The sequence below is a fragment of the Beta vulgaris genome, chromosome 9 (genome assembly GCF_026745355.1).
Source record: "Beta vulgaris subsp. vulgaris cultivar EL10 chromosome 9, EL10.2, whole genome shotgun sequence".
NCBI classification, from domain to species: Eukaryota; Viridiplantae; Streptophyta; class Magnoliopsida; order Caryophyllales; family Amaranthaceae; genus Beta; species Beta vulgaris.
The window spans coordinates 50072604-50142111 of NC_079210.1; the positions used below are offsets into that span (position 1 = coordinate 50072604).

Sequence of the window (69508 nt, forward strand, 5' to 3'; positions counted from 1 at the left end):
CACCTCATTTTCCACTACCTCCCCATTTTACCTTACTCAAATTTGAAACACATACCTCCACTCATCTACCTCCCCATTTATTCTCTCTCTTATTTCCTATACTCCACCACCTTTTCTCTCTCCTACTTTCCCATACCCCACCAATATTTATCTATTTATTATATACCCCACCACCTTTTCTTCATTTGGGCACTCCCCTAAAACTTGAGCATCCTCATTAAATGGGAACCAACCCCACTCATGGGGAGCCCCATTTGAGGAGAGAGAGTCCATATGGGGAGGGTAAAATTTGCCATTGGAGGTGCTCTTAGTGCAACTTTATTAGTACTTACTGTTAGAAAAAGTAAGATTTTTTTTTTTTTAAATTGAGATAGTATGTACCAAAACATAAAACTATATATTCATAATATAAGCGGTTGCTCACTTGTTTGGTATACAGTAAGTTATGTAAGTAATAGAAATCTCCTTAATTTTTTAAAGGGGATAGTTATTTGGTTGGTTCAAAATGGGAGAAATGAGGGTAATGAAAATTCTCAAAAAATTGAAATTTCCATAAAAGTGGGAATTTTTTCACCTAGCTTCTCCTTGGTAATTCGAAATTCTCACGTCAATTCATAGGAATTACAAATTTGTTGATGTCAACCAAACAAATTAGGGTATGTTCTCCCAGCTTATTTTCAGTTCAATTCAGTTCAGCTCTGGACAATACTTTTACTCTCACATATCACTATTCTTTTCAGTTCCTTCTTAGTTCAATTCAGTTCAGTTTAATTCAGTTTAGTTCGACTATTTTATGCCAAAAAGAACAGACTCTTAGTCAATTTTCTAAGAAATGCAAAAGAAAAGTCACTTCCTCGTAAATTCCCATATAATACCAAACGACCGCTAACTTCCATTCAAATTAACTGGACCGCCTTTTTCTGTGTATATATAACCGTTTGTTTGGACTTGACACAGACAGTTGAGAGACCAGCTAATAATAGACAGTGAAAGACAAACTTCTTTTGCTACTCACAACTTTTATTTTGGTCATAATCCCATACCACACAAAAACACCAAACATCCAGTTGGAAGTAGGTGCACTTATTAAGCATCCAGTGATCCAACGGTCATGTTGTCCACCTTATCACCTTCCCTTATCCACTTCTTCCTCCTCGTCGTCGGTGCCGCCATCCTAACCGATCCGGCAACCGCCACAGACCACATTGTTGGTGCCAACAAGGGATGGAACCCTGGAATCAACTACACTCATTGGGCTAACAACCAAACTTTCTATGTTGGTGATTTCATATGTATGTCCTGTTTTTCTCCTTTGTTTTTATGTACTCTTTAGTACTAGTAGAATAGGCTAACAAATTGGTTATTCTAATATTCCTAACTAATTCTACATATCAGTTTGAATTGACTAGTGATTAGGTAAGACTCCGTACATATTTAATTCCGAAAAGTTATCCCTATGGACTAGACGTCATTTAAATATTTACTAGTGTATCGTTTATACTTTATTGCTTTAAGGTTGCAACATAATCCTTTTAGGAACATTCACAATAGTCGTAACATTGTTTAAGCACATGGGTCATGTTTCACTTTCTGCGAACTATAAGAAATGAAGATATAATTTTTTTAATGGCATGATGGATATATAGGTATTAGTATTAGCATTGCAATGTTTATCTCCAAAACATAGAAATTTTGAGTTCAAAATTTTATTGAGTTTTAGTATGATTTATGGTGGATGAGTTGCAGCATTTAGGTACAAGAAATTCGAATACAATGTATTTGAAGTGAACAAAACAGGATATGACAATTGCACTATAGAAGGAGCATCAGGAAACTGGAGCAATGGGAAGGACTTTGTTCTATTAAAAAAGCCAGGGAGATACTACTTCATTTGTGGCACTGGTGGTTGTTCCAATGGAATGAAGGTTTCTATTGTTGTTCACTCGCTTCCGTCGCCGCCTTCTGCCTCTATCTCGGCCACAAAACACTCTGAATCTACTAAACATGCAAACTCCGCTGCTGCAGAAGTTACTGCAGGGAGGTTGTCATTGATGGTGGTTTGCAGGGCTTTGTTAGTAGGCTTAGTGTCTTCAATTGTGATGGGATAACTTGTCTAAATTGTGTTCATTTTGGAGTTGATGTTTGAATGTGATTTTGGTGAGATAACTTCTATAAGGTAATGAGAGCAAAATCAAGGTTTTTGTTAGTGAATGAATTTATGTTTGTAATGGTATTTGATTACTAGTATTGATTGTTTGATTGAGTTGTTGCTTGTTAAAAGATGGAACTTGTAAGAGTTTTTATGGTTATATAAGTAAGTAAAACTTTGGATCCACCCAAATCATTGTTGCTTTGGGTACTTTTTTTATTAAGAAAGATGTGACATTGTTGAATCTCATTGATCACCACGTGGGAGTGTTCCACATTGGAGAAAGAGGCCGGAGAGACTAAACTACTTTATAAGCTTAGCAGTTACTCCTCGAATCACCAATTGGTTTTAGGACGGAACCTCTTTAGCCTTGTAAGTGGACTAAACTCTCCTTATTGGGTTACCAAGACCCAATTCATATAATCTGAAAGTTAAAAGACACTAAATAAGAACATGCTAAGCATGCATAAAGCAAGAGCTATACAATGGGTAAAATTCTATTAGTAAAGAGATACATAAGTAGGTAACTTGATAGTACTCACATTTTCAATTATAAATTTTCTAACATTGTCTACAAAATAGAGAAATTGAATAGTTGTTTACTTGTTAATACGATGAACACATTTTCGAGTATTGGAGTGAATGCTTTGAAAAATAAAATTGAGATTACATAAGTAGGTAACTTGATAATACTCACATTTTCAATTATAAATTTTCTAATATTGTCTACAAAATAGAGAAATTGAATAGTTGTTTACTTGTTAATACGATCAACACATTTTCGAGTATTGGAGTGAATGCATTTGAAAAATAAAATTGAGATTTGCATTGACATAACATTCAACTTAAGGATTGTTGAAGTGTTCCATCATAATTTTTTGAGTCATCTAATGATCATTGCCAAAAAGTGCCACTATATAGCACACAAAAGGGAGGGAGAAAAAAGTAAGACCAAAAAAATTGGGGTGAGAGAGGCTCGAACTCTCGACCTCAGGATTACTCAGAAGCTATGAGACCTACGCGCTAGCCAACTGCGCCACCACCCCATTGTTATAAAATGCAAGCACCCATGAATTTAACTAATTGAGCAGCAGAAGATAAACAAAAATAAATGGGGTGAGAGAGGCTCGAACTCTCGACCTCAGGATCACTCAGAAGCTATGAGACCTACGCGCTAGCCAACTGCGCCACCACCCCTTGTTGTTGATACATTGTCAGCCTAATTATCTGTTCATATACAACAAATTTCTTTTCCTAAATCTTCAAAACCTCTAAAAGATTGCCCCCCTACTAAAAAGAGTCATAAAAATAAGTTCAGTTCAACAAAATTAAGTTGAATTTAGTAAAAAAATATAGTTACAAAAAAAAAAGAAAACAGACTCAACAAGTTTAGTCTAAATAAGGTAAAAAAGAATGATTCTAGTCAAACAAAATTAAATTTGATTCAGTAAAAAATCAATAAATTATGCTAAAATAAGGGTATGTTCTCTCCAACTTATTTTCAGTTTAGTCCAATTCAGTCCAGTTCAATTTGATTCAATTCAATTGCAATCAGTTCCATCCAGTTCAACTCTAATGATCATTTCTAATATGTATAATTTAATTCAATTCAATTCAATTGCAATTAGTCCAGCTGAATTCAGTTCAATTCAGCGTAGCTTAGCTCAATTCAGTTTAGTTCAGTTATTTTACGTCGAAGGAAACAAGCACTAAGCAGTAGAAAATCAAACTACTTTTTCCGTTTCCAATTAGTTGTGACACTTTCACGTTTCACGCATGTCAATGCAAAACTTTGAGAACATATATCTCTAATTTATTATTTGTAAAAATTCTAAAAAGTACATATTAAAAGATACATATCAAGACAAATCTAACAAGATTCCACATAACTATATTTTATTCACGTATAAATTACAAACGATAGTCAAAATAAAATTTGCGAATAGTCCATAATGTCAAAGTATCACATTTAACTTGAAACGGAAGAAATAAACAAATCTAGTTTACTAGAAATCAAGTAAAAAAAACAGTCATATTCTATCTATAGTCCCACTATTATAAATTTATAATCTTTTATTACCCCCCAAAAAACTCTTTTTTTAATACCTAAAAATAAAATATAAAAGGTTTATAAAGTCCCATGAGTAAACATATGATAATGAGGACTGACAAAAAATCAACGTTTGAGGATTTAACTGAAAATATAAAACCCTAACAGTGTGTTTTGTTCATTTTTAGTAAAGGAAAGAAAGGGAAGAGAAAGGAAGGGAAGAGAAAGGAAAAGAATGGAAGAGAAAGGAAAAAAACCTTAATTTCCCATGTTTGGTATAAATTTTCTCTTTCCTTCCGAATTCCCCCGCTTTTGGGAGGAAAGGAAAGTGAAATTTTATTAAAGAGTCTTTCCTTCCAATTCCTCCCATTTCCTTTCACTTAATTTTTTTTAATGAACCAAACATTGGAAAGTAATAAATTTCCTTCCATTTCCTTTCCTTTCCTTCCAAATTCCTTCTACCAAACAAACTGTAACAGTTAAAATTAGCCTTTTTTGCATGGGGGTTTAAGCAATGGAAAGTGAAGAAGAAGGTGTTTTTATAGATGATTCCGATATCATTCAAGAATTCACCCTTGACGATCAAGGTCTACTCTTTTTTTTCTCTCTCATCAATCTTTCTAATCTTACTTTTTTTAATATCATTCACTTTGTTTGTCATACTTAACTCCAAATTCTAAGCTAATTGTAATACATCATACAATATACATTACATTAATACCTTGTATATGGCCATAATTCAGATCTCCCTGACATTGACGACGACAACGACGATGATGACGACAATTCCTCCACTGGTACGCTAATCTTTTCTATGTTGTTATATACTTCCTCCGTTTTTTTAACTTGTAACGTTTTAACTTCCACACTTACTCTTTATATAAAAATTATAAAAAGTTGAAATCTTGTATATATATATTGAGATATATTCAACGACACATCTTAGATGCTAAACTTTGTATTGTATATTATGAACAAATTTTCGGTCAAAATAAGTGCATGAATAGCCTAAAGGTCAAAATAAGTGCACAAATAGCCTAAAGTTAAAACGTTAGTTGCAAGTAAATAAAAACGGAGGAAGTATATCAAAACTAAGACTGCTATGTTGAATAATTTAAGCAAAATATAATTAATCTGCTGATCTGAGTTAAGGAGATTAATAACATTATATGAATATTATGTTAATATGATTAGATGGCTATATTATTATGAATATCATCTAAGTTGAAAGGGGAATTGAAGATTTTCAATTTGTACAGTATATTTATGAACAATATATTTCACTAAATTTTTTGTATTCAGATTCTGATTCTTCCATTGATGAACTGGAAGCTTGTCAAAATGGTAATTCTTCATCTTCTTCCTGATTATAGTATAATTGAGCTATCAATTTTTCGCCGCAATTTTTTGTTTGTTTGTTTGAATACTAAGATATAATGGAACTGTTGTGACTATTACAGGAATGTCATTAGCCAAAGTTGATGATTCAATTCAAATATTTAGAGGCCATACAAGTGAGTGCCTCTGCCATGTTATTAAGGCCAAGTATATCATATGTTTGAGTTTGATGCATGAGATTATGAAATCAAATACTGTCAGTAAAATCCACAGATTTAATTTGTGATGTTCCACTGTACACTGAATTATCTCTGTAACTTGTCTGAATTCTATGATTAGATTCTTATTTAATGAAGCTTTTCTATACAAACCAAACAATGCAACACATTTTCTTTTCATTCTTTCCTCGGAATTCGATTTTGAAAAATAATTATGCAAAAGCTGAATGACTAGTGGTACTGTCTTAGAGTGGTTTGGAGTAGTATTTTCAAGTTTGAAGCAATGTTAAGTTATGAGGGTGAAGGATAGAGTCTTCAACTGTCTATTGAGAAGTATTCTGAAGTTTTGTAACTTCATGGTTGCAGAATCACTATTTGCAGTTGCTTGTAGTCCAACAGATGCTACATTAGTCGCGACGGGTGGTAGAGATGACAGGGCTTTTCTCTGGAGAATTGGTCAAGGAGATTGTTCCAAGGAGCTTGCAGGTATGTTTGTATATATGTGCGCAATTTCCACAGCGATCGGATGAGTAATTGTATCGTTTATTTATCCTCTGATGTCAAGTTCAACTGCATATCAAATCTACCCTACGTTTTGGACCGCCCTGACCGGGAATATTTGTCACATAGCTTAATAATATCTTTACTGTTTCAGGCAGGAAACAATTACCTAAATTATGTATTTGTGTATGTGACAGAAAACAGAAACCCCCTTCGAAGCCTAAGTAGCTTTCTAAAGATGTGTGTAAGAGTGTAATAAATGTTGTACCTTAGTTTCTCTTGGATCCCAGTATCCCATGCATGAGGTATAAGTGTGCTTAGTAGCTTTGTTGGCCTTACTTCTATCTTTTATCCATTTTCTTAATACTCGTGGGTAAATGAATAAAAAGGCGTAAATGATAACCAAAGGCATCCAAATATCAATCATTTGTGACCTTTACATTTGCTGAGATAGGAATCATTCATACCGCAGGTCATAAAAATACTGTTTCAAGTTTAGCTTTTAGCTCGGATGGGCAATTGCTAGCTTCTGGAGGGCTTGATGCATCTGTTAAGATATGGGACACGTCAGGCAACCTCAAGAGCACGTTTGGAAGCCCTATGGAGGAGTCTGAGTTTGAGGTTAACTATTAAAGAGTTGCATTGATCTTTTATTACTAATGAATCCTTCTATATCGAGATGAAAAAAAAAACGTTACATGTTTTTACTGCAGTGGGTAACATGGCATCCAAATGGACATCTAGTCTTGGCAGGTTGTACTGATAAAAATGCCTACTTATGGAATGCTGATAAGCACTCCCTTCTCAATGTATTTTGTGGTCATGCTGAAGCTGTGACTTGTGGCAATTTTACACCAGATGGTATTTTTGGCTTTTATACTTTTCTCTGCAGACTCAGCAGAGGCGTATTCATCTTGCCTTAGTATGGTAGTATGGTAGTATGGCTAACATCCTTTGATCTCTTATGTCTGTTATGTGGTTCCTGAAGGCAAAAATATCTGTACTGGTTCTGAGGATGCCACCTTGAGATTATGGAATCCGAGAAGTGGTGAAAGTATCCGCGTTATTAGAGGTATTTTGTTCTACACAAAATCTTGTATAAACTAGATCCACAATAAGTCTTTTTTGCCCGTCTTTTGGGCTATCCTTGTCATTCTTAACTTTTGATAATTGCACTGGTTCTAAATGCGCTTTTCTTTTAGGCTATCCATATCATTCGTCGCCATTAACATGCTTAACTTTTACCTTGGACTCTACTCTTGCGCTTACTGGTGCCCAAGACGGTTCTTTATGTGCAACAAACATAACAAATGGAAAGGTAAGTCTTCTCATTCCCTATAGAGACGAGCAATGTATTTTGTTGTTATTTCCTGGTGTTGTACTCAATTTCATTAAAAATTTTGAAATGTGTTGGGAGGAATACATTTTTTCACTTCGTAGGAACTTCTACTTCCAGTATATTTTCATGTCAACCAAAGATGGACTTCTTTCACATTTGTGTTTTCCCTTGAAGTATGTTTTGGTTTGGTAGAAAATGATTTATGTAAAACCAAACACAGGTTAGCGAGAAATCTAAGAGATTTACTTGTTTATGTGATGGACCTAAAGTCCTAAAGATTAATTGTTTGAACAGGTTTTTACTTCTGAATCTTTACATTCGGGTTCTATTCAATGTATTGGGCTATCACCAAGGTACATTATCTAGTTTCTTAGCTTTTTCACTTTTTAATTTGTTGAATAAAGTTTTATCAGATGGCAAAAGAAGCAAGCAAATTAATTTATGATAACAACAAATCTAAGAGAACTTACAAGTCTTAATGTTGATGGCAGCGTACCTTGGGTAGCAACTGGAGGCGAGGATCAGAAGCTTGTAATCTGGGACCTGCAGCATTCAGCATCTCGCGGCATCTGCAATCATGAGGTCATTTTAATTTCATGAGTATAACATTTCCATTACAATAGTTAGTACTAGTATTGTCAGCAATCTTTTGTGAGCAGCTAAATTATGCCCTGAAATTACTGAGTGTCGTCTTAAAAGAAAAATTACAATGTTTCACACACTTCCCTTACATGATCACCACCCACAACTTCTCTCTATCACATTTTCAACAGGCCACCAGAATTGCGGGGAAACATCATGATTGAATATAAATTCAGTCTAAGCCATGATCAATGTGGTTTGTGATACCTTCTGTTTCTAGGCTCAGGCGGTGTTCTCATCCACACCTACCTAGGTCGAGGCGGATTAACTTTATCTTATCAGTATATGGCAAGCTATGTACTTTTTGTAGCATTTTACAAATGATTCTGTCACATCTCACATGTTTGGTCTCCATTGAAGTCTACTTCCGAGACATGACAAAGGTTGAAATGTCGAATGCAGGAGGAAATATCTTGCTTAAAATGGCTTGGAGAGACGAGTTTGGTGGCTTCAGGATGCCGTAATGGGGATATATTGGTCTGGGACACCCGCTCAGGGATGGTTGCAACGACCTTTAGGGGTCATTCCAAAGGCATCCAATCCCTCTCTGTTTCAGCAGACTGCAACTTTCTTGTTTCAGCATCAAAAGGTGGTACAGGAAGAGTGTTTGACATATCAAAATTTAAATAGTCAATTTCATTTGTATATAAAGGGTTATATCATATACTATAATAATTAGTGATTTACTTCATTGATATGTCTATATAATATAATCTTATCTATTTCGTTTAGTTACCTTCGTGTATTTACACCTTCAATTGAACTCACTGGTACTGTGCTGTTAGTTTAATATAGATATCATGAACCAGAAAGCTTGAGCATTTTGGTTCTTTTAGATGAAATTTAGTGACATCTATCCTCTCTTTAATTGACCCATGAACCATGCTAACAATTGAACAAAGTTGCAAGGATTTTAGTTTCTTGCATTTTATCTAAATAGAGCTCAAGAGTACCTCGGAGTTTCCATTAGCGTGATGCCCTGAAATTAAACCTCAACAATCGAGGATTGCCAAGTTTATACATGTGGTATAGCTTAAATTGTGTATGACGAGAACATCTTCTGGTGTTTGAAAACTTTCCGGTGAACATTTAGAAAAACAAGCGTCGCGAGATTGATAAACAAACTGTCTTCTTTTGGGTAAGAAAAAAGATCATTATGGATTGACACCTTTCGCAAGTTAACTAGTCCAATTTAGCATGTCATACGCTCTGGGAATAGAAGTGATAGGGATCCCAGTGAATCCCACCACCAAGGAACCCTGACCTTGACCTCAAGGTCATATGGAGCATGACTTACCACTAAACCACATATTACTTGGTGTCTTACAAAATTGAATTCCTCACCAACAAAGGTTTTCAACTTATATATCAACATATGTAGTTTCAAGGTTAAAGCCCCAATGAAAACAGGTAGAATACTATTTCATCTCAGAGTGTTTGTTCATCATGGATTCATGATGACCAGTTTTGAGACACTAGTAGAACAATATGAACTTATAAAGAGACCCATCATATACAATTCATGGATGACGCTCTTATACAATCTAAGAGGAGAGACATGAGGTTTTTCACTTGAACAAATGAGCCAAATCTGGGTCATCTAAATCCAAGTCCAACATTCCATACAAGCGCATGTACTCAATGTAATGATCTGGGGGCTTCAGCATAGGAGGATTTTTCACAGTGTAACCCTCAGTACTCCGAATATCACGAGCAAGCCAACGGCCAAAAACAGGGTCGATGGGAGGGGCAAACTTCAAAAGGATTTCTTCCTTCTCTATCTTTTTTGCAGGTTTGTTACCCATGAGCTCTGCAAGTTTCCAGATCGAGAATCAGGTCGGATGAAATAGTTGATACATCAGCAGAAAAAGAAGAAATAGCTAAAGGTTGGGAAAGGGGTATAACGCGTAAGTATAGGGTGACAGGAGGGTGGAAAAGAGAGAAATAAGAATTGATTGACAAAACAAGTACAGAGTTTAAAATCTGTTGCAAATTCTACAATGGAATTGCCAATGTTTTTTGTCACCACTACTCGAATTCACACCAATACGATACACCTAACTTTAGTGTCCAATAGCACTCCGATTTTTCATACTTAGAGCATGTTTGGTTCAATAATTTTAATATTCCAAGAGATGGAATCATTTACATACTCCTTTTCTTTTTGTTTGGTTCAACCCTCCTCAATCCATTTACAATTACTTGGTGATGATGCTCCCCCCCAGTTCACTACCTTCCCTTCCCCATCAAGTAAGAATATCTATTTCTTGGTGGTAACGGTTACCATTCCCTTTCCATTACATGGCTTGAGCCAAACACTCAATGTAAGTAACATTTTTTGTTACCGTTCCCCTCTTTTTATCTCATTAGTCATTCCCTTTCCATTGCATGAATTGAACCAAACAAGCATTTAAATAAGAAAAAAAATTTGAAGACAAATTTCTACTTCTATGAACTCTACTACTCCATATCACATTTCCCAACTTATTAGTCACCTTCCAGAACACCGATTCAGAAAGTTTCTGCCAAACACAATTGCTACCATTGCTTAACCTTTTGCTCGCGATCATATACCTTGAAACATTTGGAGTCAAACTCAAGTTCTCCTGAATATAACTTAAGAAGAATACATTCCTATAGATATATCTTGCAATCTGACGAAGCTACAGATCTGGAAAGGATTTAGCTTCTTCTAGATACTTAAGTTTCCACACTCGACCTTGAAGTATCTATTCACAGCAGAAGTATATTCTTAACAACCTTTCAGAAACTTAGTTCACCAAAACCAACATACAAGTCCAGAAAATGCAAATTGATGCAGCTTTTCAAGAATATAGTAACCTTTAGCTCCTAAAACTCCATATTTCACCATATAGCAGTCAAATAATAATGCAATACAAATCGCAAGTATTTCTCGTCACTTCCTAGTTCCTGCACATAAAATCCAAAGAAAGCTCGCTCCTTGTCACAGCTCATTCACCAAGTTAAATAAAGATCAACACCTCAATTCCCTCCCTAAACCCCCACATCCCCCCACAAAAAGAAAAATAAACCAGACAGAGAACAACTGAAGTATCAAAACCAAAGGAAATTAGATGGAAACAGTGCTGACCTGAGTAAACAGGATTGGTACCCTAATTAGCAGATACTCCTCGTCTTCAATTACTTTACCTATTTTTCATATTGGCCTGTCTCAAAATACTTTACCCATTTGGCCATTTTGTTTTTTGAAATGGATTTGCATAAAGATCTATTACTGGTCCAACCCAAGTATCTCTCCTTAATAATGCTTGAATATATATAGTTTCATACCCGATGTTACTTTATGAATTATAATTCCACTATCTTCTTGCAGGCCGATCCGAACTCACTTCTTAAACTTGTGGCAAAGCAAATGGGTTTTTAAAGATGGAGAGAGTATTCACTAAAATGCTTGACTATCAATCATCATATTTTACCTTCATGACTGAGGTGAAGGGAGGTAAGAGGCATGGTAAGGAATGAAGTCATTTAGAAGTTAGCATCTTTAAGCAAATTTAATCCCTAAAGACATGGAATTTGACAAGGAAATTTCTTTTAACATTGTCGCAAGGAAAATGCAATAGATTTTTCTTTGTCAAGTAAACTCATCAATAAATTCTTTTTCAGTTTGCAATTGAAGTTCTACAACCTTCTTTTTCTTTTCCTTTCTCACAATGTTGACCCTAGGCAGGGAGGGAGTACTAGAGTCTGGAACTGAACTAGTCATACTAATCCTTCCGCAAAAACAATTAAGAGGAATTTTAAAGGTTCATTAACAAAAGAATTCAAGCAAAATAATAAAAATCTCTCAATTCGAGAAAAAATGAAAAAAGAATCAGTTGAGAGGTCATCAATATAGTCTTAATCATTTAAATCAAACAAATTAATTAAAAAGTGAATGATAGCTTCAAGTTGGACAAAACCACAACACTGATCAATAAACTATCTTGATTATACGAAGCATGCATCGAAATTATGATATTTTCTAAGCAAACAAGGAGGAAAATTCTAAACACTTTTGAGAGAATCTAATTCCCAAAGTTTGTAACTAGCTAGTAAAAGGCTTTGTCAGAAAGAAGTTAAAGCACAACAAAAAGCCACTATCTTCCTGGTCTCAAATCCATTGAATTTGATATTGAAGCCTCCTTTAGCGATAATTCCTAACATACTCAGTTCTTGTTTCTGATGGCAGCTTCATTGTCCCGAATGCGAGGTACCACAACTGGTGCTCCTCGAACCTTTTCAAGAGCAAAGCTAATCCTCATTGGACGACCTAAAAACGCCTTACCATCCATGGCATCTTTTGCAGATACTGCATCATCATCCTTATCAAAGTAAACAAATCCAAACCCTCTAGACCTTCCTGTATCCTTATCATACATTATCCTCACTTCAGTCACTTTCCCAAAATTGGAGAATGCATCTAACAAAGACCTCTCATCAACTGACCACGACAACCCAGCAACGAACAACTTATTGTTAAACGGAGCTGAAACAGACGACGAAAACGAACAATAATATGATCTAGTTATCGCGGTAGGATTGTACACTGCAGCCAATGTTCTTCTGGCAAAAATCTTTAAACTGTTCATTGCTCACATGCCCTTTCCTGTCCAATTAGTTAGAATACACTCAGAAGAAATTCAAATTTTTTTAAGGGTCAACTCACAAACATCTCCCCACCTCATTTCTCCACTCTACCATATCAGATTAATCTCAAACTATGTGTTACCATTAAATTATCTCTCATAATTCAAGCCCATAAATGTCTGTACTTACTAGAAGTTGCATAACCATTGAATTCAATATGAAAAGACATCACGATTGAAGAACCAAAATTAAAAACAGATACAAACAATATCATAGCATAGAATAGAAGAACATTATCGCAAACAATGATATAGGGTTCTAATCAGCAACATAAATTAATCATATTGACACAAAAAAGTGGGAAAATTTAGATAAGATAAAAAAAAAAAGAATACAAAAAAATACCTGAGATGTGAGAAAAACCCAGAAAAAAACAGCACCACAAAGATTAGAGAGAGAAAATTGCAGAAAGAAGTGAAGAAATGACTACTATTCTGGGAAAAAGTTGCAACTTTTCCTGTAAAAAGATTCCTCTTTTACCCCTTGTAACAGCCATAAACGGATAAACTTTGAAGGGTATTTTTGTAATCTCACTTTTCTATAAATAAAAAGAAAACCCAGTTGAAATTTTATTTCCGAATTCAAGAAATCTTCACTTCAGATTATTTTCTACTGTCATTTTGTTCTTAAAGTAATCATCTTTTTAAATTTTTTAAATAAATATCATCAAAAAATAATCTAAATTATGGCAATTCATCAAGAACATGTTCATGAAATTGGAGATGAAATTGAAGGGTGTGATAGCTCACCAAGTGAAGGTATATTTCATTTTGTTCAAGATGATAATATGATTGATACATTTGCTACTTATCTTAATGTTGAGAATTTACCCTTAAAATCATGTGAAAGTGACAATTATGAGAAGTTTGTTAGAACAACATTACAATCTGATTATAGAAAAATTCCTTTAGGTACATTTATAGATTCAATAGTTGTTGCATATGGTATGAAGAAAAAAGCTCTTAGAGATTATTTCCTTGATTTTAATGGTCATGTTGCAATTACTGTTAATTTGTGGAATTCTGAATCTGGGGAACGTTTTATTTGTGTTACTTGTCATTGGATTGATGAGAATTGGGGTATGCAAATTCGGGTTATCGGGTTTCGAATTATTGGAGATGATGCTACTAATGTTGATATTTGTAATGTGATTATCAATGTGTTGAATGTGTTCAATTTGAGGGAAAAAGTTTTTTGTATCTCACTTGGTAATGATTTTGAGCATGATGAATGTATTAGGGTTTTGACTAACAAGTTGAAACCTGTTTTTAGAGAGCTTTTTATGCATGACAGGCATTGTGGTTTTGTTACTAATTTATGTGCTCAACAAGGTATGGAGCAATTAGAGGTGTTGATCAATCCAATTAACAAGCTAATTAGATGGACTCGAGTGTCGTTTCGCGATTTAAAACCTGTTTATGTATCTATGTGCAAGGAGGTTGGATTAAAACCTAGATATTTTCCTTTAGATTGTGCAACAAGTTGGAATTCTAGCTATGAGATGTTGTGTCATATTTTTCCATACAGAGAAATATTGACTAAACTTTATAATGATAATGTGGATGAATGTTTTGATTTTCAATGGGATAAAATTGATTTAGTAATTAAGTTATTTGAAAAGTTTAGCAATGCAAATCATACCTTTTCACTGTGTTATGAACCTAGTTGTCATCTAGTTATTCAAGAATGTGTAAAAATTGTTCATGTATTGAAAACATACGAGAACGATCCTCTTTTGGGTTTGGTTGTTCGGAACATGAGAAACAAATGGTTAGAGTATATGTTTGATATTCCTGAAGTTTATTGTATTGCTATGATACTTGATCCTCATGTTAAATTAGAGGGTTTATCAAGTTTGCTAGAATATTATTATGAAACTTTAGGAGTTAATTCTTGTGTTGAAGAGAAAATTTCAGGGTGTAAAGACATTCTTAATGGACTTTATACTCATTATGCTTCCATTTATAAATGCAAAACTATAACCACGCAACCCATTTATGAATCCCAAATGACGATCCTTGAAAAACTGAAGGAAATGAACCGTTCATCCCATGGATCAGAATCGATTGTGAACGTTTCAGAGAGAGCTAGAGCTGGTGGTGAAGGGAGTAGTAGTGAATTAAATGAATATTTATCTTTTGAACATGTTATCTATGAAGATTTTGATATCCTCCAATGGTGGCAGAAAAGAGAGGAGCTCTTTCCAATTTTATCTAAAGTAGCAAAAGATATCTTATGTATACCAATATCAATAGTTGCACTCGAGTCTGCTTTTAGTACAGGTGTAGGTGAAAGGGTTCTCGTTGAGCAGTGGTCGACTTTATGGCCAAGCGAAATGGAAGCTTGTATCTGCAAAAGGGATTGGGATATGGCTGAAAAAGGTGCACAACGTTTACACCATCGACAAATCGAGGATGATGATCCATGGATGATGATGGACACATCAGATTCAGATTCAGAAGAGTTCATGTATGCATAAAGTGATACAACTGTAGTATCTTAGTTGTTCCTTGGTTTCTTTAGACTCATGAGAATGTGCATAGTATCTCAACAACTTATTTGCCTAGAAGTTAATTAGTATATTGATTTATCTAGCTAGCAACTTTGTATTAGTGATGATTCATAACATGTTTGAATATTTGTGGAGCATTTGCCTATTATTGCTTGAAATAATTGATACTTTAGTCACCATCAATCTTTTGAGAACCTTAATCATGAAAATAGAGGGGGATTTAATTTATTATTTAAAGGACCCAATTCTAATTTTATAAATGTAACTTATGGATCATACCAAGACTTGTGCAATGTGATGATAATTTTTTTCAGTTAATTAATTTTTCCCAGTTATTTTATAAATGCAAGTTTACTACGTTGCTGTCAAATTTCAGGCAAGAAGCCAAAATGCTGGACTACAAGTTGTTTTCTAAAAGAAATATAGAAAAATCATCCACATATTCTTCCCAATACGTACGGAAATATACATCATATGTGATTTTTTTTTTTTACTTAGAACATGAAGATCTCGTCAAGTATTTTTAATGTGTAGTTTTACAATATTTACAATTTTTAGTAGTGTCTTATCAAAGAGATAGTGGTTAAAAGATGTATATGAGAGACTAGGAAATTCCACGACTTTTAACGGGCATAAGAATAACTTTTACGAACATTTCGGAGTCATTTCGTTGTTGCCCCATAAAATCATAAATGGGTGGTTTGATGACATTATGGGGAAATTCAGATGGCGCGAAGCACCCGAGATGCATTATAAGTCGTGTTGCACCCTATAAGAAGGTTTTCGGTGAAAAATATGACAGGGGTTGGACAAGCCCTAAAACGGTCAAGATTGAAGGCTATAAGTCACGGTTTTAGATGTCCACGGGACCCGTGTCGTGGGATGCCTCGAGGGAGTGGGATGGTATATTAAAGATTTCCACGACTTTGAGCGGACATAAGAACAACTTTTACGACCGTTTCGGGGCCATTCCGTGGCAGCACCACAAAATCATAAATCATTGGTTTGGTTTTGAGGCAATTCATATGGTGTGAAGCACCCGAGATGCATTTTGAGTCGTGCCGCACCCATAGGAAGGTTTTCGCCGAAAAATATAACCAGGCCCGGAGGAGCCCTATAACGGTCAAAATTGAAGGTTATAATTCACGGTTTTAGACGTCTCCGGGTCCCGTGCACCGAATGTCGAGGGATGCCTCGAGGGGACATGGGATGGTATATTAAGGACTTCCACGACTTTGAACGGACATAACAACCACTTTTACGACCGTTTTGGGTCATTCCGTAGGTGCACAATAAAATAATAAATTGGTCGTCTTGTGGCATTCTGGGGCAATTCAGATGGTCCGAGGCACTAGAGATGCATTATAAGTCGTGCCGCACCGTGCCGCACCATGCCGATTTGATAGAATTTCGATAGCAGCTTATGCTTTACGTTAGTACCTCCAGCTTATAAAATGACTTTGATATCTTTGTGAGATGCCATCTTGACATCTCACTATGAGACGTGAATCTAAGCTCTCTTAATATAAAGTCAATATACTAGTTGTTTAGATGTCCGATCAAATATTACTTACTTTTCTTCTTCTTTTGTAACGACTGTGAGTCTGTGACCATCGATCAAATAGAGCTACATGTACATCAACATGGTGTCATAATCGTACGAACCAAGTTAAAACTAGTGACACCCACACGCCCGTCTGCCTCATGGCTCCACCCTCCCCCCCGAGATCCAATCCACTTCACGACTCTCAATTTCACAATCCAAATTAGGAAATAAAAAAATACAATCAACATTCAACACACATCTAAACTTCTGTTATTCTTATTAGATGTATTATTTGTAGTACAATCTAGTAGGTGGATAAATCTGGGAATATCATATCAGGATATACTACTTTGCTTGCTTGTATAATAACCCAATAAAGCACCTCAGAAAAATACACCAACCAACCAAAAACAAGCAAAGAAATGCGGCAAATAGTACAAAAATCAGGCACTAGACCACCATGGGTAGGTCTAGCAGCTGCAGTTTGGGTTGAATTTGCTGCTGGAAACTCTTACAACTTCCCACTCTTTTCTAATTCATTGAAATCTGTACTGGGTTTTACTCAACAGCAGATTACAATTCTTGGTGTTGCAAATGACATTGGTGAAAGTGTGGGTATTTTGCCTGGCATTGCCTGTAACAAGTTTCCACCTTGGGTTGTTTTGTTTATTGGTGCTTTGGGTTGTTTCTTGGGTTATGGTGTTCTTTGGCTTGCTGTTACTCAGACTGTGCTCAACTTGCCTTACTGGGTGGTAAGAAGTTTGAAATTTTTAATCTTTTTTTTTTTTTTTTTTTTGAATTTTTTAGTACCCATTTGCTGATAAGATTTGGTGTTTTGGTATTATGTTGTGAAGTTGTTGGATTATGATGATATGTACTGGTAGGTAGTTTTTGATGCATTGTTTGAGTACCCATTTTAAAATTGATTGATTTGTGGTGATTTAGTGTATGAGTATGACCTGAAAGTGGCTTTTGTTAGTGAAAGTTTAGTCCTTTGGTTGAATTATCAAGGCTATTTACACTTATCTACCCTATTTTGTAATTGACCTAAAATTTCAAATGAGGGTCTTGACTAAGAGCAAGTGAGCAACCACTACACTTGGATTCTAGTCTATGTTGCAGTTCTTGCCTGACTTTGACTATGGAGGGAATTTGTCTCCGGGCGTTGAGTTTGGTGTTTGGACATTTTGACTGGTTTCATCTGTTAGTTGTGAAGATGAACAAAACATGTTGTGAATAATTTGTATGTTTTGTTTATGTGTTTTTGATAGTGTGGTGGCAACTGGGAGTCCGGCAAAGAACCTATGTATGATAACTGTGTTGCGCCTATATTGGTGGTTCAATTTGATTCATTTTTGTTCTTCTGATCTGGCAATTTTATTTCGTTCGTGGTTCTTTTAGCCCTTAGTATCGCTGACTCGTGCACGTATCTCAGATACATATGCATAATGACCATAGTCTCAGTCTCATAATGTGATTCTAACTCCAACTTGTTTCTATAAATTCATTCCTGGCAGTTGTGGCTTGCACTGGTTATTGGGTCTAACAGCTGTGCATGGTTCGGGACAGCTGTTCTTGTTACCAACATGAGGAACTTCCCTCTGAGTAGGGGCACTGTTGCTGGTCTTCTGAAGGGCTATGTTGGTCTTAGTGCTGCCATATATACCGAGATATATGGTATGGTGCTTGATAAATCTGATACAGCACTCCTCTTGTTTCTCACTTTAGGCCTCCCTATCATATGCTTTTCCATGATGTACTTCATCAGACCATGTACCCCGGCATCTGGAGAAGACTCTTCTGAGAAAAAACATTTCATATTTACTCAAGGGGCTACTATATTTCTTGGAATATATCTCCTCACAACCACAATCATTGCGGATAAACTATCTGTCCGGAGAGCTATTTGCTATGCGTTTGTTATTGCAATGGTTATATTCATGATGGCGCCTCTTGCAATCCCAATCAAGATGACTTTATTCCCTTCCAGCAAAAAACCTAGTGAACCTGTAGATTCTTCAGACCAGTTGATGTCAGGGGCCAACGAGTCGGATCAAACAGAACCTTTGTTGGAAAAATCTTCTTTAGACTATCGTGGGAGTTTTCGAGACAGTGAAGAAGGTTCTGATTTGGAGATTCTTTTAGCTGTTGGAGAGGGTGCTGTAAAAGAGAAAAAGAGACCCCGCAGAGGCGATGATTTCAAGTTCCGTGAAGTAATAGTCAAGGCTGATTTTTGGCTTTTGTGGTTGGTGTACTTTCTAGGAGTTGGTACTGGAGTCACTGTTCTTAATAATTTGGCACAGATCGGATATGCTCAAGCAGAGCGTGATACAACCGTACTGTTGTCCCTATTTTCTATCTGCAATTTTGTTGGACGCCTAGGTGGAGGTGCTGTTTCGGAATATTTTGTCAGGTGATAATGTTAAGAATTGCTTCTTCATGAAAGTTACTGATGTTTCTCTACTTGATTGTTCTTTAATTCCTACTCAAGAAGCTGTGCTTTATGTTATCTTTTGTGAACCATTTGCAGTAAAGTGAACTTTCTTGGTTTTTAACATCAAAGCCATCTGAAGATGTTCTAGTATATCAGTATATGTGAGTTTTGTTGGAATACTGAATGATTTGTACATGATATTTTTTTTTAACTTTTTTCCTCTTTTTTGATGTCAAATTCTTATATAATAGGGGGTACACGAGAAGATGGCATAATACACATTATATTATGTTAATAGTCCTCCATATCCATGAAAAGCCGCTCCTATTTGTTTCTTCATCTTAAACTATTTCCGAACCTAGATATTATGGACTTGTTCTCTTGGATCATGAAACTGACTGCTGAGAAATTTCCTTGCAGATTGACAACAATTCCTAGGACCATTTGGATGACGGTTACTCAACTGATTATGGTCATAGCTTTCTTATTTTATGCATTTGCTGTTAGTGGTACCCTTCATGTGGCGACTGCATTGCTTGGAACCTGCTACGGTGTTCAGACTGCAATAATGATTCCAACTGCCTCTGAGCTATTTGGGCTTAAAAATTTTGGTGTCATTTACAACTTTATACAGTTTGGCAATCCCATTGGTGCTCTTCTTTTCTCAGGAATGCTTGCTGGTTATATATATGATGCTGAGGCCATCAAACAAGGAGTATCTACCTGTATAGGTGCTTCTTGCTTTAAGCTTACATTCTTTGTTCTTGCTGGACTTTGTGGGTTGGGATCATTATTAGGCATACTACTCACAATAAGAATCATACCTGTATACAAAATGCTCTATGCTGGAGGTTCTTTCCGTTCACTTCCAAGATCAGATCATTGACAACAGGGTTGCTGTAGGGAGATCAGATTTACTCCGAGCTAAAAGTGATTGCGTACCCCTTTGTATTATTCATATGCTGTATTTTGTGAGGTAAATCTTGCACTTTGATTCTGTTAGACTTCTGCTACACGGAATTGAGGATTTGTTTTCCCTGGGATTTCTCGCTGATAGTAGTACCTGTTTGTATTCAAATTCTCCGTCGATGGTGTTAAATATTTGCCTTAGAGGCTTGTACGTGTAAGTTGTTAGTGTTATGGCAAACGGATGAGATCTTATGATTATTGTCCAAATGATATTATTACTATTGTAAGATACTCCATTAAAAGAAGCAAATGTCAATGGTTGCTTGCATGCTGTTCTGATAAAGATTTGGTCTTAAAAGATTTGATTATGGCTCAGGTGCTGCCACCTGATACAAATGCTAAAGCATGTGAGCAATGGTGACATGTTTGACCTGTACTCAGAAATATTAACATACTGATAAGCAGTCAATATAGGAGGTGCAATATTATTACATTGTAATTGAAACTCATCTAAGCTGTTGCATTGGTATCTCCTGAGAATTGTACTGGGTCTTTGGTTTGTCCAATTCTCCCATAAGAACTGGGTTTTATGCTTTTACAGGTAGGCACATCAATTTCATTCTTTTTTATGACCTTGTCGACTTTGCAAAAGTCAATTTCTTCCTGCTGTTTTTTCCCATTTGCACTGATTTACAAAAAAAAACCAGAGGCCAGTGAGCTTGAAGATCCGAAAGATGCCAATAGTCCTAAAATCAGGGAGTAGACCTCCATGGATAGGTCTAGCTGCTGCTCTCTGGGTTTTATTTGCTGCTGGGAATAACTATTGCTTTGCTCTTTATTCTCATTCCTTGAAGTCTATTCTGAGTCTCAACCAACAGCAAATTACATCTCTTGGGGTCGCCAATGACATTGGTCAAAGTGTTGGGATCTTGGCTGGCATTTCCATAAACAAGTTTCCTCCATGGAAAGTCCTCTTAATTGGCGCAATATCTTGCTTCTCGGGGTATGGGGTCATTTGGCTTGCCATTACTCAAAGAGTTGGGAACATGCCTTATACTCTGGTATAATTGAACCTCTATCTCAAGTCTGTAAATTTTTGTGGTCCATTTCTGCTATTTACAGTTATAGACTGTTCTCTGCTAATTGATCCAATGAGTTTTATGGTCTATTTGTTTAACTAAATTAAAATGTTAATAGGATTAAATACTAAAAGGGTTTTTCTCTCCATAGTACTTTCTTCTCCCTTTGATATTACTTGCTAACTCTTTCTTAAACTCATTGCAATTCTTTACCATAATCTGCATGCATGTTGCTTTGATGATCTATGATGCTCGTTTCAAAATTTCGAACATATTTATTACTTTTGGTTCCTTCTGACTCATGCTAGAATTATTTATCACAAAATGACTGTTGAGATTATTTTGACTCTTTTCAGCTATATGAAGTCATAATCCTTGGTAGATGCAGCTCAGTAAAGTAATGTGTAGTGTGCTTATGATTATTTACTCTGTCCATCTTGATTCTGTGTTAATATAATGTTAGCAACAGTTTAACTCTCAAACACGAGTTTCAAGAACTAATCTACTCAAATATAAACATGTAATTAGAGTATTATACCTTAATGAATTAGTCAACTGGACATGTAAACCAGAGAGTTATAAGTTGATGTCATTGTTTAGATTTATGAAGCTAGTTCTGGACTGTTACTGCAGGTGTATATGGCCACCTCTGGAGTCTGTTTTTGAAACGTTCATGATTCATGTATAGAACTTGTTTTAACATTTTAGCCCATTTAACACGTATTCTCAAAAAGATAGAGAAATGTTTACTCAAAAAAAAAAAAAATAGAGAAATGGGGGCCAAAATTGAGAAGGAAAGTTCTAAAAACTTCTTGTTTGAGAAGTCGTTTAGCCAATAGCTTTGTCTATTGGCTTATTCATATGGTCAACAACCCAAGATATGTTTGATAATGGCTTTTCACCAGCAAAAATAAAATATCTGTCTCGGGCAGCTTATTAGCTTTTCAGCCCATAGTAACAAAGCTGATTATTTTACATGCTCCTGCTTTTTTTTTTCCCCTTTTAACGTTCTTTGATGTATTTTTGTTCTTCCTACTCGTATGTTTTTCTTCACAAATCCACTCATGACTCCGATGACCTTAACATTAACCCTCCAGTGGGAACAACCAAAAAGGGCCGGAGGGAGTGTGAACTAGACTAAAAATGATACACATCATAGCTCATGCTAGCAGCTGAATCAGCTGATACAAAACAGTTGATTCTACTTGCTGATCAAACAAGTCAAACGAACCAGCTAACTAGCTTTCCATTCTATCTGTTTCTGAGGCTAAGGGTCTTGCAGCAACCATCTCACAACTCGAAATGCAAGCTTACGGCTGCAAATGTAAGTGTGAAGATTGACTCAGTATGAGAATGTTTAAATGGGTCTCTAATTCGTGTAGTTTTTCATGTGATTATCTACCCTGTTACCTTGACGTCTTTTCTGGTTCAGGGTGTATACTAGTACTAGTTCATGATTCTGAATGACAAGCCACCATTTTCTGTAATGTGAATTTTCTTATAATATGTAAATAGCTCCTGTCGTCTTGCCATGTTAGTTTGACCCTGTTAATCTTGATGTAATGGCAGTTGTGGGTTGCACTGCTTATTGGGGCCAACAGCTGTGCATGGTTCCAAACGGCTGTTGTGGTCACCAACATGAAGAACTTCCCTCTTAGTAGGGGAACTGTATCTGGAATTCTGAAGGGTTATGTTGGTCTTAGTGCTGCTATGTATACAGTCATATATGGCGCTATTCTTAACAAGTCTGATTCTGCTTTTCTGCTTTTCCTAGCTCTTGGCCTTCCTGTCATATGTTTTTGTGTCATGTACTTTATTAGACCTTGTACGCCAGCTTCTGGAGAAGATTCCTCAGAGCACGGACATTTCCTCTTTACTAAAGGGGCCTGCATTCTTCTTGCTATCTATCTCCTTGCAGTTACAATTATAAATGATAAGTTTTCCCTAGCGAAACCTATTTCCTACACTTTCTTTGGCATAATGGTCCTGTTCTTGTTGGCCCCTTTTGCAATTCCTATCAAGATGACTTTTTTCCCTGCCAGTAAGAAACCCGTCAATTCATCTGAGAAATTACCATTTATCGAAGGAGCATCAAGTATCAAAGAACCCTTGCTGGAGGCATCTCCAACAACAGCAAGGTCAGTACCAGTAACAACAACAGCAGACTGTGTGGCCTCCTTGGCTGGCGATGTTTTGAAAGAATCTCCATCGGAACCATCAACAAGAATTGACATGGATGAAGAAATTGCTTCAGAATTTGATAACCTTCGAGCTTCGGATGAAGGGTTATCAGATCCAAGGAGGGTCGAAAAGGAAGAATCATTCTTGGCGTCAACTGTTTTAGAGAGTGAAGATGATACTGAAAGCAAATATCACATGAGAGAACATCCATTAGCATCATTTGTTGAGAGCTTTGTAGGGGGTGATAATGAAGCTTCTCGTATGAATATACTCTTGGCACTCGGATTTGGGGCAAGGGGACTGCGTAGGGGAGAGGAATTTAAATTTCATGAAGCAGTATTCAAGGCTGATTTCTGGCTTCTTTGGCTGGTGTATTTTATAGGTGTGGGTACTGGAGTAACTGTTCTCAACAATTTGGCACAAATAGGTTTTGCCCAAGGGGAGTACGATACTAGTGTCTTGCTTGCTTTGTTTGCCTTCTTCAACTTTGTGGGCCGCCTAGGTGGTGGTGTTTTTTCCGAGCACTTGGTCAGGTAATTTGCATAATTGGCTTCTTATATATTTCATCACACTTTTTTTTTAACTAAGCTCTAGTTATAACGTGATAATAGACAAAGTTATTGGGCAGGGTAGCTCAATGGAAGTCTGAGTAGGGCCAAGATAGAAGTGCTATTATTGGACAAAGCCTTTAGGGAACAAGCTTAATACACTGTAATTGTAGGCCGAAAATGTTGTAAAAGAGAGAATATGGTAAAGAAAAAGAATCATGTATGCTTATTGTTCTCTCTCCTTACACTTTTACCATCCCGTATGTTATTGATCCCCAACTTGCATAGCCTGACCCGTTGTGTCCCCTTTTATATCGACCCAATCGGCTATTGACCCACATCGTCTGGTACTCTGGTCTGACCTACCCGATAAACAGGTGTACGTGGATGTTCCTCATGTGAGGATAAAACCGTAGATTTGGCTGTAAGCATGGGTGATGCTGAGTCTCTCCTTAGAATTCCAACTCAAGAGTTCTTGGTCCTTGATGCTCATGCACTTATACTATGAAAGAGCCAACTCAATTGAGAATGCTTCAGTCATATCAATTTCCTTTTATCTGTCAATTTTTCTGACTTGTGCTCTTTTCACATTGCACTGGTTTTAGACTTGAGAGTCATTTCAGACTTTTTCCTCCCTTCTTACCCAGAAAACATAACTCATAGGGTTGATTACCTTTTCTGCAGGTCCAAAAACATTCCACGGACAATATTGATGAGCATGGCTCAAGCTGTTATGGTGGTAACTTTCCTGCTTTATAGATCATCTCTGGGTGCAACTCTGTATGCAGCTACTGTACTGCTTGGGATCTGCTATGGCGTACATTCAGCTGTAATGACTCCAGTTGCCTCTGAGCTTTTCGGGCTAAAACATGTGGGTGTCATTTACAATTTTATACAGCTTGGAAATCCTCTTGGTGCAGCCCTCTTCTCAGTGCTACTTGCAGGTAATATATATGATGCTGAAGCAGCAAAACAAGGAGTCTCTACGTGCATGGGCGCCTCGTGTTTTGGACTAACATACCTTGTTCTTGCCGGAGTTTGTGGTTTAGGAGTCATATTAGGCCTAATTCTTACTATCAGAATTAGACCTGTCTATCAAAGGCTTTATGGTAGTGGATCTTTCTACATTCTTCAGTCATCTGCTACTTGACGTGAGCCCAAAGGTTTAACCGGCTTCATCAACCTTAACTTGCTAATCATTTCTGCCGTCTTTTCAAAATCTTGTTTATGTGTTCTATGTCTGTGTTCTAGTGGATTCATATAGTCTTCCACACTTGTTACGATCTTTTCTTAGAACATGATCATACCTCATGATCAAGTGACTTGGGTGTCTAATACTACTGTTAAAATTCTGCGATACGTTCGGGTGTTTCTGTAAGTAGGTTAATCCAAGGCTAATTCCTCTCCACATGAGCAAAAATGAGCAGTTTACTTGAAAACTAATTGCAGTCTTGAGCATACTATTTCCTGGTACATCCTGTGATCCTGATATAATAGATCATGTGCACTGTTGTAAATATATTTAAGAGGAATATATCCATATATCTTATCTTGTTAAAAGGAATAGAATTGGGAAAATAAAAGTCATGTGCTTGCTATCGTGGTGGTCAACATGGGAAAAATTAGTTAACCCAACGCATTTTGTTGAGTGGTACCTTTACGCGACAAAAAAAAAAGTCATATATGAGGTAGTTTCTCGCAAACAATATGTTCTAGAATGTAGTTTTTCACAAAATATTCGTAATATTGTGAAAACAACCCTTGATTTTGAACTCAAAGAGTTTTTACCTCGGAGAGATGATCAATGGCTCACATTGGATACGTAAAATAAATGGCTGAGGTTAGAGGACTGCAAAGAAACTTGTGATCAGCTATGTTATTACATACTACATTTCTTAAGGTTACAGATTTATATCACTATGAAATATGTACACAAGATTGCAGTAAAATTCACCATGCTGCTTGATCTCTTACTCTAATCATTATTGCGCAATTTTTCCCATGAGACTAGAGTGGTACTTTAAATGTCAGGAAAATATAAGCAGATTTTCCTAAGATTTTGGTTTCATGATTGTGAATACTATACAATGATTGGAACATAGCATTTGGAGTATATAATTAGGCAATGTTTATAAAGAAACATGTGTTTCTTGAATTAAAACTTCAAAGTGAAGACATAATAATTAGTCTGTTGTGTTGCTTACTTGCTTCTGATCCACCCAAATATCTGCATCTCTCCTGCAAATGATTGTGTGCTGAAGTTCTGCCTGTGTGTTCTCTTGATGATTGTTTTTCGTTATGTAAATACACAGATTGAGTGTCTACTCGAATACGGGTGTCCAAGTATCCGACTTGGCTATTTTGTAGAAAAAAGTCAAGTTTTTAGTCTAAAATAAAGTATCCAAGTAAAGTATTGTGTCGGTCACGACACGACACCTCGTTTTTGAGGTAAATGAAGAAGTCGGAGTAGCACTGGTTTTTAGTGGTTCCTAACGAGGATATATTTATCTTTTTTGTTTCACAATTTTTCTGTAGTTTGGAGGTCTAGACCCTAAATACAGTAGATAGTAATATATTGCAAATCATCACATTGGAAAAAAAAAACTACTAAGTAAAAGTAACATAGCCATCAATCTAATGCTTTGTATGACTTAACAGGGTTCGTCTGTTTGGAGACATCCGATAAAATTGAAACGACTCAAGAGACATCTACCTCTGGACATCAAAGTTAGATATACAAGTAGCTAACTCTTTAAAAGTATGTTAACCTAGTTTTGGATAAAAGCGACTAATAACTTTGCTCACTTCAACTTAATTCTTCCCAACCAAATCGAGATCAAAAAAATTAGATGAATACCGACTTTTTTATTGATTAAAAATTGATTTTTATTACGTGTTTTTGTTGATTAAAAATGATTTTTACTCATTATATCCAATATGCTGACACAACTTATTTTTGTGAATTTCATTTTACTTGTCAAAATTAATTCTTGCGGATTTCGGCATAACAAAGGCAACCAAATTACTACATAATTGTTTTTGTTCTACCCAAATATTGTAAATACGATTACCAAGCTAAAGAGAATAAAAATGAAATATTTCTACAAGATTGAAAAAAGAGATTAAGGTCTAATTAATGGGTTTAATTAGGTAATGTGTAAATTGCATTGGACAAGGAAGCGCACAAGATGGAAATAGAAAAACGGATGAAAAAGAAAAGTGAGTAGAATAAAAAAACGGAATCAATAGTATTGCAGTAACAATTAAGGACATAAAAGTAAGGTATCTACTAATTTAACAATGACTGATCTACATGCAGAATCCAATGACTTGAAACACTGGACTCTTCAGAATTAGTATTTTAAAACTGTAAATTTAGAATCCATATACTTTCTCCGTTTTATGATATTCGCTACACTTTTCATTATGGAAAGTTTCACATTACTTGCTACCTCTTTCTTCTTTAAAAAATTGCCTAGAAATCCGTGAATTGAGAAGTGTAATGAGTATTTTTGAAGGGTATCTATCATCTCTGCTCATTATGTCAGATTCTTCTAGCAATTGCTTCAAATGAGCCCTACTGAAATAGTGACATCTTTTTCACCTGATCTATGTAAATTAATGCTCACAGTAAACTCCAAATTTGCAGTAACAGAACCATATTCAGTGGTAAAATCAAATTGCAACCAAAAAATTAACAGAAAGAACTCCAAATAACAGAATCATATTAGCAAATATCCAGATATAAAAATCACAGCAAACTAAAATCAACTTTTATGAATCTAATAACATACTATATAAAATAATCATCCAAAACAGTCACACAAAGATGGGTTACAGAAATCTGATATGGTCTCTCTGAATATCCAGAACTCATACCAGTTAACATTACATAAACAAATTTCCTGCACTCATTATGTCTACATTTACATAAATTAAAGATAACATAAAGTACTTACAAACTATATTTTATTACTAATACCATCCTTAACTTTTGTACCATAAAGTTGGAATTTTTTTTTTCTTTTTTCACCAAGACCCACCTACCCAAACAGAGCAGCAGCCAGCAGGTGATAACCTAGTGATATTGACACCACCTTCGATTTCACAGATCACGGGGTCGAATTTCACCCCTGACAAGAAGGGATCTCCAAACAAAACAAAAAAAAACTTACCCAAACAAAAAAAAGTCAAAATCTATCTACTTTCCAACTTTCTATGGTGGAAAAATACAGTCAAAAGGGAAAATTATAAAAAGAAAAAATCTTGCATGAAAAAGAAAAAAAATTAAGTGGGTTTAAGATCCTGAAACATAGCATCCCACCTGATTTCTTCAAGAGCTGGAGTCCAATACTGATGATCATCTTCTTGATCATCATGGATTTTTTCTTCCTTGTTTTGATGAAGATCATACATCATAGGGCTAGAATAACTATCAAGTTTAGGTGTAGAAACAACCACTGAATCATAATCACCTTCATTAATATCACCTAAATAATCATTATCATCATGTGTTAGCACTAATCTATCTTGATTAGTATTACTAACCATCACTAATCTCCTACTATTACTTCTCATCATCATTGATCTCTTCCACCTTGAACTATAACTAATAGCACCACCACTTTTCTTGTTGTTTTTCTTCTTGTTTGAGAAAACAATTAATGCTCTATCATTATCTTTATGAACCAAAGTTGCTATATAATTAACCAAAGATTTTTTGGTTTTTTTCAAAGCAAGGAAGAGTTTTACCATAGGATGTTTCAAGTTTAAGCCATGACTTTTTTCTCTTCTAGCAAGTTTGAGTATTTCTAGCCTATGTTTGGCTATAGTAATGCCCATACTTTGAAGGAATTCATGGTTGAAGTATGATATATCTTCTTCTTCTAGCTCATTTTGTGCAAATGATAGCCCATATTCATACACTATTGATGGCTCTAAGGTTGTTTTTGATAGCCAAGAATACCAATCCATTGAACCCTTTTGTAGGTTTGATGTAAGGTGTTGAATGAAACCGTCGTCGGAATCGAGATCTCGGCGTTATCCCGTCGTTGGGATATGAAGAAGGAAGGGATGAAGATGTGCAAGAAAAATAAGGGAGGTTTTTAAGCTTTTCAAACGTTGGAATGTGAAAAAAAGATAGAAGGTTACAATATGAAGTTTGAAGTTTGTAGTAATAGTGTAATACTACTACTACTAAAGGTTTTATGGGTATGTTTATATTTTATTGGGAACTTTATGAGATATCTTTGAAGTTTGGCTTAATTTTCAAAATATCCTTATTAAATTTTGAAGTTTAAATTTCGGTGTATAATAAGGGTATCTTGAGTCCAAACACAAAAATTAGAGGTATCAAAGAGATACTCCAAGTGTGAAAGGTAATTTGAAAATTACGTCAAACATCAGAGTACTTGAGGAAATTTCCCTATTTTATTTGGTTAGATGAGATAAAATGACGTGTTAGATATTATATTGAAATAGGAAGTGGAAAAAAGCAGTTGGGGGTAGTTTGTGAGTACATAAAGGAAATGATAATGAAGGTTTTTTTTTTTTTTGGTTAAGATTTAAGGGAGGATTTGTTCAACTTTTTCTGATTTTTATTGAAATTGTAAGGGTGGTTGTAACTTGAGAGTGACAAAAATAATAAAGAGATGTGAAAAGTGAGATTGTGATTTGTGGGGAGGTCTTTACTCTTTACTAAATAAAAGTGGGGTGACCAAACTTTTATGTATTCCCTCTAAAATTGGGAAAGTATTAGGAGGAATTTCACTAAGGAGTGAGCCTTAAGAAATGAGAGATAGCGGATGAAATGTGTAATGCCATTGCAAAGTGCCATCAATCACGGGGCTCATGGAAAGGAACTTGAAACTTACTTGGTCTTTGCGTGTTATGCCCACTGGGTTTGGGAGACACCACGCACTACTAAAAAAATTGAGGACGGAGGGAGTATTTTCTAGTTACGAATCTGTAGAAGTGTGTCTTGATTTCTTAGCGGAGAAGAAAAGATGAGAGATTTCGAAGCTTAGCCCGGACGAGAGAAGCTCGAGGTCGGCCATGGAGTGCAGCCCGGGCGGGCGTGCAATGGGCCCGGGCTTCTGCCCGGGCGGGCGGTTTGCAACTCAGGCAGGCCGGGTTTCCTCTCCACATTTTGCCTTCAAGGCAGAACCTTCTGCCAAAACCTAAACCGGGCGGCAGCTTTCCCTGTTTTGGAATTTTGCGATCTTCTTTATTTTTGGTCTTGGGTGATTTTGTAAATTTTAGGAGTTCATATATAAGTCATCATAAAGTCATTTAGAACCCTAAGATTCAAGCCTGGTTCTCCAGGTACTGCGGTAGGACGTGGATCGATCATGACGAGAATGGGCTTTTCTAGCCACAAAATATAACTCTCACTCTCTTATTCTTCTCCATTGTAATTCCTCCATTAGAGAGGCTAAAGAAAACTTCAAGGTTCTTGCTTGTGGATGTAGGTCAAGGTTGATTAAACCATGTTAAATCTTTGTCTCTCTTTATTGTTTAAAATCATTTAAAGTTTACAACTTTGCATTCATTGTTGAACTTGAAGTTAACTAGCAAACCCTAAGTCCTAAAAATTGTATTTATTGCTAACAGAATCGATAATACTTATTGATTTTGATTTTTAACCGGTCAAACTCTGTCCATCTTTATATATAGATAAAAAAAAAATTGAAGGGGGTGATAAGAAAAATTTTATCTTTTAAAAGTTCTAATGTCAAATACGAGGATTTTTCGATAGGAGGAGGATAAGAGTAATTTTTTTTTTCAAAAGTTCTAATAAAAAGATTTATACTTATAATAAAGTGACAATATTGGAATCCTAGTACTAGAATACTAAATTAACCAATATCATGGAGTAATGTTGTGTAATGCTATCAACTTGAGTCCACTCATGGTACACCCAGGGGCATTTTCGTGATTAATTAGAACTTCAGGGGCACGTTCGTAATTTTGCGCACTCTCTCTCTCCTCTTCCTCTTCCGCGTGTTCTTCTCTTCGTGTGCTTTTACTACCATTTTTTCCGGCGATGTTGCCGCTGCTTTTGCTGCTGCTCATTTCCGACGATACGGTCGTCGTCTTCTTCGTTTTGGGGGTTTTGGTCTTCATTTCCAGATCTCGAAGATCCAGATTTTGCCATTGATGAAGATGACCAAAAATTCGAAGCTGATGAAGGTTAGGATGATTGGAACGCAGATGAAAACGAGGAAAACGATGAAGAAGATTCTCAATTCAAGTGTTTGTTCTGAAAATTTCAACTTCATTTATTCCGATTCCTTGCTTCAACATTGTAGTTCAACACACCATTTTGATTTTTCTGGTACACCCAGGGGCATTTTCGTGATTAATTAGAATTTCAGGGGCACGTTCGTAATTTTGCGCACTCTCTCTCCTCTTCCTCTTCCGCGTGTTCTTCTCTTCGCGTGCTTTTACTACCATTTTTTCCGGCGATGTTGCCGCTGCTTTTGCTGCTGCTCATTTCCGACGATACGGTCGTCGTCTTCTTCGTTTTGGGGGTTTTGGTCTTCATTTCCAGATCTCGAAGATCCAGATTTTGCCATTGATGAAGATGACCAAAAATTCGAAGCTGATGAAGGTTAGGATGATTGGAACGCAGATGAAAACGAGGAAAACGATGAAGAAGATTCTCAATTCAAGTGTTTGTTCTGAAAATTTCAACTTCATTTATTCCGATTCCTTGCTTCAACATTGTAGTTCAACACACCATTTTGATTTTTCTGGTACACCCAGGGGCATTTTCGTGATCAATTAGAACTTCAGGGGCACGTTCGTAATTTTGCGCACTCTCTCTCCTCTTCCTCTTCCGCGTGTTCTTCTCTTCGCGTGCTTTTACTACCATTTTTTCCGGCGATGTTGCCGCTGCTTTTGCTGCTGCTCATTTCCGACGATACCGTCGTCGTCTTCTTCGTTTTGGGGGTTTTGGTCTTCATTTCCAGGATTATGGTTTGTTTACCTTACTTTCAAATCTTTTGTTTCTGATTTTTAAAGTTTATGCAAGCGAATGATAGGTTTTTTTGTTATACGGTCGCCGGAGTGGTTGAGATGTGGAGGAGGAGAGAGAAAGTAGTTTGTTCATGGTGGTGGTGGTGGTATGGAGCAGTGCTTATTTACCTAATTTGTGCTTATTCAAGTTTGCTCATTTTCTTAAATGAGTAATTTGTGCTTATTCAAAGTTTGCTCATTTTCTTAGATGAGTAGAAATGCTTGCTCATTTGCTCATTTTTCTCAGTTGCTCATTTTGTTTATTTTGCTCATTTTGTTTATTTTGCTCATTTTGCTAATTTACTCATTTGCTCATTTTGCTCATTTGGAGAAAATAGCCTTGGGTGTACCATGAGCATGGTACACCCAGGTGTACTAAAAATATTCCCTATCAACTTTAATTAATGTCAAGATCAACTAACCATGTCACAAAAAATAAGCATGAGGAGTTGAATATGTTGATTGCGGTCTTCAACAATGAAGTTAATGTATGTGAACAAGTTAGTCCCACATGAAAAGAACATGTAAAAAAAATTCAATTATAAATTTACTCCCTCCTTATCTATCTAAAAAGGTATTAATGGGCTTTGCTATATTTTATTTTTGGTGCAAATGTGTTTTGCTAAATGCTAATTCTTATAATAGATACATGTTGGTAGTTTTTTTTTCACTATGAATCTATGATTCCTCTTGGACAAAAGTAATTTATATTACTAATTAAAGACTTATCAATTATTAAAATTATTTTCCTTTTGTTCGATCTAGTTTTATTAATCACATTTTATTAGATATATAAATAATCATTTATATAATTATTGTTTTGTAAGTCATTTAGCTTCTGAAATTGTAATACATGAATCATGATCATTTAATTGCATTTTTTTTATCAAATTCTTTCTTTTTCCTTAACTTATGATATTTGATTTCCGTCTATGTCAAAAAAAAAAATGAATTAATATTCATTGAGAATTATACTTAAATAGTCTATCTATTCTATTAGATAAGAGATCATATTCAGAAAATTATAAAATATACTCCCTCCGTCCCATAATATAGGCTATGTTTAGTTCACCTGAAATTTTCTGATATGAACTTATCTGATCTGATCTGAACTTATTTTTTCTGATCTGATCTGAACTTATTTTTTCAGAACTGGTCTGATTACAAGATCTTATCTTTTAGATTTATCTCAATATATAAGAAAAAATATAGTCATGTGGGATCTTGTTTGATTCGTCTCAATGAGTACTTTATTAATATTCAATTATTATAATTTTTACTAATATGTAATGAAAGATATTTAATAGTAAAAATGAGTTTTTAAAACTGACTGATCTGATCTGATCTGATCTGAACTTATTTTTTCTGATCTGATCTGATCTGATCTGATTAGATCTGAAATAAGCAAAAATAAGGTGAACTGAACATAGCCATAGTGCCTACTTCATTTTGGTGGGTCAAACTTTTAAATCTTTGACCGGATATTCTCATTTGTATATATAAAAAAACATATTTATGTGAGATCTTGTTAGATTCGTCTCAATGTGTAGTTTCATAATATCAACTTTTTATATTTTTTATTAATACGGAATTGAAGATATTAAAGGTCAAAGTTACGTATATACATCGAGATAAATCTAACAAAATCTCACTTGATTATTTTCTTATTTATATAATGATGATAAATTGAAGTTAAAATGATCAATAAATAATGTTATTTAACACGGTGTTTTATTTAAAATAGAGAGAACGGAAGAAGTATATTATTTGGTTTTAGGGGCTCTAAAAATGCAGTGATAAGCGGAGTTCAAATTTTCATATACTAAAGTATTCTTGTCTATGAAATTTATTATCTCGTACTCCTTAAAAATACATATAACCCCTTGAGCTAAGCAATTTTCATTTAACCTTTGTTCACCAATTTCTAGGTCTACGAAGTCAATTTCAATTTGTTAACTCCGAAGCACACTAGTACGTATCTTATAGTACATGGTTTAATGAATTCTATATCGGTATAATCTTCACAAAACTTATCATTAAAATTCCTTCATAACGTGGCAAGGAAATGATACTTTATGCTTATTTTTGGAGAAAGCAGAGATCAAGTTTTTTCCTACGTGATTTATTTTTCTCCTTTTATAATTGCAAAATACTCTCTTTGTATGTGTATCTTTATCTTATCTATTTTATTGTTCGCATTTAATTTGTCAATGGAAAATTATAATAATTAAATATTAATAAAGCGTAATCAAGAGATTAATCAAATAAGATCCGAAATCACCACATGACTATTAAATATGGGATATTGTGATTAATTGTGGGTGGAGTTTTGTGTATATACATTTTTTTATATATATACGACGTGTCATACTATTGATGCATATTTGAGATTATTGATTAGAACTACAAAATCCTAAACAATGTTATTGTTGATGCATATATGAAATTTTAGTGAATATCATACAATTTCATTGGTAATAAAGTCTTATAGAAATGATATAACGTGAGATACAATCTCCTCTATATCATTCTACATTATCATTGTGTGATATATCATTAATTGTGGGTGAGGTTTTATGTATCGCGAGATAATCAAGTATGCCTAACTATAACTAAACAAGGTTTTATCTAGTGGTAAAAATTTGGTCTCATGACTTCAACGTCATAGGATCAAATTCCACTAGGAGCTCTTTGCGGATGAGATTTTTCTTACCATTCTCCCTCTTTTTAAAGAATATTACCTACAAACCTGACTGATTATATCTCTGTGAGATGTCAGTACAATAGAATTCTTAATCTTACCAACTCCGAAGATCACATAAAAGTATAATATATATGCGGTTGCTTGATCCTTGATCTACTGCATTCTAATTTCTAGTGTGGTCAATATAGAAGTGCATTTATATTTTATACTGTATAGACTATAGAGTGTCGACAAAAATGCCAAACATTAATATATCTATACTTTGTTTTGACTTCATACAATTATATTCTATGCAGCAGGTTGCCTTGTCTGCCATCACTAGCTGACTTGAACAGCATATTCTAATTTCTAAAAATAATTTCACCCATTTTCTATTTTATTTGCTACTTTCATGCATTTGCGTTAATTAGCTTTATCGATTAGCGTAAAACATAATTACGTTTGATCTTAATAAGTGGAGATGGGGAATATAGTATATTATTAATTCGGCCGTTGTCTTTTATAGGAAAAGATGGGTGTTATTATATGCTTCATGACATGATGTTTAACTAGCTCATCAATTATAACAATTACAAAGTAATTAACTTATTAAAGTAATAAACAGCTAATATCACCTTTTTTTTTTTAGTAGAAAGCGGCACATATATATAATTAATCATTATTAGAGGTCATCATGGCCGCGCCTAAAAAATTTGCCCATTGATCGAGTCGGACCGGGTCAAAATTTTGTATCTAAAGTGTGCTTTCAGGCCAAAATCGGACCGAACCAAAATTTAAACTAAAAAGTCATTTTTAAATTGCCTAACCAAAAAAAATCTGCAAGTCATTTCTGGATTGCCCAAAAATCAGGCCGAGCCAAAATGATCAGCCTTAATCATTATCCATCTCCGCCAAGGTTAATATACCCTGCAGAAAAGAGTCCACAAACACTTGTTTCCGATCATTTAAGGGGAATAATGTAGCAACAAAGTGAGCTACGCAATTACCTACGCCCGCTTAACATAAAAGACTTAAAACAACAACTTAACATGAAAGACATTAAAAGTCTCAAAACAACGACTTAACACACAAACACACATATATCACCTACTTAAATGTTCATTCCTTAGACTAATAAGACATACAAGTTTGCATATCGATCATTTCCACTCAAATAGATTCTTTTTGGTGCAAACCCACTCAAATAGATAATATGGTAAAGCATTTTTTTTGTAATTTCTATACTCTATCCTTGCACACATGGCTTAGGCTTTACCACATATTTTTAGACATACTTTAGATGATAGAAGAAATTGCTTTATTACTAGCTAGAGGGATTAGGAACTTTTCCATTTGATAAAATGGAATGTAACAAAATTCGTGATTTTTTAATTAGTGACACGAAGAAAAAATGGAGAAATGTCAAAAAAAAAACTATAGAGAGAGAAAATAAAGGACAACTTGTTTAACTAACGAGGGGTGAAATTAAGTAGGTTAAACAGTTAAATCGAGGCAAAGATGTAATAAATAATAAGTTTTCTGCACTTTGAGATATGTGTCACTTATTGTGAATTTGTGACATTTTCCTAAAAAACAGTCAATTACTCAAAAATAAAGGAAGTAAAATTCTTCTTATAATCCTTCAATTTGTCTTTCGTCATTTAGTTGTCTTTGCATAAATACATCACATGCATGCTTATATAAGAGGGTTTATTATCACATAGTCTTTTTATAATGTTTTCCCTCTCCTTTCAACTACGTGACAATAAAGTCATAATATTTCGTATATACCTTTTATTTTTTATTTTTAGCTCATAATACAACATATGCACAAATTTGAAACTTAGTCTTTCTATTTTCGAATATATTTGATATCTAGTGGATACTTAATACTATTAGCTTGTTATATAAACCCTGTAAACAAACCATCGTTTTTCTTTTTCTAAAGAAAGCTTAGATTTCGAGAGGTAAAGTAATAAGCATTTAAATGTTGTTAGTTAAGACTTGCTTTCCACTTGTTAGAATTTAGAAGTAGTTAATTTTCATTTGTCTATTGTTACGAGTTTTCACTCTAATTCAATGAAAAGTTTGTCTTATAAGAGACCGCCTATTTTTAAATTAAAATTAGGCAATGATATTAAAAAAAGAATTAGGGCCTCTTCTCCCCAACTTATTTTCAGTTCAGTTCAGCTTCAATCAGTTCAGTTCAGTTCAACTCCATTCTTTTATAACCATTTTGTTAAATATTATTATTATGTTGGTATAATTTATTTTACTAATTACTGTTATTATTATTATTATTATTATTATTATTATTATTATTATTGTTATTGTTATTATTATTATTATTTATTTTTATATCATTACTATTAAGTATTATTATTATTATTGTTGTTGTTGTTTCTATATATTATTTTGTTTATTATAGCTTGACTCATTATTATTACTATTATTATTAGGAGGAACATGGTTTAGGTCAAAGCACAAATATACCCACGATTTTTAGCCCATAAACCAAGCAAATCGCGTCAAGACGGTTTATGATGTAATTTTCGCGGTCCAACCCAATCATTATTTTTATTACTAAATATTATTATATTATTAAATCTAATTATTAAAATAGTAATATTAATTTACTTCTTAGATATTATTGTTATTATATATCATCATCAAGTATTAATATATTAATACAAATAATATAAAATAATTATTATTAATTATCATTATTATCATTAATTATTATTATTATTATCATTATTATTAATTTATGATTATTAATATTATTTATTTATAACTATCATTTAAAAATATCCAAAATACTATTATTATTATTAATTATCATTATAATAATTATTTAATATTCATATTATTATTGTTTAGATATTATTTATATATTTATTACATTCAATTTAATTTAATTCAATTCAGTTCAGCTGAGCTGCAATCAGTTCAGTTCTGTTCAGTTCCAATCAGTTCAGCTGTTTTATGCCGAAGAGAACATGCCCTTAGTCTAATAATAAGTAGGTTAATTTTTTTTGGTGACTAGTTTAATCCATCTAGTTACTAGGTTTACTTTTATATTAAAATTAGACCGTCTTTTTTAATAATTTGTGTTTAATGAATTAGTTCCATCCCTTTTTGAGGTTTCTTTCAGGAAAAAAAAAAGAATTACACATGCGCAAAATAGATGACAACTAATTTATCAAAGATGAATATCATCCACATCACTTTGGTTCATAACAAGATCCCTACTTTGAAAATAAAAAAAATCAGAACATTACCTTAAAGTAAATTATCATATGAAACTTTTCAGAGAATGCATGGGCAGCAATCAGCATGGCCCATAATCGTTAGTGAACGTAGCACTAGATCAAAATGCAACTACATACTCTAGGTTATTGGCTTCGCACTTGGCAGCAGATGAACCAAAAGGAAGTTATGGATGGTGGGCAGCGCCTAAAATTGTCTGCCATTATTGTTGCAGAACTTGCATTAATTGTACATTTGGTGATCGATATCAGTTATCACTTCTATGAAGAATCTAGAACCGGTTATGTTGGTTTCGGGCATAAACACATGTAAAATTGGTTCTAGTTCCCAATTTTCGGAACCGGGTTGGATAACTAGTTAGCAGGTCGAATATAAGATTAGAGCGGGCAATCAGGTCGGGTTTGTATTCAGGTTGATGATAAATAGGTCAAAATCCCTCAACTCAAACCTAACCCATTAAATAAAAAGGTTGAAAAACTCAACTCTGACCCGACCCATTTTAATAAACGGGTTACTCATATATAACCCGTTTAACCCATTTAATAAATTATGTTGAAAAATAATTATTTTCTTAAAAAACAAAATGAGTAAGTTCACTACTAAAAGTATGCATGTTTAGAGTTTATTGGAATAATTATGACATATTTTAGAGATATTTTACTATATTTTAACCAAATTTTAAATTTATCAACATATTTTTTCAAAAATTTTATATATGTTTAAGTTTATTTGGTCCACACAAGTCATTTTCAAGTCGAAAATGTCAACCTGAACCTAACCCGTTTAATTAGACGGGTTAATCGTGTCAACACATTTTTGGGTTAGGTTTGGATCGGGTTGTCGGGTTGGATAATTTTTGCTTTTGCGAACCCTGTATAAGATACTTGAAACCCGACCTTAGCTTGGAACAAAAAACAACTTTTTATTTCGAGCTTATAATAAACCATCTTTGTTATGCTTGATAAATTAATATTCTTAAATTATGTATGGTTAACAATTTATTAATGTGAGATTCAATGTTAATGGTTTTGTTTTAGCACATTTAGGTAGATTTTTTTTGCACTTTAGTTCAAACTCCAAACATCTAATTACCCTAGGCTCACCTTGATGACATATGTTCGCTCTTAAAACTTCTTTTATTAATACGAACAGCGTGTACTTAAATTAAGTCTATATGTCTATGTAGTAGATACAATCTTGTTTGGGATATAAACTTGAGATCCTAATGTTCTTCCCACCTTAATGTTCCCTGTCTAAAACCGTACCTAAAAATCCTTGCTCATATGACATATTAACATCACACTCCTAGTTGGTGTGCTATGGTCCAATCTAGTTGGTTTGTAGCTTCCTTGGTTGGTTTAGGATGTAACGAGTAATTAATTATGCAATCAAATATATATTATTACTTATTAAAAAAAACATCACACTCCGACGATATTGGTATGGCACTCCGCTTAGGCGCTTACACGCAGTGATAGCTAGCTTTGCATAATACAGGTAAGAAGCTTAGCGCATCATTGAGAGTATTAGGAAAGCAAAACAAAAAAATTAATGAATCGTGTTCATAATAACTTAAAGTGCACCAAAAATCATATGATATAATCAGTTTTTTTTAAAAACAAAGTTTTTGTTTGATATAGTCGATTTTCGTAAGATATAATTAGTTTCTATATAATATACTTCCTCCGTTCCATAATAAGTGAAACACTTCTCTAAAAAAGCTCTCACATAAAAGAGAGAAGTGTTTCACTTATTATGGAACGGAGGAAGTAGTTAGTTTTCGTATATAATCAGTTTTATATGATATAGTTAATTTCTTTTTCTAATATAGTTAGTTTATTGTGTGATTAAGTTAGTACGAATACACAATAAATCATTGCAAACTCGATTCACTCAAGACGCTATTTCAGAAACTAAAGATCGTCGAAAAAGATATCACGTCAATTCATGCATGCTCATAGATGTGACCAAGTTTTATGTTACTCATTACCTACCAGGCTACCACAAATCTTGTCCATCCCCCCGACCTAAGACCCAGCCACCCACTACAAGTGATTAAGTGAATTGAGTAAAGATCGTTTGAAACAAAAGTAATGATACGATATGAAACATAACAAAACGAGACTACGAGAAGACGCGAAGATGAACGTACGTATGATGCGTACGTAGGTCCCAAACACAAAAAACTTAAATGCAAACAGTTCACATGCATCCACATGCCCTTTTTGTAACCTTGCAATCAATTGAAACTTGGACTTTGGACTTTCTCATAATTCATTATGGTCATAATCACGAAAATAGCAAGTAACAGCTAAATGTACTATTACCATGTGAAACCTTTTTGTCCTCCTATCTAAAGAATACCAGCATAAAATCCATCCCTCCCATACTTTATCCGTCCTACCAATGATCCTTGATCTAATGGTACCGCTTTCTATCTCTTACATGGGAGACGATTAAGGTTCAAATTTTGGTGGAAGCAAAATTTCAATATTGTTCGGGAACAGAGGTTAGGACTTGTTGGACCTACCTCTGGGTGAGGGACCCTGTGCGATGACAGCCCAAAATAAATTCGTCTTATCACGGGTTTCCAAAAGGAGGCCAAAAAAAAAAAACTCGACCCGTCCTTTTCTTTCAAATATTTGTTAGGTTTTGGATAAATAATCAGTCATGTTTCAATTGGCTTAATTATTCAGCTCATTTAACATGGTTTCTGAGTATACAAATCTAGTATAATTTGATTTTGCTCTTGGCTTTATCCGTGAACTGAGGTGGGTGTGAATGTGATGCGGCATGCATGGATTATGTGTAGAATATGAGGGCTAAGATTGTAATTCCAATGAACTAGTTAAAGAAATTAAGGTGAAAATAAGGTATATAGATATTGTAAAAGCCAAACCTTTGCATTTATTGTAGAACGGTGAAAGTAAAATAAAGAAAAAGTGTATATCAAAGTAAGTTACTTAATTCTTCCGTTCTATTCAACCTAAATAAAAGTTCTTATAGGAGTAATTATAGCATTCCTAAAAGACTCGTCCATCCACAATAGAACAAACAAAGTAGATATTGACTAATTTATACAAATATATTTAAAGGCATGCGAAAACTTTGTCTACTCATCGGGAATACTACCCGCCATTACTAAAGGACTTGTTAATGATTGTGGTTATAGAATCCAACTTAACATAATAATTATTTTCCAATATTCTATTAGTAATGAATTGTCTACTCGATGAGTAACGAAGTGCTTTAAAAGTGATAGATTCGTGTTGAAGAGTTCGCTAAATAGTGGAGTAGCAGTAAGCAACTAAGCATGATCATTAGACCTAAACAGCCCACAATTATAAGGGATGCAGAAATTGCACACAATCATTGACGCACACGCTTGGATAACAGGATAAGTTTGGAATATAAAGTAGCAATAAATCGATCATACATACACCCAACTAACATCATTAATATGGTATCAAACAAATTTTGATTTAGTCGTGAATGTAATACTCAACACTGTAGTGTTTCTTCTTTTTCACGATATAAGTGTTGTTTCATTATCACATTTTTCCTTTATTCACAGGCTACAGGCCTACAGCGAGTGATCTTGTTTTGGTCTATATTAATATCCAGGATTAATGAACAATTATTATGATTAAATTAAATTAATTAGTACGGTGTTAATATGATGGAAAAGATAGGCTAGTATATGAAAAGTACAAAGTAAAAATACGTGTACATCATTATAACTTAAACAAGTCCCGTCAAAAAAAGTTATTTTTTGTGAACTTTGTTAAATACGGTTAAGACGTTAACATATATGTGAACTTATTCCACATTGAAGAAATATAGTGAGGCTCTCTAACATATAACCTAATAGGTTACTCTTTTATTACCGATTGGTTTTAGGATAAAATCTCATTTAGGCTAATGTATGGTCACTTTCTTCTGCTAAATTAGTCTAACATGTACAACATGATTTGTATAGTTTTAGTTTTTGTTGATTGTTGTATAGAATTAAACATCGACAACAACACAACTTAAACTATAGTAATTCAAATGGCTTATATATGAGCATAATAATGTGCGACAGCTTATGGTTATGTTTGGTAAATAGCTTTTTCATTGCCTTTTGTTTTTGGCTTTTATGGTCAAACAACCAAAAAAAGTGTTTGGGTATTGTTTTTTAAGCCAAAATATTAAAAAAAGTTGTCTGAAATAGCTTTTTAAATTGGTTTTTGGCTTGTTGGCCCACAAACTCTTTATAAACACCCAACAATCACAACTAATTTTACCAAACACTTTATAAACAGCTGGCTTGAACAACCAACTCAAAAAGCCAATACATACAGCCAATGCTTACAACCAGTCAAATAAACCAACTAAAACAACCAACAACCAACAACCAATTGCCAAACAACGCCATATCTACCCATAAAACTATTCCACATAAAAACAACACTTTACACAAAGCCTTAAAAAACCTAATTAATGTCCGAATATCATGATTAATTATTTCAACTGTGTTGTACCGGGTAAAAAACCGGGTAAAAAATTCGAGTCATATTAGCCCGGCCCATGTGCATTATTCAAAAACATTATTGTCCTAAGACTCTCAAGTCTCAACCAATCAAAACGGTGCGTTATATGTTTAACGTTTTGATCATTTAATAATTCCTGCTAACATACACGTTTACGTTGCCCTAGCATGTATCGTCGCAAATCAATAAAAAAAACCCAAAATTTTGTTAAATTTCTCATTTTCATGTCATAATTTTTCAATATTTCTTCAATTAACCTGCATTTGGTGATTACAGAGGTTGATATTGGGAAAAAAACTGGTTTAATTGATGTTCAATTTTCCCAAAATTGAGTAAATTTTGACGGGTTAGGGTTTCCGATTTTTCGGCTTTTGATACGACGAATTTCGTTCGAATTAAATGAAATGCCTGCATTCGATGATTACAGAGGTTTATATCGGGAAAAAACCGGCTCAATTGATGTTCAATATTCCCAAAATTGAGTGAATTTTGGCGGGTTAGGGTTTTCAATTTTCGATTTTTGATGCAACGAACTTCGTTCGAATTAATTTCCAATTTACAAAGCTAATTAATCAGATATGAGTAGATTATCCTTCAGACCTCGTCCTCTCGACATTCATAAGAAACTTCCAATTGTTAAATCATTCAAAGACTTTGAAGATGATGATACTCCAACTTCTACTCGAAATTCCCAATTCTTTCGCCTCACTGCTGAGCCTGAAAATGAGGTTACAATTCTATCTCTTTTGTTGGTATTTTTGTTGTTTTTACTTTCCAATGTTAAAGCTACTACATTTGAATGCTGAAATTTTGAGTATTTTTATTAGGTTCAACATGTACCAAGTAAGAAAGCAGCAGCTGAAATTCCAACCCCGGAATATGTTATTGTTGATACATATGAAAGAGATTACTCCCCTAGTTTTTGTCAACCGACGTCGTATATTCGTGCCAGAGGAGGTTTATACTCTTATCCTGTTAATTGTATTCTTCATTAGTGTATTAACTTGTGTTTACTGAATTGTATGGTTTAGTTCGATGTTCCGATTACCTTGCCGTAGATATGTGTATTACAAGTTGGGTGTATATAGTTACTTGGGTGTGGTGTGATAGTTTAAGGAGAATAGGAAGATATAGAAAAGCTTGTGTAAGTTTGTTGCTTTGAAGGTTATGAGTAATGTGGGTAAATGTTTGTGAATATTTGCAGCGCGAGCTGAGCTTGGTGAATTTATTGAGTATGACTTGGATATTGAGGATGAGGATTGGCTTCAAGAATTCAATGAAGATGAGGAGATTTTGACACCTGAAAGGTAATGTGATGATTGTGATCATAATATTTTTACGTGGTTAATAATTTCAGAATTCTCATGAATTTCAATCCGTAGGAAGTAAGTTCCATAGTCAAAGTCATGGGAATTTGCTGAACGTGTTTGGTTGTCAATGGGGGGAGTGAAATGAACGTCCACTTTGTATGTTTTCTTATGCCAACCAAACAACCACTTAATTGTTCTTTGCGGTGTTGTGTGTTGTTTGTCCTTAAGCCTACGTTCTACTTAAGTGCAGACAATAGGTTGTATTTATTTATTTAGCATTCATGAATCATGTCTGGTTTCTGATTATCCTGCTTATTGGTTTAGATTTGAGAATCTGCTCTTTAAATTGGAGGTTTTGGACCATAAAGCTCGAGAAAGAGCAGGTGTTATAACGCAAACACTTGGCTCTCCAATTTCTGTTCTTCTTCAGATTGACGCTGCACTTGAGGTATGAGTGCTTGCTGCAACTTTTATTTGGTTTGAAATAAGAATATATTTATTATTGACTAATACATCTCCTTAATAAATTATAATTTTCCCATATTGGAATTGTAGGCCCTGCAATCTCAGCCGATAAAGCTCGCTATTCTTGAGTCTGTATATAGGTATTGGAAGGAGAAGGTATGCTCTATTATTCGTGTTTGAGCACTAATAGCTCAAATTCTCGATATGCTATGAGACCTTCCGGTGTTATGCTAGATAGCTTGAATGGTGTGATAGAGTACGAAATCTAGTTTTAGAAGGTTGTTAGTGGGTGTCTAAAAACTCAGAGCAGTTTTGTACGTCCTAAAAGATGATTTAATTCCTATGTGATGAAATCAAATTATGCCCTCTTTGTAATGGCTTTTCAACTTGCTGGTCATAATAAGCCATTGTATAAATGTTTTTATAAAATTTCATCGACACATTCATTATAGATCTCTATGCTTTCCTTTGAGGGTTGGGATTATTTTCCTATTCTTCTCAGGTCAGATTTTATGCAGCACTTTTTCAAATTTAAATTTCAGCTGTAGGATAATCCAGAGCTGCTAAAAGATGAATTAAAACAATATATACTATTTAGAGCTTCTGATTCAGTATTGCTCATAAATTTTGAGGCCGTACATGTATTTATATCTTCCTGTGTGCGCTACATTTTGAAGCATTGTAATAACATCAACTTTGTTCTCTTTTTTTTCGCTTTACAGAGAGAGCGGTGGCAGAAGCCTATTCTCCGGCGCTTGCAGGTTTGTCTAATCTTGGTTATGAGTCAGAAACTATTCAATGTGTTCTCCGTGATGCTTAGTTAACATATTGCTGCAACTCAACTGGGTGTTTTTGACATAATTTACTATGACTACTCGAGTCATCTTCAGTATGGGTGAAACAAAATTGTGGTATTTTATGAGTGAAACATATGTGTGGATTACATTCCAGCTGAGTTAACATCTTTTTAAAGAAACTGGCACTAATTATGTGTTGTGAGTAGGAAAAGAGCTTGATTCATGTTGGGATCTGTGCAGTCATGCTTTCTGCTGATTTTGTAGATTCATCCTTATATGTGATTGATTTGATTGTATTTTCTTGCAGCCACCTCCTCCTGTTAATGATACAAATCCATACAATGTTTTTAGGCCAAGAGAGAAGGCCCACCGGCTCCACACAAGAAGGGTGTGTACCTGAATTGGTTGTTGCATGCTTTTTTTAGGATATTTGATTGTTCAATTTTTATTCAACATCTAGTCTTTCATTTATCAGTGTTTACAAAATAATTAGCTCTTAATGTTTTTATGTGTAGATGCAAAGGAGGGAAAACAATGTCCAGTCTTTTGAAAAGCTTCGTCAGGTAAGCAATTTTTGTTCTTATTAGTCAATAAATTTTACATTTTCTGAAGTAAGTAGGATGTCATGCTACAACTTAAGAGTCCTTGTTAGAAATTGCCTTTGAGACAGATAATGTGGTGGCAGACATATCTGTGTTGCTTATTGCATTTGGTGATTCAGAGAAATTTGTGTTTTTCAAGACCTTTCGTCATGTTTTGTTTAGGAGGCCTATCAGTCTGTGGTGAGAAAGCTCTGACTCGAAAATTTATAACTGTTTCAGGTCAGACGCAACCTTGACCAAGCGAAGACCATTTTGGAAACACTTATAAAGGTATATTCCTAGTATAGTTGAGGTTACATTCTAGCTTATTTTGTATTTGTTTTATTGTTATTGATTTTAATATTTTCCCGTGGTCCCTATTCTTTTCTCCTTGTCATCCAATTCTTATTATGGAGCTTTCTCTATAGTATTTTCTCTCTACTAGAGATTCTCCTCTTTGATTGGTTTTCTTGATCTCTTATCCTTTATGATTGTGTGTAGAGAGAAGAGAAAAAGCGAGATGTCATGGAGACTGAAGTGAACCTTCAGAGGATTCAACTGAAGTACAAGGTACTCAGAACGTTCTAATCAATGCTTTTGATTTGAGTTGCTGCTGTAGTTGTTATTGCATTTATTGCAAACATACTTTTGCCTTTGGTGTCATGAGAAGTACTGAGTCTGTGTCAGTAATCGTAATTGTGATTTATGATTGTGAGAATGCTTCCATCTTAAACTCTTATGAGAATGAACTGGATAAATGAAGCTTTTTGTGGAGTAATCAGCAGTGAGAAGATTTTGCATCATACTATTAGTTAGACTTCAGACCATGATGCAGTGTAAATTTAGAATGTGGTTCTGTCGAACTGTGGAAGTCAAAACAATGTTAGTGTAATCCGTGATTTATTAGCCAGGGTTCTCCAAACCTTGTATGATTTGGCTGCATTCCGCTAATAAGTTACTGTTGATTTTGAACCTCTTGGTGGTACACTTATGGGATTTTTCTTTTCGTGTCTTTCAGTTAGTTCTTTTCCGACTTTTTCTTTTGAGAGGAGATGTTCCTGACGTAATGTATGCCAATTCGCTGGATTTTGAGATTCCTCCTTGTTTCCCCTCACACCCAACCTCTGACAACAGTGGTGCAGCAACATCTTTATTACTCTTTCCACTTTTCTTTCCTTGCAAGAACACAAATTTCCCTAAAACTCACCACAGATTGCAAAATTGTTTTTCTCAGCAGTGAGCCACGAGTGCTGGAAAGAAATGCATTAGTTGTATTTTATTTTTTAAAAAGTATTTGTGGCTTTTTTTGGGCGGGGGTGGGGGCTATGACTGCAGTTGGATTAGGTTGTTGTGGTGGGACAATTGGACAAGAAGTGAAATACCACCACTGAGTGGTTGCTGGAGGATAATATTTCCCCTCTTTCTTGGGGGTGGGGGGTGTTCACAACATTAGTGGAAGAATAAAAGTGAAGAGTAGGAAAGTTTCATCTATAGCTTGCTATATTTACAAATTGTGCTGTGCTTTTAATACCGAGGCATTCTTGAGTGGGTTATCTTTGAGCTATATGCTCATTTTAGTTTATACGATCAAATTGAAAAGGCTACTTATGCCAAGGGGGATACTATTGCTCCCTTAAACATGGTAGCCTAGACACTTTGTAGGCATACATCGTGTGTTTTATGCTATCTGCGATTTCCAGTGTACTCTATATTTTTTCGAGAGTATCTTAAGTATGAAGTTGCAAGTGACATTTTGGTAAATTGGTAATATACACATTCTGCTTTAAGGTGCTTTGATACCAATGATAAATTGTTATAATGTTAGGGGTGTCGAATTGGGTCATAGACTTCGTGCTTATTTCTACAAGTTTTTATTTCTACAAACTAGTTATTAGGCCCGGACTATGCCCCGGTAAGAAAAAAGTTCATTTATTAATATAATATTTTATGATGATAACACTAAATACAACTTAGCCTAGTGGTTAAAATTTTAGTATATGTACTTGAGGTCTCGGGATCAAACCCTATACTATGCAATTTCTTAATTTTTTTTATTGTACATGGATTACATGAACTAAAACTCCATAAGGAGATTGCCACGTGGCACAGTTTCTTTTCGCACGCCTTTTATTATATTTGTATAGATTAGGTCTGCATAGATGTGCAGGCCAATACATGATGCTTATGATTGGTTTGATGAAAATTTTATAATACCTTTTGTTTCTACAGCATGAAACTCAGCTCCTTGAAGATAGCTTTGTCCTTCCATCATTTCAACCTTTCTCTAAGTTCGGTTCAAGTGAAGATGAATTTATGGATTCGGAAGATGCTGCAAACAACCAGCTTCCTGTCCAACCTGGTAGATTACAGACTCCATTTGTTGATTCTAAGCCAGTGATGGTTCCGACTGGAAGCCTAAGACATGATTTGAGATGGCGAAACGTAGCAAGTAGCTGGATCCATAGAGTAGTAAGTGCATGCCTGTACTATCAGTTCTTCCAGCTCTTTAAAATACGGGCTAGTTAATGTGAAGCCCAAATAAGCATCATCTTTTTAAAGGATTGAAAATTTCAATTAGGGACTAAACACAGGACCCTGGAAGTAAAGGGTATCTTTTGATTGTGCTTTTTTGGTAACGTATTTTGATCCAAGACTATTTTGCAGGACCCATTAGTGCCAGTTATGCCATTTACCAAGCCTCTAATTCCAGACAAGCTGGCAGCTGCAGGTATCGCACCCCCTTCAGATACTTCAAAGTCGTCTGTATCTGCAAGATCACAACCATTTCGTGGTAGAATTGGCCGAGGGGGAAGAATTGTATTTGATAGATGGAATCCGCTTATGCATACGCCAGTTAATTGTGGAGATTCGTTATACTTGTCTCCAAGACAACAACCCTCAACTCGGTTTATGTAGCCAGGTTTTGATTATTTATGGTCTGGTTTGAGAAGCTCTTAGCAATCATCCCGGAGCCAAGCCGTTGGTGATTCATCGTTGATTACTCCAGCTTGTCACATATATAATGCTTGATTTGCGGCTTCATCATTGGAAGCATACAATTTTCCTCAGAAGTATGGCCTGTGCAAACTGATAAGATGCAGAAATGAGTTCATCTTACAATTTGACGGTATGCATATTGGTGTGAAGGGACATGATCCACAGGAACTTGACCTAATTGAATGTCGGGCAGCTTCCTAATTTCTTGTATTACCACTGTATTCAATCAACAAGCAAAGTCGCTTAGATGATTTGTTGGTATTGTCATGTTATATCAGAAAATAGGCTCAAGCTACATTGTTGCTATTGTATCTCCTTTTTGGCTGTCAAGCTTTGTCTTGTAAAAATTGAAATGCTACTTGTATAATGCAAATTTTTGTATTACATCTGATCAGATTAGATCACTATTTAGTTAAACAACTAGTTATTATGCTCGGGCTATGCCCCGGTTAAGAAAAAATTTCATTTATTAATATAATACTTTATGACACTAAATACAACTTAGCCTATTGGTTAAAACTTTAGTATATGTACTTCAGATCTCATGATCAAATCTTATACTATGCAATTTCTTAATATTTTTATTATACATGGATTACATGAACTAAAACTCCCTAGGGAGAGCGCCACGTGGCACAGTTTCTTGTTTTCGCACGCCTTTTAATATATTTGTATAGATTAACACTAAGAGTTACAATATTTATATAGAAAGTGAAGACCACATCTTTGATAATCTATTATTAAGATAGTAAAAATTAATTATGAATATATACATTAAGACAAATCAGTTCAGTAGGGTCTTTTATCTTACTAACTTTAAAAAAAATCAAAATCTACGTGGATATTTGTTTATATGCTAGTAAAAGATGTTGTTAGAAAGATCTCCTTGTGGTTTGTGGAGATGACCCAGTTGAAGGTAAAGAAATATGCCAATGACAACTTTTGCATTTGTTAAATTTGTGTTAACATTTGCGCATGTCGATTGTTGGTAATCTTATGAGTCGTCAAACCTTTCTAGTAACGATATTAAAAAGGATGATAGTTGCGTTAAATGTAGTAGTAGTCTCTTGATGTGGAATAAAAGATCAGAAAAGAAAAACATTCTGCTCACTTTCTGGAGTATCAGTACTATCAGAGTGCTAATAGTTAACCATTATTATTATTATTACAATGAAAAAAATATTAAAAAAAAAATTGAGACAAAATACATTTTAAACAATATGGAGCATTAAAAAAGAATCACCATGTGGTTTATGTTTTGCTTTATTCTATGAATTTATACATATAGGTAGGGGTGTGCACCGGTCTAGGACCGGAATCTGGCATTTCCTTGGACCGGGACCGGACGGGAAAAATTCCGGTCCGGAACGGTTTGTGCACACCCCTGCATATAAGCATTTACAATTTACATACATGTGAGACACTTTCTTCGTCGAAAATCTTCACTTTCCCTTCTATTTTTTCCTTGTGTAGAGAGATCAAATTATAACATCTCCACATACCAGGCAAGACTGTTCCAACCTTCGACCAATTTCAAGCATAATCTTTTCGATTTTGCTACTGCTGCAACTTAAGGGAGATCGTACAAGCTGTAATCTAAACCTTTCAAGCCGAACATTCATCATTTTCTTTACATCATATCTGGATGCAGCTCTTCCCCGACCGCTAGCCATGAATCAGATTCCTCCTTTTCCAGACTGCAATCCTCAACTCGCAGCAACACTCCGAACAAAATTCTTCCCTGCTACAAATATTCGATCAGCCATCCAAAAGTAAAAAGATAGAAAAGGCAATTAAGTACTTATTCAAGTAGCTGCGACCCACCTTCACCCGCCTATATGATGCCAAAGTAACCAAAGGCTCGCTGGTTTTGTGCACGCTTTCTGATCGTTGATCGAAGTTGATCATCTGGCATCGGTTGCATCCTCCCAATGACTATCAGATGCAAGCATAAGAACATATTGAGTTGTCGGATTTATGAAGCTCTTAACAAAACTCATCGACTTTATACAGCAAAAGTTCAGACACCAAGTCACAAGAGGAGTAAATATTGTTAATTTAGACCCCAGTTTCAATTTTGTGCATGTACAACCATATGCTTTCTTGTCTTCTCCCGCTTTGGACTTCATTTTCGATGTTCATATATTGGGGCAGATCTCTTTATTTAACATGTTTATTATAGAAAGAGATAAACCCTTGTAATGTTTTCCCTCCCTTTACACCCTAATCTAATAGTGGTCGAACAACGGAAAATGCCCTCCCCTTCTCTCTAAAAGTTTCTATCCCGACATTTAAGTTTTTTCCTTCCCTTGCCTGCTCTCCCTCCCTCCTAAATCCGAATCCAAACAGGGTGTCATGTAAATAACCTAGCCAAGTGCTAGTATACCCAATAATTTGCTGATATGTGAGATACCATTAAGGGAGGCATCAAGGCCCTATTATTGAAATTGGAGAACAAGAAGTTGTTCAAGTAGACATAAAAAGAAAAATAAAGAGATTATGGAATTGAGTTATACTGTTATTTTAACTCTCTAGTGACCGTGCTATACCTGTCTGATCCGCAACGGACACATTAGAAGGATAAATATATTAGAGAGTGATCCTTGCACAGTTGCACTACACTAAGAAAACATAGAACTACTTGCCACATTCTTGCAATTTTCTAACAAGTTTAACACCTCCAGAGAGTCTAAACAGCATAGGATAAGTTGCATGCTTTCGTGCATAATGGGATTCCTTGGATTTCTTTACAGGTCCTTTTAAGCAGTTGTTAAAACCTGACAACCCTCGCTCTCAAAAGGAAAGAAAGGCACAAACAAAATTTTAACAACCCGAAAGATAATCCATCCGAAGCACACTTAAAGCCATAGTATTTTAGCTTATAAAAGTAGTACCCCCCATCTTTTATAAAAGTAGTACCCCCATAAGTCACAACCTTTGAGGAATTCTTCAACCATCACCTCACACACCATCACTCAGGACTATAATGTCCATCATGTGCTTGGCAGCTGATTGACTTATGCATTCTAATGACCATCTACTAAGTGGCTAACCTGGTTCCCAATCCACAGGCTTAGAACATAGAAGCAAGGTTTATCGTAAAAAATGCAAATACCTGATCACAACCCCATGGATCCATTCCAAGACGGTCTGGATATTTTAATTTTCAGGCTGTCTTAATTTATCTCATGCAAGTGCATCAAAAACTAATTTTTGTTATGAAAATTTATTTACAACACAAACTTACTTCAAAATATTTGCTCCCAATTCGAATTCGCCTCCATTGATCTTCAGCATATGGCTCTCCTCCAGATATGACAAGGTTGGGGCGAAATCTCATTGCAGAAACCTGAGGAACTTGTGCTTGGAGACTTTGAGATGTTTCTGTTACAATTTAAAAAAGGAAATCACGAACAATTAAGATATGCAAACAAGAATCATAAATATGTTTGCAGAAGATCGCTACAATCAATAAACTAGAAATCATGATAAGCTAATTAGAATGTTGGATGAACTCTACCACAAAAAAGGCAAAGGCAAAAGTAAAATCTGTCGTAGCAACTAGGTATTGGAATCCACCTTACATTAGCTTGTAATCATAGTATGCTTTCTAGTACTTCACTTTATGTTTATAGGACCTATATTTAAAAATCTTTCATTATAATGATTTTGCTGTTGGTATTTAGTGGGAAAAAACAATTCTCTTTCATCTACGCCTCAACAATTAAACCCTCCGTCTCTTTTTATTTGCCCCATTCTCCTACTTTATTTAAAAGTTGTATTGAGTTGGTAGGTTGTTTTGTCTTTCTGGATGTTCCTTTCATTCAAGATACAGGAAATGCTACCTCAAAAGATAAAAATAAGCACCATGCACATTTATTTCTGATAAACAATGAAGACTGCTGAACCAGCATAGATGTTTGACCAAGGCACTTGGCAGACAAACCATAGAGGATTTGAGAGAAAAGAAAAAGTCAATCATTACACCACGTTTGTTTTGTTTAGAAGTGAGGTTCATTCTGATTTACCTTTACTTATTTCAGAAAAAATCAGATGAGATGAGATCAGATTATTTATACTAACAACAATTTTTAGAATTCAGAAAGGTTCGGATCAAATCAGAAAACAAAGAGCATCAGATCAAGTAATTTCAGGTCAACCAACTGCACCCAACTATGCTGACTCGTGAGGGTTTTGAGTCATAAAATTAACTAAGGATATGAAACAACAATAATCAACAACGAAATGGATTCAAGTAGGCAGCAGGCAGAAATCTCATATATCTTTAAGGTTCTGAACCAAGCAAGCTATAACAGTAAAGCACCCAGAATTGCAGAGTTCAGACATTAGATACACAAACAGAATAGTGTATAATGAGCTAAGAAGAGTGAAGTTATCCATTTCCAAGACTATTTGTATAACACTTGTATCAAAAATTAGTGCACAATAACACTACTTTAGTATTTTCAATACCTAAAAATTAGTTGAAGTGTTGACAAAAACTTGTTATGTCTAGAGTAAGGAGCGATAGAATTCGATATTGCTTGTCAAACTTAATACATAATGAAGTTATCTGCATTTCACTTAAGTTAACTGCAGAACACACTAATCAACAGGTTCAGTCACAAAAAGACACAAGGCTTCACTCAGCATATGAAGATGACTGCATGACATGGAAATAAAACGATTCAGATACATACTTGACCGTAATCTGTTGTTGAGATCCAAGACACTTGCTTCAGATATTAGCAAAAATTGAGCTTCATTGACAAAACTTAATGAACTCCCCATATCCCTGCACATGCCAGTACTTTCCTGATTCTTTAAATAACAATTTGAAGCTGAGGATCTCCAGAGAATGCATGGACGTGCAATAGCATTACTAAACCAACTGTTAACTTCCTGATCATAACATTGCACTTCATATCTGGAAATAGTCATTCCATCTCTTAGCACATCATATTGTCATACAATTGGACAACCAAAAGAAAATGTCATCAATTCAGGCAGCTAGCAGAAAATAAGAATAGGATCATATTTGAAATGCATGTAATTGTAAATGGTGCTGGTGTTTAAGAGTTCTTCAATTACTTCCTCCATTTACTAAAGATTGTAACAATTTGACTTTTGCAATATCCACAGAACCACTTTGACCAATTTCCTGACTAATAAAAAATCAGACTTGTCAATGGTTAGAGTTGTGCATTGGCAAGTGTGCAATTTCATTTATTGCAATTTAAGGAAAAGCAGGTAGTTTTAATTAGGAGCAATATATACAATTGTTTGGGAACCCACGTTACCCAAAGAAAATTATTAAGGTGGATATATGTCAAATAAAGCAATGTCATAAAGTAATATCACAAAACTGTCCTGCAGAAGAAGCCATACCAAACAAAAAAGAGTAGAAAGCAGAATTGTTTATTCTTATAACCATTTTTATAGTAATAAAAAGAGTAGAACGGAAGGGCTATCCCACTTTGGTCAACATAGCACTACCATTTTATTAAAAGATCAAGACTATGACAGTACTTAAACTCAGATCATTTAGAAGCTTGGAAATGCCTTGGAAAAGAAGGCATAAGTTGATTAACCCGGAAACGCAGGAAAATTCTTATATACAAGAGAATGGTTCCAAATTTTATTTTATTTTATTTTTATGAAAATATTCCATGACATTGGCTCAAAAGGAAGTGTTGAAGTATCCATACTCATGTCGATGTGTCGAGGATCCGACATGGGTACTTGAGGTAAACGCATAGTCTGAGTATCATAGGTTGCTGGGAGTATGGTCATCACAGGAAGTAAAAGGAGATCTTAATTAAAGATGACAGGGAAAAGAGTTGAACGGTGTAGAGGCCTTAGACACGTCAAGAACAGTGAACTAGCACCCCTATATTCCATAGGTGTGAAAGGACAAAATAAGGGATTACAAGAGACAAAGACGATCATTAAACTGACTTGATGACTCGATTTGCAACTTTCCTCTTTCATATTTGGAAGCTTTCTTTGCGGGCCTGATGGAGACTAGTAACTCAAAGAAAGGTTTTGTATATCTTAGTATCTACCCCGTGACAGATCTCATATCTCCCCTTTGTACTCTCCTCTTGCCTTTTCTTTTTTACCTCATCAGATCTTTAAACAATAATTTATTTTCGAGTTTGGGGAATTATTGTATTTCAATAATATATTTCATAAATCACCAAAATAGATTTGCCAATCCCTCTGTTTAGAGCTACTAACATTTGTAAACTAATATATTTCATAAATCACCAAAATAGAAGGATAAAAAAAGTAAAGAACCTTGAACAAGAATACAGATAAAAACCTGTGGCCGTGCAAATCTATCTCTTCTCTTCCACAACCATATGGTACTGATTTCAGGAGAATCTGGAGTTCTGTTTTGCAACGTGGTGATTCAACAAACAGGACACCTTGCCTCAGGTCTACGAATGTACTTATAAGACTCATTTCTGGGGCCTGCAAGAAGGCAACTAAACCGCTGTAATGCTTAATCTCCATACAGAAAAGTGCAAATTCTAACAGGGAACAATCTTAAAACCACTAAATTTTGGTATGTTCATTCAGCTGATGATGAGAATCGAGAAGGATATTATAATAAGGGGCACCACTCTAAACAATCAATTGAGACTTAAGAAGAAGGCGGAGTTCGTGTTGATGGACAAGTTTGATGACTTCAGAAAGGATGTAAACCTTTTCTAAAATTGTTACGTGAAAGTAAGAATTCAACGCACGCACCATGCACGCACGCACACTAGCGTCATACACCACCCTTCCACCACCCCAACTTCCCCTCTCAGCTTTTATCTTTCGCACCTTAAGCCCACATTCCCTTTATCAATTGAACACCACCCTCTCTCTCGCGTCCCCGTCTCACTCAATTTATTTATCTACATTGGTCAAGTTTTCTAATTTGCAACATTGAAATTGTTTTGATAAGTGGTTTCCCAGGGGCCAAACCAATTGTGTGCGGATATGATAAAGCACTAGTTCAGAACTTATTTTGACCTTCATAACTTGACCTGGAGTACTGTGTAATGAGGGAGTTACATGATTACGTATAAAGAAAGGACTTAAATTAAAAGTAGCTCAGACAAAGTAGTACCAATACTAATGCAAATCCTGTTTTATCAAGCATAATCTACTCAAAAACCAACATAAGGCCCCTAAGTGGTGCAAATGTCTATATTTTTCTGTCAAGTAAAGACTTGTCACTTGTTTATTTGTTTTAGCAACCGTGAACCAACGAAAAACCACTTTCTTTTCTATAGTAATACACACTATTGGAACATAAAAGCACTTGCTACATTTCAAATGAAAGATGACCTTTTTCTGAGTAAGAATTTCCCCACTTGGACTTCTTAGAAGCCATTGCCTGTCATGTACCAGTCCTGCAAGAAAATAGACAGCATAGAACAAAAAAATAAGGCAATCGCACTTTCATATGATTGATAGATCAAGAATCTGTTACAGTAACATTTTAGTAGCTTCCAAGATAAAAATCCCTGAAAAACAAAGATGTAGAGTATAGGCAGCATAAGAAACAAGGCACCTGTTTTGCTCAGAGGCCATTTATCTACACAAAATCCTGCGCAGGATTTAATTGGGTATACAGTGATGGACTTCAGATACAAACCCGTGGTTTTTTGCATTCTCTCTGAACCTGCATCCAGATAAATCTCTGAGATGATGGATCAACAATAGCAGTTTGGAGATGTACCAATTTAATAGTGGTAATGTATACTTGTAATAACCACAATAGTAAACAATTATATACCATCATTTACTACTGCTAACATGTAAGAAAATGAGCAGAAATTATCAGTTAAAAAAGAAACATCTGTTTCTTTCTCCCCCCCCCCCCCCAAACACACACAGACACAAAGTTAAAAACCCTTTCCACACACAACACATGCATAAACACACAAGCAGGGACAAATAAAGAGAGCAAAAGTATGAACTTTATTTTGAAGTGTAATTCCTAATAAAGTAATAACACAGTCTCCATATTCTACTAAATTGCTTCACTGCGTTAGCAAAGAGTTCTAAGATTTCTGAATTGTTCCACTGAACCCCCCCCCCCCCCCCCCCCCCCTTCTCCCAGAAATAAGTTGAATGATAAATGTGAATAATTTTTAGCAAGTCAAACTCGTTTTAGTTCAAGAAAAAAGCTAGATATCACTAGCTTCCTGATGTATCTATACTTCAAAGCTTTTTTGTTTTCCGTTTCGTGTTCAACGATAAAAGTCACATTAACTCCATTACATCCAAATATAGAAATGCTTACAGCAGGAACCTAATACTTAATTGTCTTACATTTTCTCAATTTGTTCTTCATCTTTTTGGGGTAAAATTTCAGGAAATCTTGAAGACAGGTAACAACAAAAATCAGTTTCGTGTACTTCAGTCCTTAATCACGAAATAATTAAGGATAACTGAAATTTTCAATCTTCCTGTCAACCATACAAAAATTCCTTTTTCTGAGAACACGAAATTGCTGAATCAAAATCAATAGAAAAGAAAGGAGATTTATATACTAATTGTAACTAAAATAGATATAAAAGCATGTATAACTGCATGGAACATGCTAAATTTCATGCTGGAAGCACTATATAAAACTGTGGTGGAACAATGTCAACTTCATTGCATAAGTGCACATTGATAATGACCATGAAACTGCGGGTCTAATTCTAAATGTTTCAAAAGAATAAAAAATAGAGCTACAAGAGAGGAACCTTCTGTCAAGAAAACTTCAGACTCTTGTATGCATCTATAGCTCACTGGAGTGGGCAGTACCACAAAGGAACTTACTATAAAGTCAGCAAGTTTCTGCATTTAAAAATGGACATGAGTAATACAATTAGTAGCTGGTGAAACTTGAAAACCACAACATATCAATTGTAAGGATTTGACAAGAATATTATAGTTTCACAAGCATCCATAAACAACATCACCGCAGTCTGCAAGTTTAATGGAAATGAGGAAGATAGAACACAGTAAAAGACAATGGAGACAAAGGGAGCAATAATTTCTTTTAGACAAAATGAGCATTATTTCAAAGAAAGAAGAGTGCTAACATATGAAAGAGCTCAAAAGGATAATTCAGTGAACTAGAAGCGGATAATTATCATTTAAATCAAGCATCAGTTCAGTAAGCACCAAATTAGCCTCACTAAAAGTACTTCTATGTCATATGCTGTATTAAGAATAAGATGCGCGTTTATTTAATTAGTATCCAACTTTCTTAATCAAATTTGGAGCGCCCACCTCAGAGCTATGGGATCAATTCTCCTTCTAAGAGAGCTGTCATCCCTGATCCCCCTCCCCTACGGACGGCTACAGTAGACCACCTCGCCTTTTTAGGAAAAAAGAAATTAAAACAACTTTTCTGCTTGCCTAGTGGCTTCAGTACTTTTTCCAAAGCCTAAAACTCTTTTCTGCAGCAGTTTTAGCAAGCTCAAGAGCATGACCGATTATAAAGAGCTGGAATATAAAGTCTTCAGGATAAATATTGTTAAATTAGATCATTTTCAATTAACACGTGAAACCCTATTCCCAACTTAAATTTCCATTAGTTCATCAGGAGGCTGAGAGCAGCAGCATGCCTCATGACTGCCACTGTGACAATTACTTTTCATCGGAGCTAAGTTTGTTGACAGAGGAATGATACAATAATCCATTCGGAAATCTTCTTTAATTATTTTAAGGACGCAAGTGATGTGTTTAGCTTCTCTTTAGGCTCATGCTGAAGGGGCATTCTCTACCATATCCCTTTCTGACGTACTGTGAGATTGGATACTCTTTTCAGTTGCCTTGGTATTTGGTGAAACTTTTGTTGAATGAAGATAACTTTATATCTCAGTTCTCACTGTAGTCACTCTGATTGCTCTAACAAGTTGTGTTTTCAAAACATTTTGCTTGTTAACATCAAGGCTGCATGTGTTTAGTGTTTACCTTAGCATCCTCAAACGTTGACATGTAACCAAAAGACACTCTAACAGCTCCTGTTGGCTTTCCGTTCACAATGTCCAAATCATCCCAGCAGATATGACCAGCCTATGTAGAAGACAAGATTTAATGAATGGATCAAATGCATTAATAGTGAAAAGCGAATTAATGAATACCTCAACATTTGAAAGGAGCTCCAAGTGAGAAAGGCCAAGGTACTTTGCACACGCACCAGGATTACAAAAACATCCTGTCTACAGAAACACAATTAACTCCGCATTAGAGTGCTCAGCCCAAAGATAAAAGGAAAAGAAGTAATAATTCTAAATAATAAGAAGTAACAGATGTTGCAAACAAAACAAAGATTGGGTAGCTTCTTTAAGTAATTCAGTTGTTTGTCTCCACATTCATCCCACAGTACAAACATATGAGAAGGTCAGGACCTAAAGCCTAACTACTAACAAATATAGATAGAAAGCTAAACAAGAGAGATGTATTTTAGGTAATTTACCCGCAGCTGAATTCCAGATAGAGAAGCCAATTTCTCCACCTCACGATATCCAAACCAAGATCCATCTGGCCGTTTCAAATTGAACGAAACCATTGAGCCCTTATTCACATACATCAGAACTTCAGAATTACGCACTGAAATCATATACTAGGATACAAATATACAGTAAAACTTTTCAAAAGTCAACAAGGCATAAATGAACTTCTAGACAGCATGGCAGTTTTCCAGATATATAATGAAGTCAAAATTGATATATCCTACAGAGCTGTCCCTGCTACTTATCTTAGCACACAGAGTATGCCTTTCCATCAAAGACATGATGAAAATCATGAAATCAGCCTTTCTATGCAAAAGACATGCTGCATACATATAAAACTCCCCTCCCCCAAACAACCATCATATCATGAACCCAGGAACCGGGACCATGTGAGCTTCATGGTTCCCACTGAACATATAGTTCAAAAGAATAAAACAGAGGAAAAAAAAATGATGCAAGAAGGTGTATAAATGATCTTGATGGTAATTTAAGAGGTACTCACTATATAGGAGTGAGTGTGTCTGCTTAAATATTATCATGAGCATTTTTAGAAGCAAGAGCCCAGACTACTACTGTCATTCAATGCTTACATGTCTTGTTTAATTGAGCTGTAGTTAAACTAATTTCCACGAAAGCAAAGTAAATGAAAATTTCAGATTTCTGCTTTCTGGGAAGTTCATTGAGCAGCGCTTGTTGAGCAAAGAGAGTTAAAAGATTGAAGAAGCGGAGATTTTAGGGCTAGTTGAGCTTCCGGTTTATATTCCCCATCATTTCTAACCAAATAAAAAAAGGGAGGCTTTTAATTCCTTTCGTTTCATCTCCCTATCTCCTCTTCCAACCAAGCTACCCTTAAAAGTAATGTCAAGTCAAGTACAATCCTTCATGAAATATTGCAACAAAGTACTTCACTGATATGTGACAATTACCACATAGTGAGACAAATATTGTCCACCTAGATCTAGCAAGGAAGATGTCAAAGGAGCCAAGCTTAGCTCCTCGGATGAAGAAATTTCAAGAAAATATTTCCTCATAAGTCCTATGTTACCTATATCCTCCAGCCTCATTGGAAGGTGGACACAGTTTGACCTTCCTCATTCTTTCTTCTCGAAGGAGTTCAAGCATCAAATTCATCAACAAAAGGTTGATGATCACTGTCGTTTTGCTCTCCAACTAAAGCTCAAATAGTCACAACCATCTTCCACCAGACATTTTGAATTGACTCAAAAAACCCCACCAATCCCTCAAAAGCATCACCATATAGGATAAATTTAGAAGAAAAAACATCATTAAAGGGACAATTTGGACAAGAGAAAGACAGAATTTATAGACAAAAATTCCTTCCTCAGCGAACTCAGACTAACTGCTGACTACAATTTGGATTGAGTAAAACTTAGATTTTTCTACTTCTCGAATAATTGCTGATGACATAAAACAATCAATACAAGGAAATATCTTACTTAGATTGATATATGTTTTGTATGACTTGCTCATAAAATTCTGCGAATCAAGAGCAAAAGATAGAGAAAACAAAGAGAAAGGGTGCACAAGCACTTTACAACATGGTAGTGCTAGACTTACCGTGTTGTTATCTCCATAAATTATGCACACATCTGCTCCATTATCATGCTTCAAACTGGAAAGTACTCTCCGCAGATATGTTGTCAAAGATGAAATATGCCTTCAAATAAATAAAAAAAATCGGAAGGCCATAAGTATATGAGCACACAGTCCATCTGTAGTAATAAATAATTGAAATTACCCATAGTTTCCATATGAGAGGGAGAGAGGGAGAAAGAGCATGCAGCAATAAGCCAATCTTACACGAGTATTTATGCTACCCATGTCATTTACCTTTTTAGAGGCTAAAAAAGCAAATGATACCGAAATATAGGTTATGCTAGTCAAACCAAGGCAATGACGTACTGATTGGGGAAATCGAAGAAATTGGATCAAAGTATTAAATTTTCTATTTTAACAAAATATAGGTTTAAACATATATATTTATTTAAAACCAAAAAAAAAATTCCACTGTGCTTGAACATCTTCTAAGAAGTTTGTTAAGCGTATGTGTATCCCGCATGGCTTCTCCCAAATCAAAAGTTCAAAGCTCATTACTCTACCAAACAATAAAATTCGACAAAACAATCAACAGAAATCCAAATAATGCACCAGAATAATGCCTTTTTGAGGATAGGATTTTTTATTCAGCAAAGAAGATCCATTAAATCATGTAAAAGTTGCAAAAACAAAGTGGTGTAGAACAAGAGATGGAGTGATGCACATGGCTTTGGTCTTCATCACAGACTCTGCGACGTGTCAGTCAACAAGCTGCATTTTCAGGCTTCAGAAATCGATACTTCTTTTGGTGCTAAAATACTGTTTTGGAGTTCCCAGGGATTTGGTTTGGTTTCAAGTTATTCCTTGAGTTGAAGAGACATAATGATCAGAGAGGGGAACCTTACGGACATTTTGGGCAGATGAGTGACAAAAGCATATCATGAGACGTAACTAATTATATTCAATCACTTAGCAAAGCGGCTAGAAGCCTAGAACAGCAGAAACTACGTCTTGTTGTCTTCACTTAGATTGGCTTTATACGGTGTTATGTCCGTTATTGTTACATATATTTAATACAACATTGGAGACAGCTTAAGATTAGCAAGTGTTTCCAGAAAGAACACCACACTCCTGGCCATTAACTGTAACCTTAACTCCTTTTCAACTAGGGCTTTTGTGGCTTTGTTTCTATTTTCATACCTCAGTGGCTATTAATAGTTTAGTCCTTAGTGCTCATCCAAATGCATCACGAAGGACAATCATTCTCTCAAAAGATCATTTTGGTCATCCCTGGATTTGCAACTGATACCACATGACAAACATTTTCCTCAGATGAGAACAAGCAGTAAAAATACTTCCTGCAAGAACTATATCCATCTCAAAAGTTTTAATAAAGTTTTATACGATTATGCACATCAAAAAATATCTTCCAACAACAAAAAGGCATCCTCAATTAACATCGAAATGACGATTTAATTGTAACTGATATCTAGAAGCAAGTCTGAAAGATAAGATAGCATCCCATACCGAGAGATTGAAGAAATGTTATGAGTGTTCACTATTCTGAAACCATGACGAATGGAAGCGATGCTTAAAAAAGACGTAGTTCCATCCTCTAAAGATTCCTCAACTCCATCTCTGTGCTTGACTAAGTCCACATCTGCAATTGATGCTGCTACCGTTCCTGCAAAAGCAATCCATTTTACAATACATATATATATCACTACATGACTCCATTAAAACAAGTCCCAAGGCAGGCTCTTCTCAAGTTCCCACTGAAAGTTAAGCATGAGACAGCATACATCTTGACCTTCCTTTCTAGACACCCTTGCTTATATACAGACAGTTAATAATGATGGCTAAAAAAAAAGCTACCCAAGCCAGTGCACTGCTGCGGTTTCAGGTGGGTGTATCGTGTCAGATAGTATCAACCTCAGCAGTCCAAGAAACTCCAAAAAATATGGAAATTACATACCCCCACCAAAGTAAGTTTTCTTCAGCAACTTTGAAGCTTCTGAAATTCAGAAACAAAATTCAATCAGTTATGTGTTTGATTTACGTACAGTATCATGGTGTTTATACACTGCTCATACAGTAAAATAGGGTGCATTCTTAATCAACTGCACATAAAACACAAAATAAGACAAGAGCGTAAAAGATGTTGTCACAATATACTACATAAATGTATAGTTTATGACAGTATATTGTATATATGAAGTTCCGCAGAAAAATCAATACATAGAATCTAAGAGAACCAGCAATGTATGAAGGCTTTCAACAACAAAAGCATCCGGATTATGACTAATGGGGAGAAAATTGGATTAGATGATAATGCTGTGACATAATAACTTTACAGAGAGGAAATGTAATACATAGGATCTAGGATGATGTAATTAGTTAAGCACTAAGGCTTTTCAACGACCAAAGCACCCAGATTAATGATAAAGTGGAAGAGAATTTGAATAAAATAATGCTGTGACATGATAACTTTCTAACAAAGGAAAACAAAATCTTTCTTGAAAGAATAATGCTCGGGAAGTTTCTTTCACATAAGTCAATAGGTGACGCTGTCCCAACTCCCAACATATAAGAACTTCATCAACTAAGTCAACAAACTGTAACTCACTCCATAGCGTAAAATGACGTTGTTCTAAATTTCTAATATTGGCCGTGTGTTACACTTGAGATTGCTCATAGTATATTTAAACTGCACTGGAATTGGAATATCATTTACCAGAACAATGCAAGGAAAATATACAATAAAAAAATTATCCTTTCTTTTCACTCCCAAAGTACACTAAACATTATAGGACGAAGTACAGCAAAAAAGTTCTTTTGCCCAATAATATGAACATATTTATCATAATCATACACAGATGCACCTCCATGCCTCACACCAGAAGTTTCAAGTTTGAATTTCTATAATTCTGCCACAGCCAGTATATCACCCCAATTTATTCATACATTTCCCTTCTCTCTCAGATTCGTCTACTCCTTCCTTTCCTCTCTTGCTCACAGACAATAAAAGTACAGTGAAAGTTCACAACATATCAATTCACACAATCGCTTACCGTTTCGGATTATGAGAGCACCAAGTCCAGTTGGATAGCCAAATATCTACAGACAAAAGAAGAAATGGGAATGAATCTGCAGTCAATCATATACATTATACGGAGCAGTTTGATGGGTACCTTATAGAATGATAGAACAACAAAATCAGCAGGATATTTCGATAAGTCAGGAGGTTCTGTTGCACATCCTTTGGCAGCATCTATCAAGACAAGCGAGCAACCCCTTTTCGCAAGAACATTCAAAAGAGACAAATTTTAAATTTATATTCAATATGAAGGATATGTGCCTCGATACAATAGTATGCATGGGGTAAGGGAAGGAGCTGTCAAAATATTTTGAAAAACTCCACACAGAAACCCTTTTACTTTTGAAATTTTCTATTTGGTGAGGAAAAAAAATGAACTTCACAAAAGCCTTTAATGATATTTTGAGGTTAGTGTGACCTTAACATGGAAATTTTCTATTAGGTTGTTTTGAAAACTATATATTTTTTAGAAAATATTGATATGTAGAATACCAACTATTCGAGTTTGCATCTTAATAATCCCAACAATTGGGAATTTCATGTCTCTTAAAAACGATACTATGTGACTTGTAGCCGATCAAGCATGTATTTTTTTACAAGTTTTTCCCTTCTCTCCCCTAGTTTCAGCCGGAACCTCTAAATTTTTACGTGTTCTTTTTTATAATCTCGTCGATTCTTCATCACGGTTGGTCTTCATTTTTTTTTAACCCAGAAGATCCAAAATTCTTCAATCTTAACACAAAAGCACTTACACATTAACAAGAGAAGCATTCTACATCTTTTATTTCACAAAATAACATAAGAGATAGCGTATTTCTAGGATTCTGAGCATCCTCAAAGCGATCCTTCTTATAAGCTAGTTCAAGAGCACAAGCAGGATTTAATGGCATGGAAGCTAAAAGGATCAGTGAGACTAATCTATAATCCACACACCACCTATTCAGATCAAGTGAAAACAGCAATATAATACATGCCATAATTGATATGCTAAAAGGTTTCCATACTTGGTCAGGATTGTATCTTTAAAAATCTCTCCCGACTGCTCCTTGATAGCCCTTACCAAATCAAGGTTGAATCTCACACCGGAAAAATTGCATTCTGATGGGAAGGCAAACAAATGGCATGCATTGCCTGCACAATAGGTAACCAAAAAAAAAATGTGAAATAGCCACTCTAAATGATACACAACTTCTAAAGAAAAATCATTATTGCGAAAAAGAAAGACACGCAAACTAAATACCATTTTGATGTTTGATGCAACATCCACGACAAAAAGAGTATGAGCAATAAAATACATCAAGAAGTAAGAATGAAAAGTGAAAAAATGTTGTTACCTAAAAGCCACTATACAAGGCATGATGCCTACAAGAATTATTATACTGTGTACCCGAACCTAATAGAAATTTCATCTGAGGGCAGAGGAAATATCATTTTGTAATATACATGAAGCATAGCAATTTACATTCTGCATATCAGCATCTTCCACGAATACTAAGATTCATCCCTAAATTTGTCTCGTTTAGTCTAATATGATTACTTTTTTGGTCTCATCTGATCTTTCTCAAGTATTGTCCCAAGATTTGGTTAAGCATAAGAATTAAGAATAACCAACTTGGATAAGATGAACAAAACATACCCTACATCTCATAATGCATGGCAACATGCTCCCTCACAGTCATCTCAATTACTTACTACACCTTGGGGAATTTAAGAAGATAAAAAAAATAATAGGGAATGTCGGGAAGGTGGAATCCCTTACTCCCAAAAGAAACAAATGCTTCGTAAATCTTCACCTCTTCTGATACTATTTCTATAATTGGATGAGGTACTAGCAGATTACCTCCTCAAGGAACCTCAACAAGGGACAGAAGGTGAAGGTTGACCCCTAACACACAAGAATCAGGATGTATGTCACGCTCTAAACTTAGCAGGTTTTTTAGGCTTTTACTTCCTTGTAAAACATAAAATATAGATTCGAGTTTCTGTCATATAATTTTGCTGCAGGATACATTATTTCTAAATGGAAGAAATATTACCTATCTACGGTATCGTGTGAAAGACGATGTTAGTCTTCATGTTTCGAGTGTATTCAAATTTTATGTCAAAATGTAAAAAGGTGTAGCGAGGGCCTGTAAGGGAGTTCTTTTTAACAATCAAGGATAAGATTAGAATTGCGTAATTAATATTAAGAGGTCGTCTCTCTAAACCATTTCATGAAGCCTCCCAAAATCTTTCAACTTCAAGGACTTCATATATCCTATAAATTTGACATGATATTAGCACCATGTCCTAGAGGTTAAGTGGCTTGATATTTGAGTACTCTAAACATTAGTAACTCCAGTTGTCCGAAAAGTGACTACTATATTATATATCCACTGGTCCCTTTGTCTCAAAAAGATGGTGAAAGATTCTGATATTAGCTGCCACAATATATGATTAAACTAACATTGTGAATTGTACAAAGAAGGACCTGTCAGGCCGAAAAGTATTATCAATCAATGGAACAAATGAAATTCTTTTATGCTTAATCACTTCCGAAGCATAACCATCATTGTGCAAGACATGGACAGCCATCCCCTTAGTAATTACACCATCGCCTATAGTTTATATTCCCAAAGCTGATATATAAGCATTAGACACGCTTTTGTTCATGGATGGACCATCCCCTTATGGTAAGTTACAGAGTGTAATTCTTCACATACAATATTAATCAGCACAATCTACAGAATTCTAGCATTCACAAGCATAGATTTGTAACCTACTAATCGTTGTAATATTATTACTTTCCTTTAGCAACAATATTATATCCAAAACTTAGTTTCCTTCTCTTGGCATAATTGTAATTTCACAGAATTCAAAAATAAACTTTACCCGCAGTATTTTCTCCCATGCTTTCATTGCCATTTCTCCTCTGTGTTGTATGCTGGGACACTTTGAACAGAGTTCTCTTGTCAATGGAGGATGTGCACAGACCCACAAGCTCCTCTACATCTACTGCAACAGCTGCAGCACCATGGTTCAGAGCATATCTGGAGATTGTTAAGCTTAGACATGAACGACAATATACATACACACACGCACCCAAAATCAAGTTAGATGTGAACAATTCTTATATGAGAACATGAAAATGGTGGAATAGTAATTCAAATTAGTAAAAATGAAATCCTTTACTAAAATATCACATAATAATACTTTATCCTATATATGTTATTCTTAGGAAGATTGGCCATGCCAGGGAAAACTATATTACATCTTAGCCAAAATGGATTACTTATTGGTTGAGAAGGATCACTACTTAAGTATTTAGAGCTCCACGCTCTCATATATAGTCATATAAGTAGCATTTATTTAGGACTATATATAGGCTTGGGTTCCCATGAGAACAATCCTTATAAGAGATAATGAGAACATGAGAACACTTTGTTATAATTTTTTTGACAAATATATAATCCATTTTGGCTAAATTTTAAACTTTTTTCCTTGTGGAGCCAATTTTCCAAAGGATTACATTTTCAAGAAAAAGGATTATGATGTAACTTTTACTAAAATGGATTGTAATTCCATTGTTCTCATGATCTCATATATGAGTTCAAGTGAGAAGGATCCTTTGTTGTGACAAATAGTTTTATGTTGCGACTCTGACGTGTTTGCATTGTGACTCTAACACCTTCTCACTTTTCACCTAAAGACCTCTTCTCCCCGGAACTTGACTCTATATATTCATTAAAAAATCAGATCGAAGTCCCAAGACAAAAACAAAGGGTGTCAACTACACATAAAACATTGCGCAGTTGTACGACGAGCATATAGATATACCAACTCAAAATAAATGTATCATAATAGCTGCCTGTAAACAAAGTGGGCCGAAGATGTAGCAGCAAGTACAGTTTAAGAAGTTTTGGTAGTACCCTTTCTAGAATCAATTAGAAAGGTCTGAAAAGCAAATTATGAGGCAGCAGGCATAGTACCTTCCAATAGAACCTATTTACAATCACATAGCTATGACCATTTTCGGTTTGAAATTGGAAAACCAACTACATTAATGTAAAATCTAGGAGATCAAATGGGTGAGCTATTAGCTGCTATACTTCATTTCAAGGATCAGAAAGGTCTTTATATCTTCCCAAACACAGAAGAAGCAGTTGCTTCATCAAGCACTAACAACCATATAAATTTACTCCAACATTAATGAATTATGAAGAAGAAAAACCCATAGTTTTTTTATAAAACACCACAATCATGGTGAAAGAGGGCCAGAGAGATTCACATATAGCAAAGGGCATAACATAATGCCGCAGAAAACAGAAGCTCATCCCTTATCTTGTAGCCATTTAGCATAAAGATTTTACTGACTGGAAGACCCACATGTATGATAGCCACTACTTAGACACAACTTCAATAATGCATCTGAACCAATTGACATGTACAAAGGGACCAAAAACATTAGCACAGATTCTTTCACTTATTCAAGGTACTCGAAGATAGTGGATACTCTCTCATCCCAAGGACACTATTGTGATTCTCCATAGTGTACATGAAGCAGCTCTGGCTGCTCCAAGGAAAAGCCTCCCCAACCAACTTTAAAGCAGCTGTTGCTCCAGAAGTGAAAATGCATTTGTATTCTTTTGCAGATGCATTACAGTAATCTAGGACCTATCACACACCATACATTTTAATCAATAGCATATACAAAAGGCCCCGGGATCTCTACAACTCAATGACATCAAGGGTTAAAACTCTGTCGGAGACAACACCAATTATATGATGATACTTCATAAATTTAGCAATTTAAGATGCAAATAACTATATGCCTTGACTTCTACGTTAAAAGTAAGCAGATGGGAAAAATTACCTGCTGGCGGCACTCTTTTATGATTTCAGAAGTAGCCATGCTGGAGTCGCTTTGACTGTCTATTGCCATTGAACATTAAGAGAAACAAGGATGGCATTTCAACTAACATCAAATAGAGTTGCAACTGATTGATCATATCTTACAAGTTTTGGACACAACAACAACAAAATGTCCCATTAAGAAAATTTCAAAGAGACAAGAAAAAGTCTGATAGCATGCAAAAAAGAAGAAGAAACTATAGAGCAATTAAGAAAGAGGATTCCTTTTCACTTTGGTTATACTCATTTTAATAACGCCGAATTAGGCAACAGCAGCAAGCCAGCAGCCTCAATCGAAGCTCAATAGCTAAAGAAGCGGGATACAAGAAGCGATGTCTTCGAGCTAAGGCCTCATTGAATTTTTTGTAAAGAAGAAATTTTGTGTACCAGCACAGGAAAATGTACACAACAGTGGAAAACTGTACTCAAACAGAATCAGAAAACAAAATTACAAATTAACCTATTCCTATTAATCTCCCCAATAGATGAACAGGATAATCCTTAAAAGCCCAGCTGCCTTGGCCCATATGTACACTAAAAAAGAGACATTATTCAACAAAAAATACACAAAACAACCACTCCTGAGAAACTGATCCAGCCCCACTCCACATAATCGCCATCACAGCATTAGTGCATTACACCAAAACAATTTCTTCTCCTTTATTCAGATAGCTGACGT

At 35.1% G+C, this 69508-nt stretch overlaps 10 protein-coding genes and 2 non-coding genes across 15 annotated transcripts in view; 6 read left to right on the plus strand and 6 right to left on the minus strand.

Moving 5' to 3' along the window:
• Positions 1-951: 951 nt before the first annotated feature.
• On the plus strand, positions 952-2398 carry LOC104904504 (early nodulin-like protein 17). The gene is made up of 2 exons (XM_010692769.3): positions 952-1292; positions 1747-2398. The coding sequence occupies exons 1-2, from the start codon at positions 1112-1114 to the stop codon at positions 2106-2108; spliced, it is 543 nt and encodes a 180-aa protein (XP_010691071.1). The 5' UTR covers positions 952-1111; the 3' UTR covers positions 2109-2398.
• A 712-nt stretch (positions 2399-3110) lies between these two features.
• Positions 3111-3195, minus strand: TRNAM-CAU (transfer RNA methionine (anticodon CAU)). The gene is given in 2 exon segments: positions 3111-3146; positions 3158-3195. It is a non-coding gene; the product is annotated as a tRNA-Met (tRNA).
• Positions 3196-3261: 66 nt separating this feature from the next.
• On the minus strand, positions 3262-3346 carry TRNAM-CAU (transfer RNA methionine (anticodon CAU)). The gene is given in 2 exon segments: positions 3262-3297; positions 3309-3346. It is a non-coding gene; the product is annotated as a tRNA-Met (tRNA).
• A 2060-nt stretch (positions 3347-5406) lies between these two features.
• LOC104905024 (uncharacterized) lies at positions 5407-8972 on the plus strand. The gene is made up of 10 exons (XM_010693467.4): positions 5407-5543; positions 5660-5713; positions 6122-6241; positions 6729-6877; positions 6970-7117; positions 7245-7328; positions 7459-7574; positions 7890-7948; positions 8087-8177; positions 8640-8972. The coding sequence occupies exons 2-10, from the start codon at positions 5662-5664 to the stop codon at positions 8865-8867; spliced, it is 1047 nt and encodes a 348-aa protein (XP_010691769.2). The 5' UTR covers positions 5407-5543; positions 5660-5661; the 3' UTR covers positions 8868-8972.
• A 666-nt stretch (positions 8973-9638) lies between these two features.
• Positions 9639-10042, minus strand: LOC125491514 (uncharacterized). The gene has a single exon (XM_048636943.1). It carries the CDS (start codon positions 10040-10042, stop codon positions 9806-9808), a length of 237 nt encoding a protein of 78 aa, XP_048492900.1. The 3' UTR covers positions 9639-9805.
• On the minus strand, positions 9876-13357 carry LOC104904506 (hypothetical protein). The gene is made up of 3 exons (XM_048636942.2): positions 13254-13357; positions 12428-12867; positions 9876-10047 (listed from the first exon to the last, which is right to left on the minus strand). Exon 2 carries the CDS (start codon positions 12848-12850, stop codon positions 12428-12430), a length of 423 nt encoding a protein of 140 aa, XP_048492899.1. The 5' UTR covers positions 12851-12867; positions 13254-13357; the 3' UTR covers positions 9876-10047.
• Positions 13358-13593: 236 nt separating this feature from the next.
• On the plus strand, positions 13594-15387 carry LOC104904507 (zinc finger BED domain-containing protein RICESLEEPER 2). The gene has a single exon (XM_010692772.2). The coding sequence runs from the start codon at positions 13594-13596 to the stop codon at positions 15385-15387; it is 1794 nt and encodes a 597-aa protein (XP_010691074.1).
• Positions 15388-17094: 1707 nt separating this feature from the next.
• LOC104904508 (hypothetical protein) lies at positions 17095-20652 on the plus strand. The gene is made up of 3 exons (XM_010692773.4): positions 17095-17718; positions 18484-19379; positions 19821-20652. The coding sequence occupies exons 1-3, from the start codon at positions 17389-17391 to the stop codon at positions 20284-20286; spliced, it is 1692 nt and encodes a 563-aa protein (XP_010691075.1). The 5' UTR covers positions 17095-17388; the 3' UTR covers positions 20287-20652.
• Positions 20653-20793: 141 nt separating this feature from the next.
• On the plus strand, positions 20794-25580 carry LOC104904509 (hypothetical protein). 2 transcript variants are annotated; one of them, XM_010692775.4, is made up of 3 exons: positions 20794-21370; positions 22958-24102; positions 24802-25580. In XM_010692775.4, the coding sequence occupies exons 1-3, from the start codon at positions 21044-21046 to the stop codon at positions 25265-25267; spliced, it is 1938 nt and encodes a 645-aa protein (XP_010691077.1). In that variant the 5' UTR covers positions 20794-21043; the 3' UTR covers positions 25268-25580. The 2 variants fall into 2 exon arrangements, with proteins under 2 accessions (XP_010691077.1, XP_019107600.1); XM_019252055.3 differs by having other exon boundaries at positions 21230-22712.
• A 2309-nt stretch (positions 25581-27889) lies between these two features.
• LOC104904510 (hypothetical protein) lies at positions 27890-29922 on the minus strand. Its single transcript, XM_010692776.4, has one exon. The coding sequence runs from the start codon at positions 29089-29091 to the stop codon at positions 28405-28407; it is 687 nt and encodes a 228-aa protein (XP_010691078.1). The 5' UTR covers positions 29092-29922; the 3' UTR covers positions 27890-28404.
• A 12787-nt stretch (positions 29923-42709) lies between these two features.
• Positions 42710-49155, plus strand: LOC104904511 (hypothetical protein). Its single transcript, XM_010692777.4, has 12 exons — positions 42710-43349; positions 43449-43578; positions 43826-43928; positions 44256-44379; positions 44487-44552; positions 45119-45157; positions 45501-45581; positions 45709-45756; positions 46015-46065; positions 46276-46344; positions 48004-48243; positions 48439-49155. Exons 1-12 carry the CDS (start codon positions 43200-43202, stop codon positions 48688-48690), a joined length of 1353 nt encoding a protein of 450 aa, XP_010691079.1. The 5' UTR covers positions 42710-43199; the 3' UTR covers positions 48691-49155.
• Positions 49156-49844: 689 nt separating this feature from the next.
• Positions 49845-69508, minus strand: part of LOC104904512 (molybdenum cofactor sulfurase) — a 20760-nt gene continuing 1096 nt past the window's right edge. Inside the window, exons 3-22 of one of the 3 annotated variants that reach the window (XM_019252056.3) lie at positions 68792-68850; positions 68432-68592; positions 66811-66968; positions 64944-65070; positions 64034-64136; positions 63914-63959; positions 62818-62856; positions 62370-62526; positions 60864-60963; positions 59249-59347; positions 58914-58991; positions 58744-58845; positions 57525-57618; positions 56342-56452; positions 56116-56180; positions 55097-55248; positions 53472-53698; positions 52019-52155; positions 50596-50706; positions 49845-50515 (exon numbers count right to left, since the gene is read on the minus strand). In XM_019252056.3, coding sequence (XP_019107601.3) covers positions 50402-50515; positions 50596-50706; positions 52019-52155; positions 53472-53698; positions 55097-55248; positions 56116-56180; positions 56342-56452; positions 57525-57618; positions 58744-58845; positions 58914-58991; positions 59249-59347; positions 60864-60963; positions 62370-62526; positions 62818-62856; positions 63914-63959; positions 64034-64136; positions 64944-65070; positions 66811-66968; positions 68432-68592; positions 68792-68850 — 2240 coding nt within the window. In that variant the 3' untranslated portion in view covers positions 49845-50401. The remainder of the gene's footprint in view (positions 50516-50595; positions 50707-52018; positions 52156-53471; positions 53699-55096; positions 55249-56115; positions 56181-56341; positions 56453-57524; positions 57619-58743; positions 58846-58913; positions 58992-59248; positions 59348-60863; positions 60964-62369; positions 62527-62817; positions 62857-63913; positions 63960-64033; positions 64137-64943; positions 65071-66810; positions 66969-68431; positions 68593-68791; positions 68851-69508) is intronic. The other 2 variants (XM_010692778.4, XM_048637401.2) reach the window with 2 other exon arrangements.

Excerpts from the sequence above, each read along its gene's own strand:
- LOC104904504 (XM_010692769.3), top strand. The coding sequence starts at position 1,112 with ATGTTGTCCACCTTATCACCTTCCCTTATCCACTTCTTCCTCCTCGTC. Across the intron at positions 1,293-1,746 it reads CTATGTTGGTGATTTCATAT|CATTTAGGTACAAGAAATTC; the intron begins GTATGTCCTGTT and ends GATGAGTTGCAG.
- LOC104905024 (XM_010693467.4), top strand. The coding sequence starts at position 5,662 with ATGTCATTAGCCAAAGTTGATGATTCAATTCAAATATTTAGAGGCCAT. Across the intron at positions 6,878-6,969 it reads TGGAGGAGTCTGAGTTTGAG|TGGGTAACATGGCATCCAAA; the intron begins GTTAACTATTAA and ends TTTTTACTGCAG. Across the intron at positions 7,949-8,086 it reads TGTATTGGGCTATCACCAAG|CGTACCTTGGGTAGCAACTG; the intron begins GTACATTATCTA and ends TGTTGATGGCAG.
- LOC125491514 (XM_048636943.1), bottom strand. The coding sequence starts at position 10,042 with ATGGGTAACAAACCTGCAAAAAAGATAGAGAAGGAAGAAATCCTTTTG.
- LOC104904506 (XM_048636942.2), bottom strand. The coding sequence starts at position 12,850 with ATGAACAGTTTAAAGATTTTTGCCAGAAGAACATTGGCTGCAGTGTAC.
- LOC104904507 (XM_010692772.2), top strand. The coding sequence starts at position 13,594 with ATGGCAATTCATCAAGAACATGTTCATGAAATTGGAGATGAAATTGAA.
- LOC104904508 (XM_010692773.4), top strand. The coding sequence starts at position 17,389 with ATGCGGCAAATAGTACAAAAATCAGGCACTAGACCACCATGGGTAGGT. Across the intron at positions 17,719-18,483 it reads TCAACTTGCCTTACTGGGTG|TTGTGGCTTGCACTGGTTAT; the intron begins GTAAGAAGTTTG and ends CATTCCTGGCAG. Across the intron at positions 19,380-19,820 it reads GTTTCGGAATATTTTGTCAG|ATTGACAACAATTCCTAGGA; the intron begins GTGATAATGTTA and ends ATTTCCTTGCAG.
- LOC104904509 (XM_010692775.4), top strand. The coding sequence starts at position 21,044 with ATGCCAATAGTCCTAAAATCAGGGAGTAGACCTCCATGGATAGGTCTA. Across the intron at positions 21,371-22,957 it reads GGAACATGCCTTATACTCTG|TTGTGGGTTGCACTGCTTAT; the intron begins GTATAATTGAAC and ends ATGTAATGGCAG. Across the intron at positions 24,103-24,801 it reads TTTTCCGAGCACTTGGTCAG|GTCCAAAAACATTCCACGGA; the intron begins GTAATTTGCATA and ends CCTTTTCTGCAG.
- LOC104904510 (XM_010692776.4), bottom strand. The coding sequence starts at position 29,091 with ATGGATTGGTATTCTTGGCTATCAAAAACAACCTTAGAGCCATCAATA.
- LOC104904511 (XM_010692777.4), top strand. The coding sequence starts at position 43,200 with ATGAGTAGATTATCCTTCAGACCTCGTCCTCTCGACATTCATAAGAAA. Across the intron at positions 43,929-44,255 it reads GAGATTTTGACACCTGAAAG|ATTTGAGAATCTGCTCTTTA; the intron begins GTAATGTGATGA and ends TTATTGGTTTAG. Across the intron at positions 45,582-45,708 it reads ACCGGCTCCACACAAGAAGG|ATGCAAAGGAGGGAAAACAA; the intron begins GTGTGTACCTGA and ends TTTTATGTGTAG.